Here is a 71,504-nt window from a genome sequence, read left to right on the forward strand (position 1 = left end):
AGGTTCTCCTCCTTCACCGTCACCCTCCTCTGCCCGTCGCCCGGGGCCTCCATCTCCCCGGCGCCGGGGGGGGCCCGACTTTTCAGCGGCGCCTTCTGCATGTAGGGCGGCTGCTGCTGGATGACGGTGGGGTAGTGCTGAGGGTGGGTGGCGTCGGCCTGGGCCTGGGGGGGGGGCGGGGGAGTGGCCCCCGGCCGACCGAGGGGAGTAGCCGTCGCAGTAGATGATCTGCTGGGGGTCGGGCTGCGGGGGGGCGCTGAGCGGCTGAGGGTCGCCCCCCCGCAGCAGGTGGTGGTGGTTGGTGGGGGAGAACTGGATGATGGAGGGGTGCTGGCCGGCTCCGAGGGGACCTGCAGACTGAGCCGGGGAGCCGGTGTGGACCAGGACGGAGCGGTGCGGGTCGGGCATCATACCACCGGGCTGCTGGTAGAGAGTCTGGCTGCCGCTGAGACTCTTTCCCCCGCGGGAGTAGACGATGGCCGGGCTCTGCTGCAGGAAGCGAGCGTCCTGGCTCGGGAGGCTGGAGCTGAGGCGCTGGCAGGAGGACAGGCTGGACACCAGCCCGTTGTCCGGGTGGAGGACGCCGCGAGGGCTGTGGTAGTACGGGTGAGGGGACAGGCCCAGGATCTGAGGCACAGAGAAGCCCATGTGGTCGACCTCATACTCGTCTAGAGGCTCCGTCTTGATGGATGGAGCTGGAGGAAGAGAAATCCATGTAAACATCTCACTGAACATCTCATGTGTTCTCAAACTGAAACAAGTGAGTGATGGAGGTGTCCTCACAGGCCAGAGGAGTGAAGGTGAAGTGCTGGGGCTGGCTGCGCTTCCTCTTGCCGTTGATGACGTAGAAGTTGACTTTGACCGGGTGGCAGGTGGACGTGTCCCGGTAGGACGGCAGCTCCAGGAACAGCATGCTCTGCAGGACAGGGACAGGACCTCCATGAGGTTCGGACTGAGACTCTACACCTCCTGACAGCTGACAAGTGTGTGTGTGTGTTACAGGCATCATGTGAGTGTTTAGGGAACTGTGTGGTGTTGAATACGTACCGGCTGGCTTTTATCTTTGTCCACCGTTGCTTCCATTTCCCAAATTTGCTGCCCGTCTAGAAGGAAGCAGAGAGAGAAGTGAGAAGCTGATCTGAGTAATGATCTCTGCAGTTAGACCGAGTGTTTCAAGATGTACGAAAACAAATCTGCAAACTGGAAAACGCTGAATCCAAATCAACGGAGAAACGTCTTCATTTGTTTCCTCAAAAGCACATTTTTGTTTATTTCAAATCCAGAAAACGTTACGTCATCCCGGTGACGTTTGTTTCAGAGTTCAAACGGAGAACAGCTTCTTTGTGACACGTTATCACTTCTCAAATCTCTTCCTCTTTCCCCATCGAGCACACCTGAAGGCACCGAGCACGTCCATCAATCACGTCTGTGGACGACTCGTCTGTCTCCACTCACGACGCAGACAAAGCCCCGAAACACCTCAATGGACACGAGGCCGTGAAACTCGGCTGAGAACCGGACGTGAGGAGTAAACTCCACGAGTCCAGAGCACACGACCCGACACGTGTTTGTGGGAAACCCTCTGTCAAACTGCAAATTACAAACACATGGCTCCAATGAGTCAGAGGGAGGGAGAGGGGGGATTCCACACATCTCGCCAGCTTCTAAACTTTACTTTAATGATCAACTCTCTCCACCTCTCCGGCAAAACACGGCCACGGACTTCTGCTTTCTTGGCGTTTTGTGTGTGCGGCGTTTGTTTTGTGTTGTGTTGCAGCTCCACTCCAAGGGATACCCCGACTGCTTGTTCTGCCTCCAGAGATAAATGTGTGTGGACGTGGAAAAGGAGGAAGAGTTGGGGGTGTGGGGGGGGGGGGGGGAGCAGGCTCCACTTGGCCGGGGAAGCTTTTCCTCTCCTCCGTGCAAACCCTCCTCGTCCAAGCACCAGAGCCAGAGGAGCTGGGCCAGAGGAGCTGATCCAGAGGAGCTGATCCAGAGGCAGCTGCGTCTCATTCTGAGGGATTTCACAGCTGCTCCCGTCCACAACTCGGTGTCATAGAGAAACTCTCCAAAACAATGGCAATCCCCTCGTCGTAACATTTCTTTTTTTTCCGACTCTGGCCTACTCTCCGTCACTGTGGTGTGTCGTAACACGGCAGCAGGGAACCCCGAGCAGAAAAAAAAAAGAGTAGAACCCAGAAGCAGCCGGGGCGTGAAGGTCCGAGCTTCAGAGGAGGAGGCCTGTGGAGCGCCGGCCTCTTAGAAGAGCCACGTTCTCACACGGCTGTGGAGTCAGTGAGTCACCGAGTGTAAAAAAAAATGTATTTTTACATAACCGTCCATCGGTGAAGAACATCTGAGCAGCAAAGGTCGAGAAGAGTAGAATACAGACGTGGACTTGATTCACAGCAGCTGATAGAATCTCTCTCTCTCTCTCTTTGGAGAAGTTCAACATTCAACTGGTTAAAGGTCAGACTGGTATCACACCAGTCGTGGTTGAATCATTTCAGTTTGATCAGTTTGAGCAGAAGATGTGAAACGAGAGAGCTAAAGGTAAATTCTTCAGAGAGAGTCACGTGCACATGAAACAACAAACCATCAATCACACGACACAGGATCCAGCTGAGCCTCCTCTTCCTCCCTGAGCCTCCTCTTCCTCCCTGAGCCTCCTCTTCCTCCCTGAGCCTCACGCAGGTCGGGGAGGAAGAGGAGCTTCAGGAGGAAGTCAGCTGTTATCGGTCGGATCATGCAAATACCTCGGGCGGCTCCATCTATACAGTGAAGCTGGTGAAATAGGAAACTCTGCAGCTCGTGAGTCACTGACGCTGACGTTATCTTGTGCAACGGGCAAAGCGGGAGTTTCACAGAGGGAGTCACGGGTTCGGTTCCCAGGGAATCGGCCGTGTGTCGCCGCCACTCACTCTGAGTCTTCTCCGTGAAGATGACCTTGGAATCGGAGCTGAAGTTCTGCCCGGTGAGGATCATCTGCTGGCCGCCCAGCACGGAGCAGCTGTCCAGGTCCTGCTTCTCCACCATGGGAAGCTCGTGAGCCGAGCGCTGAGCTGCAGGGTGGAAACCAGCAGGTCATTCATCGAGTCGGGAACAAAACCAGCAGAGGAAACTCATTCAGTGACAGATTAATTCATTTTTCCTGCATTAAATATGAAAGAAACTGCAAAAGATCTCGATATGTTTTCACTGTAACCGGAATAACTTTGAGTTTTAAAGCAGTCTATAATTAAAATAATCGTTAACTGCTGCATTTAAAAAGTCTCCAGTCTACTGAACCGGTTTCTCACCAGTGACACGGATTTAACATAAAGGTGAAGCTGACTCATTCCAGCTCCTCACTGCCAGCTTCGATGAGCAGTAACACAACTGAGTGACTCACAACACGAGAGACACACTTCACACTGCGATGCAATCAGATAATAATAATAAATACTATCTACTATAAAGCTTTAAATCTGAACAAACTCACAGGACTTTACTTTATAAAGATCCATAAGATCAAAATACCCAAAACAATGTGTTGCAACCTCCTGTTCTTTATGTTTTCAAAGTCAAGGTAACTTTATTATCTCTAATGGGGGGAAATTCAAATAGATTTGGTTGTACTCATGTTTTTTAAATTATATTATTTACACAAAGTTAATGATTAAACTCTAAAATATCAAGCTTCAGCTACATTTCCTTCATACCGGGTTTGATAATACCAATATTTTAATATATATTATCAGGATCAGAAACTTTTACTCCCTAATATCATCACCTACACGTCCACATTGGTCTTAATAAATTCCATTCGAAGTATTTTAATAAATACTTGTTAGTGTAAACTCTCTGTGTTTCAGGGCTGAATGTCTTTCTGCAGAATCAGAAGCAGATTCAAAGAGGAGTGAATCTGTCGGCTGCAGCAGGGATCTGAACAGAGCGCCTCCCTGTTCCTCGGCTCACTGAGGCGAACTGAGGCGTCGGCAAACAAACGCTGTGACCTTTGAACACGTCCTGGATGAAACCAGGAGGAGGAGGAGGAGGAGGAGGAGGAGCAGGAGCAGGACACCAGCGTCTCCTCAAACACTCCATCACTGGTGTCACTGGGAGCAGCTTCACGCCTGATTGGTTTTTCACTGTTCAGTTTTTACGACACCGGGGCCGTGAGCACAGTTCGGTCTTTTTTGCTGTGATCACAAACCAGATGGTCAATTATAAAAAATATGATTATATTCTGCGTTGTGTATTTTACGATGACAGCAGCTTATTGCCCGTGTCACTGATATGATGGATCTGAACCCGGGTGTCAGGCTGATCCAGACAAACAGGCCTTGTTGTTTGAGTTTTGATTACACCAGGTGTTTTAATAACTCTGTGTACACAAAACACACACTGATGTACGCAAACACACACTTTACTACTGCAGCCGTGTACACACAGGTACACACAGCGCCCCCCCCACTGGACGGACGCCCTGGAGGCATAAAGACACCTCTGTGAGCCGGACTCTGGACTATCAGCCCAGCTCCACACTCATTTGAATGCGGGTTCCTTTTTTTTAACGATGTTTATTTTGTATAAAGTTTTGTTAACTTGATGAAACCTTCAGCACTCTTCATAAAGAGGCCCTTGTGGCACGGGGTGTTTTCTCTGTGTGGTTCCTTACAGCACTCAATGGGATGCGAGGCCACTTGCAGGGAGACGTGCTGTCCTCCGGGCTGAGGTATGTGCACACGGAACACCAGACGCACACGCGTGTTCTTCCGGCCCACGTCCGTCTCGCCCTTCCTCAGCTCGATGTCGGCGTTCCTCAGCTTCAGGATCCCGGCACAGTCGATTCTACCACCAGGAAAATCAAGATATAAGCACCGACGGCCACGGACAAGTATTAATCTTCAAATAAATGACGATAACCTCACATTGCTTTCATGTTGTTCTTCGGCTCCAGGGGGATCTCCAGGACTTTGGTGCCGTTGAGGATCTTCTCGAAGCTGGTGGTGGTCACGGTCTTGCCGGTGATGCGGTGAACCTGGTAGAAGGCGTGAGGCTTCAGGATGCGGTCGTCCGCCGTGCCGATGAAGATCTGCAGGGCGAGAGGCTCCTTCCCTCGGTAGCCATGAAGCTGAGGGACACAAGACATAAACTCCTTCACATTCAAACTCCTGCTGTCTGGTAACACAGATACAGTTTTGTGTGCAGAAATGTTTGTGTAACTTTAAAACTGGTTGTGTTACTCCACTGCCTCTTGTTCCAGCTTTGCATTTCCAGATGTGGTTTCCCCCAGAGGTGGCTAATCAGTGTCAGACCCACGTGTGAGAGCACGAGTCTCCCCTCTGCAGCCCCGAGCAGGAGCCGGCTCACATCCTGCACAACGTGTTCCGAGTGTTTCTGAGCTGCTCGGAGAATTTACTGAAAACCTGACATCGACAGCGAGGGCGACACACTTGGCATCGCACCGCTGTTTAATGCCCCGATGCAGAAACTGAGAGAGAGCCGATGGGTGAAACTGTGAAACCGGAGACAAGACGCAGAGGCAGACACACAACGAGGTGAAACCTTTAACCTGAGAGCTCCTCCTGAGGAAACCTGCAAGAAACCACAAAGCATCGACTTGCATCTCAATGCAAACAGTGAAGTGCACAAGTGAAGCTGGTGCAGGGAGGTGAAGCAAACACATTACTCCAGTTTAACTATGAAGCAAAACAGAGAAATATGGTTTCTTATTTTAAATGTGTTGTTTCGCAGCACTGTCTGATTTTCAGTGTTAGAAAGGTCACGGGGGGGGGGGGGGGGGGGGGCTGGGGGGGGACACTTCCTTTTAATCCCGATAAGAAGCAGATGATCCGACTGTCACACTTCACAGAGGCTGCTGGATGTTCACAGAATCCATGGCCACGTGAAGCATGAGCGTGCCGGGTCCTTTTCCAGGCAGCTGACTGACACACACAGGGAAACGAGGGGGGGCGGGGTGGGGTGGGGGTGGGGGGGGGGGGGCGACTGAACGCCCCACAGGCCCATGTGAGCGGCCGGCCAGTCTCCATGGCAGCGGCAGGAGCAGTGAGTCATGACAGAGACCGGCGTAGGAAAAGTAAAGTGGAGAGAGCGAGGTCGCGTAGAAAGAGAGCAAGGGAGGGAAAACATAGAGAGCGAGGGCAGGAGGAGGAGAGGAGGAGAGGAGGAGAGGAGGGGAGGAGGGGAGGAGGAGAGGAGAGGAGGAGGAGGAGGAGGAAGGGAACGACGAGGTGAAGGAGTGCAGCCGTGGCCGACCGAGGCCTGACCATCTGATTGGCCCAGGGCAGCGCTGACCTCAGGGCGAGGCCTTCTGGGGACCGGGCAGAAAATGGAAAAGGAGCAAAGGGGGCGAGCGAGGCGAGGGGGCGAGGGAGGGGGCGAGCGAGGCGAGGGGGCGAGCGAGGCGAGCGAGGCGGCGGCTGGTGTCCCTCAAACCACCGGAGCTCATGGAAGACATGAGAAAACACGAGAGGGAAAACTTGTGTCCAGACATAATGGTGTGAAGACTCCAGGACCTCAAAGTGGTTTGAAACATGGAAAAAGGCTTTTTGGCTTTGACCCGAGGAGAAGAGGCTCAAAGAGTCGGGACCTCTTTTAAAAACTTCTTTAAAAAACTTGATTTCATGTTTATTTATTATTTCTTTTGTTATTAAAACATGTTTCTTTCAAAGCACTTTGTTAACTCTGGTTTTATTAAAGTGTTAAATAGATAAAGATTATTATTATCATTTAAATAAAGTTCTTTTACATTCTTCAAACCACCCTGAGTTCCTGGATCTCGATTCTTCACGCTATTATTTCTTTCCCCCCCCCCCCCCCCCCCCCGTCTCTGAGGACCTATTCCAACAGAATTCTATCACGGCTCATTTCAACATGCTGTGTTTGAATCTCATGTTTTCTTTCCCCCACAACAATCTACATTTATCTGAGCAGCAGGCGCTAACACTTTTTACAATATGTCTCCAGAGGCTGTGAACCTGCTTCCTGGTGCGAGAGCCACAGTCAACAAACCGGCGTGTAAGAGGAAGTGAGCGACAACACGGACACAGGCGTGTTTGTGTGGTCAGGGCACACAGCAGCCGACTATTTTAAGCTGGAGGGCAGGATTTAAAAAAAAAAAAGGAATCTGAGGGCCTGTGTGTCGCCGGCTGACCCCAGGTCAGCTCGGAGGGCTGTGACGAGGCTGCAGCGCGTCACATGTCCGGGGGGTCGGGCGCCCTCCTTTATGATTTGTTTGTTTGAAGAAGGGAAAGTAACTCAAACCGCAGCTGCTGAGTGTATGATGAAATATCCTCTCATCTCACATGTGAGGCGTCCTGGTGTCAGGGGGGAAACACCGGAGGACGTGACGCCCCCCCCCCCCCCCCCTCGTCTGCACTGACACACGCTCGGGGTCCTACCTGCACGACCGGATGTCCTCCCGTCGGGGCCTTCACCGCCCCCCGGCTGCCCTCCGTCTCGTAGTGGGCTCTGTGGTGCGGCTTGGGCTGCACGTCGATGTGCAGCTCGTACTGGTCGGTGCGTCGGGGCATCGGCCACTCCAGCGGCGGGAGGGAGGCCACGGGGATGCTACAGGTCGAGAAGGGACACAGAGGAGAGAGTAAATCACCAAACTGATCAAGAGTATGAGCAGAACATCTGAGTTTATCTTGTGTGTGTGTGAACCAGCAGCAGTGAGTTCTGGTTTCCTGATGGGTTTACCTGCAGATGCTGGAAACCAGTGGCTTGGACCAGATTGGGGGGATGACGAAGAACGGCTCTGCAGCTGGTTTCTGGTCGCAGGAAACCAGGAAGTTCCCTTCCACGTGGTTCTCCGGGTACAGGGCGTACACCTGGTTGGACGTCTTGACTATCTTAGTGGGCACCAGGCCCGGCTGACCGGCGCCAAAGCCGTTCATGGCATCGGCGAGGCTGCTGTGTGTGTAGTGGGCACTGATGTTGTGATCCTCATGGCCGCTGTGGGGGGAGGGGCTGCGGGAGCGGTGTCCAGGGACCAGGCCTGGGTTCCTGTACATGTCGTAGGTGCGTTTGCCCTGGGGGGAGGTGGAGCGGGAGCCCGGTCTGGAGGAGGGCGAGCGGGTTCCCAGGCCGTCCTCGATCAGGCTGGTGCGAGGAGAGGTGCCCGGGGAGGTGCGTGGGGAGCCAGTGTGGATGTTCTGCAGCCGGGGGCAGAGGTCACCGGGGTTCTGGCCGCTGCCGGGGGACACACACGGGGACGTCCAGGGGGAGTAGTTCTCCGAGTGCCAGCTGGCGGAGGAGTTGCTGCTGGCGGGACTCAGGCACTGGGGCTCCCGGTAGGCCAGGTTCTCATGGCCGGGCACGGTCAGGGTGGGTCTGGGGCTAATGTTCAGGTGGTGGTTCTGCAGGGAGTCCCGACCATGGCTGTAGTGCTCGCGGGACGGTGTGATCTCGATCCGCGGGCTCAGCGCCAGGCCTGCGGGCCGGGTGCTGTCCAGGTAGTTTCTGGCCTCCTGGTTGTCATATCCTGAGAGGACCTCGGTGTGGTGCCCGCCGTAGGGGGGGCTGCAGGACTTGAGGCCGTACGGGGAGACCTGCTCCAGGGGGAAGGCCTGCTCCGACTCCGGGCTGAGGACTTTGTGGGATGCAAGGTTGGGGTCATCTGCAAAGGGGGGGTGGGGGGGGGGGCAAAGATACAAACTTAGCACAGACATTTCAAAAAGCATAAGTGTTGACACAGCCACAGATTGTTCACATTATTTCATAAAGACCCTGAAATACACGTCTTTAACTGACATCTGTAAAACAAAATATTATTAAAAACTTTTCCCTTCAGATGTAAAAAGCTTCTTCGTGTGCACTTGTCCTCACGTGGGGATCAGATGTCAGGAGCCACATCATGAAGCCACTCACACTCACTTCCTGTTTGTCTTTCTCGTGCATCAACACAAACAAACCGGGATCGATTTCAACACAACGAAACAAGCAGCTGAGCTCAGTTCGCCTCTCAACACAAATCCTCGGACAAACCTGCGTCTCCTCCCGGGAAGTCGCTGCCGGGCGGCTCATATTCAAACAAGTACTCGAACTCCAGGTCGTCATCGGGGTACTGGACCCGACTGAGCTCTTCCTCCAGGTCCTTCTCGTCGTAAAAGGAGCTCATCTGTGTGCCGGGTTCTGCTCGCGGCTCCTCTGGGTTCGGGCGCAGCGGCTGAAGCTTCGGTGGCGCAAACGTGGATCAGGGGGAACAACCTGCGCGAGTGTCAAGTGATGCATCGGTGGAGCACAAGTTTCCTGTTTCGGTTGTTGTCGGAGGAGGAAGGCGGGACTGTGATCACACTTCTGTTTTGTGTGTGTGTGTGTGTGTGTGTGTCTGTGTGTGTGTGTGTGTGTGTTGGAGTTCACCGCTGAGCCGGATCGCGCCTCCCCTGAGCCGCGGATGCGTCGGTGAAGAGGAGAAGGCAGATATGGAGGTGATGAATGATCTGCCCCGGGTTGAGCAGGCTCCTGACAGGGTGGTGCTGCCCCCGGGTGTTGGACATGTCGCACTGACACAGCGCGGAGCCGAACGAGCCCGTCGCCACAAACCGCCTCAGCTCTGTGCGTAAACATGGTGGATTGGAAAAACGTGGACTGACACATCTACCATTCACTCTTTTCTCTTCCTGTCTTGGACTGGATATCTTCTTCCTCCTCTTCTTCCTCCTCTTCCTCCTCTTCTTTGGCACTGGGAGAACTCAACGCACGGGTTCTGCTGAGGGAATCCCCAACTTTACGCACAACTCAGCGCACACATAACTTGGGCGTTCCCTCCAGTTGTAGCCTTACACCCACTGGGCCGACGGCCTACTGTAAATGCTCTGTCAGCAAAAACCCACACATGTTCATAATGGAGCTTATAGCCAGCGTTACATCCCATTACTCTGTTCTGGTGGAGTGTGAAAAGCAAATCACAGATAGTGTAATAGCCAGAGGGGATGCAGATGGCAAACATGGCCCATTTACATGATGGACTCGTGCAAGTTCATTTACGTGCATTTTCCATTTTAAATTAAAACAAATAAACATAAATAAACACAATCACAAAGTTTATAGTCGCGTCAGACAAGATACAACATCTGAGACAAGTGACAACCACACAAAACACTAAATCTGCACCAGAGTGGACTCTTGTGAAACTAATTGAGGATAAAAATCTTAAATATACGAGTTGCTCTCCTTGTTCTCAGTCTTTAAACTAATGTCGGTCATTAAATATGTATTTAAAGCTTTATAGAAACTCATAAATTATCTTATCCTTTTCCTGTTATCATGAGATTCAGTCCAAAATGACTCCTGGTATTAATAAAGAAAGTTTAAATTAAGATTAGTTGGATTTAACGACAGAATAAATAATAACAAAAGTCTGTCAGTCATGTAGGAGATTCCCTGTGATGTCAGGATCCACCCCCCCCCCCCCCCCCCCCCCAGCCACACATCACTTCAGCCCTGAGGCTAACACACCGCTCTATCAGTTAGAAAGCAAATGGGTTGATTACCAGATAATCACAACACTTCTGCAGTACCTTGATCCATCGACCTCATGGTGTGGTACTGCGCCAGCCTCCAGGTCTCTCTGAACATCTGGAGAAAAGTGGAAAAAAGGCGTGTGGGGGAAATACAAAAAAAAAAAAGAAGAAATAAAATAACCAAAACTGTAAAAAAAATTAAAAAGAAAGAAAAGTCACTCTCCTTTAAAAAACATATCAGAAGAATAACTCCTTAGTTAGAAAAAGTGTTGGAAGGAGACGAACAGCAGCCGCGCGTAAAAGTCGCTTTCTGTTCGAAAAGACATGCGGCCAGCTCCAGTCAGCTCCAGCAGCGGTTCTGGTATGAAGTCCCTCTTCCCAGAGCTCTATAAGGATTACTTGAGTATCAAGAGCGGCTTCCTTCCCCGCTCTGGGTGTTTATAATGGTCCAATGCTGTAAAATAACGGGATTCCCTCAGTGTTTCCTCCTGTTTGTGCGCCTTCGCCATGGAAACCTGGAGCCGGTCCATGTCGGAGACTCAGGGCTTTCCTGCAAAGCCCCACACTCAGGAATCCATGACGTCTCCGGCTGCTGCGCCAAGGCATTTCTGCGGCTTCTCTCAGACAGTAGCGCACAAGAACCTCATTGTGGGGATGAAGAAATTACTGTAGGACACCGAGAGACAGGGAGGGAGAGGGGGAAAAAAAGGAAATAGCTGAAGTCTGATTACAGGATACACTCCAATTTACTTAACGCACTTTTAAAACCAGACTGTCCTGTCCCGCAGTTTATTATTTTTTCTAATTTCTAAATATGACAAACCTACGCGGCTAAAAAAAGTTTGCTCGGGATTAAATTTAAAGTGTCGTGGTCAGTTTTTTCAAACATGGATATAGAGAATTCCATTGTTCCCAGTGAGGGAAGTGTCCAAGTCCTCATGGAAACTTCCGCAGCATCTTCTGAACAAGACAAGCCCACTACATAGTCTGACCCCAGTGGAGTCACGTGGACAAGGTCTCCATTGCAATAAAAGTTATATAAGTCTGTATCCAAGGAGGGGGGGGGGGGGGGGGGGGGGTATGGAAGGATGGGGCTGTATTTTCTATTTTGGATGAATCTGCGTTAAGGCTTCTCAAGTCGTTCCCTCACATGAAACTTCATTGTCTGGAGCAGGGGGGGGGAGGGAGGATGGGGGGGGGGGGTACCCGAGGTCACCCACACTCAAGCTTTCTTTGAATGAATCACATGAGAATCTGTTGTGTAACTTTGTGTGAAGTGATTTTTCTCGCCTCAGCCCTTCTGAGTTTCACGGTCGAGCCGTATCAGGCTTCTTCAAATCCCAGTGCGCCCTCGGTGTCTCACCGTGAAGTGGGAAGGAAAAGCTGGAGGTTCCCTGTTTATCTCTAAAACCGATTAATGAGTTAAAACCTTTGGTCGTTAATACTGTGAAGATCTGCTGATAACAACAGGCTTCCCATTGTGCAGGAGGACAGAGAGGATGAGGATGAGGAGCCACTGTCTTTATGCTTCATTTGGGCAGAAAAGCTGATTTTTATTGGGCTATTATGAAAAATCACTGTTTTACCATCACAGCCACAGTGTTAACAGGAAGTCTGAATAAAGTTAATGCTCAAAATATTTGTTTAAAAGTTGTCTAATAAACATTTGATGGGTTCTTCCATTGAAGTTCAGGCCTTGTCCCTTCAGCCAGGACGGTGGAAATGGGTTTGGTAGTTTTTTGTGTAATTAAGCAACAGACATAACATAACATAACCTCCTCTGGCAGAGCTAATAACCAGTTAGACCAGAGGAGAATAAACCAGAATAAAAGCAGAGGTAAACTACATGAAACTGTTTTAATGCCGTGAATTGCTTCCTGCGAGTTCACCTCAGGTTTTGGCCAAAGAATTTTCCATCTGAAAAACAGGCTGTATCCTCTGGCCTGAAAAAGATCCCAGAATCAATTTTTCAAAATGATCATTATACAAACTTGTTTTTTGAGTCTTCAATTAACTTAACAGCAACCTGCAGGTCTCTGGACTGAGGAGGAAACCCAGGTTAACGCATGGAGAACATTCAAACTCCACACAGAAAGAATCAGACCCCTCCAAGGATCAAGAAATTATATTTTATGTGTAAATAACAACATTAGATCTTGTTCGTTAATAATTTATGACTTGTAGAGTCGCTCGTTGGCAGGTTCTATTTCCTAAAATGTCAAACTTTTAAATATACTTCTACATGCAGTTCATACTCAATGTAATATATGATAAGATATTCAGTAAATTGACGGACACCAGACTTGTGTCAAACATCCTATATTCTGTGTGCTGAGCCTTCAGCGTGGCCTCAGTGACTGATCCTATACATCATCATGTCAGAGCCGAGGCCATTCATAGGAAAATGTGTGTATGTCTCCAGGGAGGAGGAGGAGGAGGAGGAGGAGGAGGAGGGGGAGGAGGACGAGGGGTAATCAGAGGATCTGCTCTGGATCGAGACATGGATTAGTCTGAGTGAGGGAGTCTGCTGGATGATCAAGGTGACTGCCGTGACTCTGTGAACCGCGGAGGACAGGGCCGGCGTGTCGGGGGTGGCCGTGCGGCAGCCATGTCTACCAGATGTAAATTCCTCCCCTGTTACGGAACTCTTATGCAACTCAAATTATGAATGAGCAAATGAGAGCGGCACACGCGTAAGAAAGGAAAACTGCCTCCGTCCAGACGGCCGAGTTTGCACTTCCGTGTTTCTCAGAGCAAACCCACTTTTTCCAGGTTCACGCAGCGTTTTCCATGGATGTGAAACAGCTCACTGGCTCGTCTGGGCCAGAGCGTTGCCCCGTTCCAGTTTTTCCAAGTGTAACATATGTGATTGAGCTCTTAAATCCAAGCAGTGGAACTTCGAAGTGGAAATGTTGCCTCGTGTGGTGTCTCATGGAAACTTCTGGGAGGAAACTCAGGGGGCAAAGGGAAGCGTGGACTTTTGATCTGCTTCCTCGGCTGCCAGGTACATCGGACGTTTCTACTTCTTCATTAGCTACTGTTACACTCTTATTTAACACCTGATGATATTTAGAGTCAGTCAACCATCCTCTTATCCTCTGTCTCTATTGGCTGTTCCACTGGAGCCTGTCCCAGAATGCACTGCAGCAGGTACACATGAACAAGTCTGTCTCACCTAAAGCTGAACAGGAAATATATCATAATAATACTGAATTTAGATAGTTTAAGAAGTTGAATACCAACTTCAAAGCTGAAAATCTATCATTAAAGCATAAAAGCTGTGTCGGATTCAGAGGTCACCACTCGGGCCTCGTTGACCATGACGGCCCAAATGACGCCGTCTGGTCTACAGAGGAGATTTCATCGTTAGCTACTTGAACAGCTGCAGCTACTACCGTTCGGATAGCTAGCTCGTTAGCTTGGTCCCTGCCGCACAATGAATCCTGCTCTAAGAATGATCGGGAATGGAAAGAGGCATTTGGGAACAGTGGTCGAAGGAGCGGTTCGAAATGGGACATATTAATCGTGTCGCTGTGAAGCAATCATGAAGCTAGCTAAAGGTCCCAGAATCTCTGTAGCTCACGATTATCTTGGTGTATCTTCTTTTTATTAAAAACCCATCTATAAAAATAATACTATTTCACTTGGTTTTCAATTTCCACTCCTACGAATACATGGGAATACTTTGCATTTCTCATGTTGGCCACTAGATGTCTCCTGCTTCACTGACGTCCTCTCTCAGTGCTGACGGTTTAAAGTTTCCACATCACATTTGTTGAACTGTCATAACGCTCCTCGATCCACAACTCAGACCGAAGAAAAACTCTGTTCAGCTGATGAAAGTGAAAACAGATCCTCACTGTCCTGTGGTATCAATTAAACACATTCATGGGAGTGAAGCACATGATCGGAGAATCAGTCTCCTCCTGTCGCAGCCTAATTAAAGCAGCTCGTGTTTCATGATTAGCAGTAGATGTTGGACGAGTGGAGCTGGAGCTGCTGACACAGGAGTCCAGTGTGGGCAGCGCTGGCATCTCATTGTGCAATAAGGAATCTTATTTCCTTCCTGCCACAACTCCAGATCCCTGGAAAACCTTCTGCTCCTTTTTCCGAATTGTACGAATGACGTAAATTGTTCCGTCAACATGGAAACTACATACATCCACGCTGGATGAAGCCGCCTGCTTATGTAACAGGATTCTGATCGATACTCGAATGTTTGTAGAAAGAATTCAAGTGTCCAGTGGAAAAGTGGAAAAGTGGTGGACGAGCTCATGGTTTTTTCCCTTTATGGCACAGCCGCTTAAAATCCCAAGAAACAATATCGGCCCCGTTGTCAAAACTATTTTCTGCCTTCCCCAGGTTTCCAGCTGTATCCTACAGGATTCCACAGCTCTCGACAGTCTCGGCACAATACGGATGTGCACAAGTCAATATTTGGTCGTCAAAACAACGTGACCTTATTCAGCATTTCGTCTGAAAGGAGAAACTCACGTCTCCCATTACAATTTCCCTCATAACAACCAAGTGCATTTCTGCCTCAACTATCACAAATAATCACCGGTGTCACCGTTTGGAAACGAGTTTATTCCACCTGGAGCCGAGGTGATGTGAGAGGGATTCGTTCAGTTGCTTTTAACGTCCGTCATCACAGGGAGAGAAACACATCTGCAGTCCGTCTTCAACAGGGGAGGGTGTCAAAGGAATCAAAGCATTCCAGGCTCACAGAGCTATATATAGATCCAGAGAAGGGTGTGTGTTCATGAGTGTTTCAGCCAGAGACCTGTCACCACTGAACTCCAGTGTTTAGACACAGCAGTAACAATGTGTAGTAAACAAGAGTTAGCGCCTTCGTTATTCGGTGTCATTCCAAATCATCCATGAACGGTTTCTGTTGCTTCCAAGCAGCTCAGTGAATCTAAATATTAACGTCTTAAATTTAAATTTGATTCTCTTCATCCAGTACGACAGAAGTTTATTTGTGTTTATATTGTAAATATGTTTTATATTGAACAAATGATCTACTGCTACAAATGTCCTGTGGGGATTGATTAAAGTACTTAGTGATACTTACCTACCTACCTACAGACTGACTAAACTAACTACCTACCTACCTACCTACCTACCTACCTACCTACCTACCTACAGACTGACTGAACTACCTACCTACCTACCTACCTACCTATCTACCTACCTACAGACTGACTGAACTACCTACCTACCTACAGACTGACTAAACTACCTACCTACCTACCTACCTACTTACCTACCTACAGACTGACTGAACTACCTACCTACCTACCTACCTACAGACTGACTAAACTACCTACCTACCTACCTGCCTACCTACCTACATACTATGCTACCTACCTACCTACAGACTGACTGAACTACCTACCTAACTACAGACTGACTAAACTACCTACCTACCTACCTACCTACCTGCCTACCTACCTACCTACAGACTGACTGAACTACCTACCTACCTACATACTGACTGAACTACCTACCTACCTACCTACCTACATACTATGCTACCTACCTACCTACCTACCTACATACTATGCTACCTACCTACCTACCTACCTACATACTATGCTACCTACCTACCTACCTACCTACCCACCTACCTAGCTACCTACCTACCGACTTACCTACAGACTGACTGAACTACCTACCTACCTACCTATGTGATTGAAGGTGGAGCTTCAGTATCAAGGTCCTGCCGATACACAAGCTTGACCAATCAAGAGTCAGCTCTCAACTATCAATCACGTTTCACCCTCTTGTTAAAACCAAACCAATCAGAAACTTGAACATCAGTGTGATAAGAACTAAAGGACAGAAACCATCACTGAGAAAAATGTATTTAAGATAGTTTGGTCCAGGTCCTATCTGCTAACATGGAGGAGGTGTGGACCTGTACTGGCTTCACCTTCATGGAGCTGTTTTCCGTCCATCTTTGTATTCGTTCTATAAAACAGACGGAGCTAAACGTGGCAAACGATCCGAGCTGCGTTACTCGACCTGGAGCTAAAGCGAGTGAGTTCATTAGCCAATCAGAAGTGACACAGTAGCACAGCTGACCTCAGACCAGAACCATGTGAGGGAGTTCTCTACAGGAAACTGGCGACGGCCCAGTGGCCTTGTTGATGTGGTCTCCTTGGCCCGAAGGTTGGATATGGATCCCACATGGTTCCATGGTATCATCTGCACGAAGCGCTGCAGTCAGGGGCCTGTGACGTTCTGCAGGGTTCTCTCTCTCTCTCTCTCTCTCTCTCTCTCTCTCTCTCTTTCTCTCTCTCTCTCTCTCTCTCTCTCTCGCTGTGTTCCATTGGGAGAAGCGTGTAAGACGTTTCCGAGCTGGAAAACAAATTCCTGTCTTGAAGAGCCAGAGATAAAATGTGCCGACCTTGTGACGATTATCCCGGTTATGTTATGTAACAGTTGTGAGGGAACTTACTTTCTTTTTTTAATCTAAAGGGCCCGAAAATCTGAACCTACATTTCTGCTTTGACTTTGATTGGATTGTGGATTTGGCAGCGGACCAGCAAGGGGGCGGGGGGGGGGGGGGGGGGCACAGATGTTGAGGGTAGCAGGCAGCTCTGTTGCTTCTGGGCTGGAGTTTCACTTTTCATGGGTCTGAGAAGTTTAATGGTTTCTTTTAATGGTATAATTTACACATCTGGGGCAAAGGAATGAGAGGAAGAAAACACAACTTCAGTTTTATTTTGAACACTCAGTTCTGAGCTGCGTTTTATGAGCGAGAGTCTCGTCCAACTCCTCCAACCAGCCTGGAGCTGAAACACGAGGAGCTCCGACTCCTTCACGGAGACGTGAGAAGCTTCCTTCTGAACAGGAAAACTCAAACTGCTCTTACATGAAAAGAGCAAAAGGCTAATTTGGTGTTTTATTTGTTGTGCATTTTGATTCCTGAGTGAAAGATGTGTGGAAAACCTGGAACATGACGAGGAGGAGGAGGAGGAGGAGGAGGAGGGTGAAGACACAGGCGTCTCCAGGCATCAGGGACTCCCTCCTCTGGTGAGATGGACAAACATCCTTCAGTACATCCTGTGTAACTCACACCTCGTCACAACCCCCCCCCCCCCCACCCGGAGCCACCGTGATTGTTTTCACATACAAACTCTGGATGTTAGTTTCAGTCCCAACTCGGCTTCTGGAAGGGAAAGTGTCTCCCAGGCCCCATGACAGGGTTTCCCTGATTGAAATCTCCTCATGACTCAGCGTAACGTCCCTGAATCACGATCAGAAACACATTAAGATAAATCGGTTCCACTTTTATAATTCACAGAAAGGTCATTTAGCCCCATCGAGCTCCATTACCCGGCACTTTGAGGCCGTTTGACGATTTGTGTTGGTGAAACCTCACGATGACGTCAAACAGCTACAGATGTTCCTCACAGCTCGTCGTCTGGAAGGTCAAGTTTGATTTTTCTGTTTCATTGTCAAAAAATGCTCCAAAAAGAACAAAACCTACAATGAACTGATCCGAGTAAAGCAAACAGCACAAAGCTCCACTTGGGCCCAACAGCCTCTTTTAATGTATTAAAGTCCTGCTAAATTATACACACTGGTAAAAAATGTGTAAATATCAAGATACATGAATTATATCCTGGTAAATAGGTGAAATTGTAAATAACAATTTTAAAATCTGCCCTTTTTTCTGAATTTTAAACTAATAATTTCTTACCGCTCTGCTTTATTTGAGTCTGATATGAAACCGTACAAGAAAAACTGCAGCGAGAAAAGAAAACATATTTATTAATCATCATCACAACATTGACATCAACACAATTCTCCCTTTTTTGTTTCAGTGTAATCGACAATATTAAATAAAACAGGTTGATAAATTAAAAAAAAATGGTTATGTACAAGCAAGCATGTTATTATTACATCGTTTCATGGTTTTGTAATTTCAATCACGTAATAAAAATAAAAAAAAAATCCTGTGCAAACAATTTCAGTGGTGATTAAAAGTTTAGTGATGATTTATGGAAACCTGGACTTTTTCTGTTTCAAGCACAATAAGACAATTTCATCTTTTTTTTTTTTTTTTTAATTAAAATAACTTTGAAATGAAGCAGGACGTGATCGTGATATTTGTAAGTTGCTCATTATTTACACTCATCAGCAGCAGCAGTGAAATGTGAAGATACAGACGTGATGAAACTTTCCTTTTCTCAATGTGCAGTCGTCACAATATTCACATCGTTAGTCTGGATTTGATCTGTGTTGTGTATTTCACAGCTGAACTGGGAAGGTTAGTAGCAGTGGGGGGGGGGGGGGGGAAGCTGGTCACAGGGGTATTTTCAGTTATGGCTTCAGGTCACCGTTACAGTGAGTCATCATGCAGTGCTGAAGCCTGGCCGGTTGCGGAGCGGCCAAATGGGAGGCGGCAGATTCCTGTGCGGGGCCTCGGCCGTCCCGGGAGCCGCCGCCCCCCCCCCCCCCCCCCCCCCCCTTGGACGGCCCCCGGACGCACCCCCCCCCGGCTGCAAATAGCCCGGTGCTCCTTCGTGGCCGCTGTGGCCGCGCTCTCACCAACGGGACGAACTCCGGAGCCCGGGCAGAAAACACAGAGACAGATTTAACATCAGAAACCACAGGTCACTCGAAAATAAACAGCCGCACCTCCTCCGCAGCGTGTCGGCCGTGACGCACAAACAAACACACAAACTTGCAAAGTCCAGCCAGTAAACTTTTGTGTTTTTTTTTTTTCACCGTGTAATTTGATCAAAGCCTTGTCGAAGGAGACGGTGAATCAGGTCCCGAGCGAGAAGCCGACGTCAGATTCAGAGTCCAATAATAAAAACGACTTTTCTGTTTAGGTGCAACTAGAAATTAGAGAGAAGTTAATCCTCCAGCCCGAATGACACATCGAGCAAACTGAGGAGAGACTTTTCCACTTCTCTCTTCTTGACCCACATCGTTTACTTCCCTCATTTGGAATCTCGATCTCTTACAATAGTCACATTATTACATTTTTTTTGCGTCTGCAGCTTTTTTCAAACTAACTCATAATTCGCTGGAGGTGAGTTATTAATAAAAAAAAGCAGCCGCCAGTTAATCTTTGCATCAGACACATGAAGCCAGTAACACTGCTCATTAACACAACTCAGGAAACGACCTGCCCCTGGTGCTCCGTCCCTCTGTCACATCCCAGAGGAGAACTCTTCAGGAGAAGGTAGAGGGGGATGAATCCATGTTTGATTCTCTGGTCGACGTGCAGGCTCCGCTGGATGAAGGCGAGGGGAGGAGGGAGGGGGTGGGGGGGTAGGGGGGGGACCTCGCACTCTTCTAAGTGGTCAGTTTGGAGTAGCTGGGCGGGGAGAAGCGTCTCCGCAGGTACTTGAGGATGTAGAGAGGCAGGCAGCTCACCAGCGTGATGACGGTCACCTTCCACAGGAACGACACCGTGGTGATGAAGTAGATGTCTGGAGACAGAGGTCAGAGGTCAGAGGTCAGAGGTCAGAGATTCCCACAGATTGATAAATGATTGGTGGCAGCAGCACCAAAGAGTGAAAGACAAGTTCTCTCATGAGGGTAGGAGGAGGTTTGAGAAGAGCTGCAGCTGAATGAGGTCTGACCATCTGCGTGGACGGTAAAAACTTTATGCACATGGAGAATAACAGTAGTTCACAATGCAACAGTTAAGTAAAACAGCAAGTTATAGATCTGTTGTTTTAATAACTTGTTTTTGGGTTCATTGCCTTGATACTTGACGTAGAGATGGAATCATATCATTTGAGGGAAATTACCTTTTTAACAGTTTCATACAAATTCTCCTCAGCAGATAAAGTGTGTAAACTTCACAGGCAACAATAGTCTTTAAGGTTTATTCCAGTCGGACCTGAAAGGGTCCAGAGAAGCTTCGACCACATGATTCAGTGCCTCAGTGCTGCAGAAATCCACACCGCTCATAAAGATGAAAATAAAGTTGAGGGGAGCTCCGTGTAGGTCACGAGTCTTAATATGGCAACAACTAAACTGGGCTCGTTCTGGAGTCAGCTGAAGTAAATAAAAGTGGAACAGCTTGGCAACACGCAGCTGGAGTGGAGTAATGTAAACAACAACAACAACAACAACAACACTCTGGGCACTAGAGCCTGTTTGTGTTTCTGATTGTGTTCCTGTCGGACATTCGGGAGAGTTTCTATTTCTGTGGGAAGTGTTTTCTACCTTTTCAGTGATAAACACGAGTCACAGCAGTCGCACAGGAAACTGAAAAGGACTCTCTGGCATTTCCTGTTTGATGCGCCGGTTTGTCTGAGCCTCACCGATGACAGTTTGTCTGTCACCTTCAGACTTCACAACAACCTGCATACCACGGCTTATTGTGTGAACGGGGGGGGGGGGCTGCGGTGAGTCCCCTCCTCTCACGTGCGTTCACTCACCGATGAAGTCGTGCAGGAAGACGAGCGAGGCCACGTAGCAGGCCAGGCTCAGCAGCTCGCCCACGATCATGAGCCAGTGCCAGGTCTGGATGGTGAGGGCCACCATCAGCAGCTCCGTCAGGATCAGCGAGGTGAAGGAAATGGCCACGATGTGAACGAACTCCGACTCGAAGAGCAGCAGCGCCCCGTACATGATGATGCTCCCTGAGGACACCAGAGGATCAATTCACTCTCACAACAAGTTGGACTGTTTGAATACTTTCACGTTCATCTCTTTAAGAAGTTTGAAACTATCTCGTCCACAAAGAGAATTTGTTTTGTAAACTATGGAAATACACAGTTTGTTGAGATCGGCTGAAAAAATGAAACATTCACTTTTCACTGCAGATGAGCCGTGTTGGAAACGTCTTGTGTGTTTGTGACCAACAAAGTCCTCAGACATAAATAAACTTCAGGAAGAAGTCCTGAAGTTTACACTGATGTCCAGAGATTCTGTTTGTTTGCACTAGTACGATGTCATAAAAACATAAAAACACAATAAATGTGTGTTGTATTTATTGTGTTTTATGTTTTTATGTTTCTATGTTTCTATGTTCATTGTATGCACCAATAACCAGAGCAAATTCCTTGTAGGTGTAAACCTACTTGGCAATAAATACTTTCTGATTCTGATGTCACACTAAATATTTAATAGTACAACCTTTTTACGATATGTTGCCGATGTGTTTAGTGCAAAATTATAATTTGGCAAAGATTCCTAATTTTCAAACCCTATTGTAAAGGAAAGTATTTTTATTTTATAGTTTTACCATAAACGTTATTATATATATAAATATAAATAAGAAGAAAGCCAACCAGATATATTGCACTTGAATTAAGATTATGAACATATTGTGAATATAAATGATATATTTAATCTACTAATTCAAGAAATCTCAGTCTGTGTGTGTGTGGCTATTGTTCAAGGCCCAAGGAAGCAAAGTGTTGGTGGGATTTGAACATGTGACACTTTCAATATTAAAAAGAATGTTGAATAAAAAGGGGACTCGTCAACGTATGGATCATAAAAACATGAACGACTGATTCTCCACCTCAGGTTCTGTGGAGCTTTGAATAAACTGGTGAACATCAGGTCTCTTATTGCTGCTGTAGTTTATAGTTTATAGTTTATAGTTTATACTGAATATCTTCCTTACAGCTTTGTACTGAGATCGTTCTTTATACATTTTGATATTTGGATTATCTCTGTAGAAACTGACTGTGATTGTCCAGAAGCCTCTTTCTTACCTTGATAGATACTAATCAGGACCCATAATAGAAACGTCTTGAACGATAGAGGTCGACCCTGTGACACAAAACAGAACAACACACAACATGAATGTGATATCTTGGATTGTGTGCACGTTGTTGTCTGCTTTGTATCAATGACACACATCACACACCTTCAACAGATCTTTGTACAACTCCGGGTACAACATGGCCACCTCGGAGTCCACGTCCTTGTCCAGCACCAGGGAGAAGACGGGGAACATGGTGTAGATGGTGGAGTAGCTGAGACAGACAGAGAGTTCTCAGTGGGGACAACACCAGATGAGGTTTCACACGTTTCATTGTTGGATTCATTACACATGCATCCGTCGATACATTCATATTTTCCCCCGCTCACATTTCAACACAGAGGAAATGCCACAGAGACGAGGCAGCCGAATGCTCTGGTGATAACTCACTGGAACTCAGAGTTTCATATCTTACCCGATAATCAGAAATCCCTGGTAGAGAGGGACGGAGGCGAAGTAGAAGACGGAGGAGAAGACGGCCTGGGGACCAAAGAGAGGAGCATGAAGACACATTTATTCTTCTGTTCTTATTAATGAACACATACACTTTTCAAAAGCCACAGCAGAACAAGAAGGAGGTCTAGTATTACAGCACAACATGAACCTGTCATGGTAACACAGACTTTAAAAGCCGACCACACTCTGACGAGTCAATCTGCTGAATCCCACATGAAACACAACGCCGCTGCTGCACTGACGGCTTCTGGCGTCCGTCCCCGGCCGACATGTGGACGGTGCCAGGACGGAGCCGTCCACTCCCGGGGGACGGACCAGACGGGTCCCAGCTGCGGCTGTGGTCGGGGTTAACGTGAGACATGTGGAGGACGATGCTCCCTGAAACCCCAAAGGGCCGCGATGCAGTGAGTCACAGGCCGTCCCCCCACGGCGGGGGCGGAGGCTGGAGTCCGAGATGGGAACTGGACTGGGGACGGTGTTCGGTGAGTGTGTGTGTGTGTGTTTGTGTGTGTGGGGGGGTGTTCAGAAGGGCACCACGGGCCCACTCCTCTGAGTCATCGTGGGCCCCACCCGTCCGTGACCACCCCTGGAACTTGTCCCGGCCTCGTTCCTCCGTCCTCACATTTAGACTTCTAGGTGTTGTGGATTAACACAAACCAGACACACAAACCCACTGGACAGTATTGTGTTGTAAATTTAGCTCAGTTTAAATGTGGAAAACTACAAAAACTGACTTTCTTACCTTTCAGCACTGACTCACATGCTCAGAGTCAAAGCTCCACATGTTCGTTTCAGGGCTGATTATTCAACTGAATCAATAAAACCTGTGTTTGCAGTGATTCCTCTTTATTTATGGATCATAACTCTGGTGCTCAGGAATAAAAACCAGCTTTGCTAATAACTTGCAGGTCAAATCTGTGATGGAGCTGGAAAAAAGCTCTGATGCAATTTATTTTTCCTCTTTCTTTCATAAGTCGGTTACAGAAGAGTTTAATATGTTTTTATGTTCCATGTTTTCTCGTGTTACAGTGTCGCTGTTTATTAAAAGGTTTGATATTTGATTAAAAATTAACCTTGTTTCTTCAAATACTGATATATGCATGAAAACACTTTATCCTAATCGCTCTGTATCTTTTATAAACAATAATTACAAACTGTGTTACCTCTACCGAGCAGAAGGATTTTTATGTTTTGACAGTTTCTCAGCTACTGAGCTGAATTCCACAGAACGTGGTGGAAGTCACGGGCCAAGAAATTAATATTTCCCAGAGAACAATTGGTGGATCTTGATGAAAGAAATTATGATGATTGATATATGAGTTTGTACAGAGCTAATAGATTCAAACGTGGCTTTCAGAAGGAAACGGTTCTAGTTCTGATGAGATGATTAGTTCCCGATGGACAGAAATATTTTCTATTTCAAAACCAGTAGCGATATTGAATTAACATCTGCTGTTTCTAGGCTACTGCTCCTATAAATAGAGCATGTGATGAATAACATAACACATTCATTAATGCAGATGTTTTCATTTGTGCTCAGTGGTCTGAGTTTGAATTCAAACTGAGCCCCGGTGGTTTTAGATTAGTTTAAATGCAGCAGATGGATGTGGATCAGGTTTGGGTCGTGCACTCTACCTGCATGGTGCTGATGCACAGACTCCGGTGGATCACGAACTGGCTGAGGGCCGCCGACCTCTTGTAGCTGTTCCGACCGTGGACCATGAGGAGACGACCCAAATGTTTGAACTGAGTCACCGAGAAGTCCGCGGCCAGGGAGGCCTGCTTCCCTTCCTGTGGAGCACACAGCACAGAGGACAGTGAGGACAGTGAGGACACTGAGGACAGTGAGGACAAGTCGGGGCTGACCTGAGAAACAGGCCTTTCAGCGCTCGGCCGTGTGGAAACTGAAATGAGGCTAAAAACACATGAGAAGAAGAAGAAGTGTCCCTCGGGCCTGAGGTCTGTGGATTCTATTAATCCTGGAAACACAAATACACTGAAGACACCGTTTTAATTCATATTAACTAGTGTGGCAGCGACTAATTGGGCTTTTTATTATTATCTACTCATCGGTTCTTCACTCTAATCACAAGTCTTGTTTAATAACAATTATACAAGGCATAAGATGACATTTTTAAATAGTTTGTTTATTCTGAACAACTGCTCTTTAGGAAATAGTCACTTTTTAAGAGCAAAGAACCAAATAAATGTAAAAATAAATGTGCTTTTAAAAAGGAAAAATTAATTTAAGAGGTCAAACATGTAATAAACTGAAAGAAAAAGTATAATAAATAGGTGAAAAGATAATTCTGAAAGTGATAAAGGGGCCTTCAAGATTCTGTTTTTGCACTTAGATATACACACACCACACACACACACAGACACACAAGGACACACATCAGTCCAGTAAACATGTCTGAGTTTTAAAAAGTCATCATGTCCCGCCCCTTCACAAAATGTCTTCCAATTATAATTTCCCCCAAATGTTAAAAACATACTGAAGATGCACGAGGTTCATGCCTGATTAAATTTCACGTGTCCATCTTTGCAGGAAAGTCCCAGAGAGAGACTCACGGGGCGGACGGATGAGAAACTCTTACTTTTTTTTACTTGAGCTCAAAAGCATCCTGTCATCGTTACTTCCTCAACTCAGACAATAGATCCTCATAAAGAGGAATCATCTGTGTGCACACGTCCCTCTACATGTTTCTGAACGTGAGAGGGATCTTTACAGGAAACACACACAGAGAGAAGCTGGGAGGCCATGAGACGGAGAGAGTCTTACTTTTCCCTCCACTCCCACGCCACAGTCGGCTTCCTGGATCATGCTGACATCGTTTCCTCCGTCCCCTAAGAGAAAACAAAAGGCATGGAAGTGTCAGGATTCACATCAGTGACTCACCAATACAAACTGTTGCTCAAAGTATTGTGTGTGTGTGTGTGTGTGTGTGTGTGTGTGTGTGTGTGTGTTATGAGACACTCCCTGAATCTGGCCTGATTCAGAGATCAGAGCTGCAGCAAAGGAAGATAAAATGTCTGCCTGGAATTTACCAGATCAAAGTTGAGATAAAGGAGCCGAATGAAAAACACGTTAATCATCACAATATTAAATAAACACGCAGATTCAGATAGAATCTAAAGAGCTGTGGTCCACTGCTCTGCGGGTTAAACAAGACTAACGACTTATTTAATTATTTATAAGTGTTAAATTCGTGGGAATCACTGATATCAAGCAGAGGGTTTTGTAACAAAATTAATTTACATGATTCTGTCGTCAAAATGTGATTTTACTGAAAAGCAGGAAGGTACAAATACATATTTACATTCCAGAGATGAGGTCATTAAAACCTTATGATATGTAATTGTAACAGAAGTTTGTTTAGTTAAGTTTCTTATGGTTTAACTACAAATTGTATTTTAAAAAGCTAAATAACGAGTAAACACAGATACTACCAAATGTATAGAACTTAAATGAAGATAATTCACTTTTCTTTAAGTAAAATATAAACATAAATTGCATTGTTTAATTTGTTAAATGAAAGGTTTGATGCTGACATGTCTGTGAAAGACTCATATCGGCCAATTGTTAACCAGCCGACCGATATATAGGTCACGTGGTCATGTGCATGTTGTATAAGTTCTGCTGTGGACATCATGTGCTTTGTTTACATTTAAATCAGATGAGTAGAACAAAGGGACAGTGACAGTGAGCAGGATATAGATAGAGTAGAACTTTATAAAGGAGGAGAGAAGCTGTTGGTTCTCGACTCACCGACAGCGCAGGTGAGTTTGTTGGTTCTCTCCTGCAGCAGCCTCACGATCTGGGCCTTCTGCGTGGGGGTGCAGCGGCAGCAGACCACCGCGGGACACTGACAGGCCAGCTCCATGAACTCGTACTCGTAGTATTTCAGACAAACCTGAGACGGACCGATCAGAACAAACAGCGGGGGGGGGGGGACGTCAGCTGTTCCACCTGATTTACAGTTACACTCCTGCTGCAGCTCAGAGTGAGTCTAACCACAGATACCACTTCCAGAGGTCCTTCACTGGCAGATATGATCATGCATCACACAGAAAATATATGTTGGCGTATCATAAGGAGCGTTAAATCAGTTGGAGGAGGGTTAGACACACACACACACACAGACACACACACACACACACACACACTGAGTGCTCACCTCAAGCGAGTCCCCCGATATCACCAGAGCGCAGTCGTGTTTTCTCCTGAAAGCGTTGAGCTCCAGGTGGGCCTCCCCCCGTGTTGTCACCTGTCACAGTGGAAACCACATTCATCTTCTCACACGTATGAAAGCACAGACACACACACACACAAGAGAGAGACTCCACGCAAACTCGTATCAGGGACGACAATCTGTCAACGTCCTGAACGCTATCAGGAGAATCGCAGCTCGTTTCACTTCAGCTGCAAAGAAGACAAACGTTGGAGCGACTGAAAATCTGCCAGACGTCCGAGTAGTGAACGATTAACTGCTCTGATAACACGTCTCAGGGTTTTTATTACCACGGGACTCCAGATAACAGCCTGTTGTAAAGTTATACGAGTTGATAATCAAATCATTAAGACCCTACTGGGAATTAGGGAGAAGATAAAATTTGATTATCGCCCTTTTTTTAGCAGAGCAATGCATCCAAACGTTAACTATCAAATATTTTTATGAAGAAATTCAATTAAATCATGTGTAGTTACATCAATGTGCACAAGAACATGACTAAATTACAACTGCATTCATGTGTAGGTCCATATGGACACCTGGGATGTGGGAGGACGTTAAAATCAACTGAGGTTTCCTCACAATTTCTGTCAGATTCAAATATAGATCTACAAACGTTCCAAAAATGCGGCTGTGACGAGGCCCGGTGTAAATCTGTCAACGCGAGTTATGCTCCGGTGTGAATATCCTTCAGCCGCTGACTGTTCATACGTCAATCCAGATCAGGCTGTTGGTGGCCACCAGGAAACCAATCCAGATGTATGTGCAACCGGCCCAGTCAGCACTCCCCCGTCCACTGGGACCGAGGTTTTCAAGCCGTGCCAACCATTGTTTTCCTCTTCCAGTAACCGCAGTTGTGCGCAAGTTGTAACCTTCCTCTATGGCAGGCGCTCCTGCTGCTCTGGCGCGGGTCCAGAGAGGAAGGCAGAGGGGGGGGGGGGACTATCAAAGCGACGAGAGAGCCTGAAACCTGAAAAACAAATTAGGAAGTGAGCCCTCTGCATGTTCCCTCTGGGAGTGGTTCAGCTGGTTTCTCTGTGCCGACTGTGGCTGGGATGCTTTCTCTGGTGGGAGGTGATTTATTCAGCTGTGGATTCTGGCTCCGGCTGCGTGTGCGTAGTTGTGCGGAGCCGAGCGACCGCGAGCAAATGGGCCTCGGCCGCACGGAAGATGGATGCCCGTGGGTCGAGGCAGAGAGGGGAACCGGCAGCGGTGCAGTGAACTGGGATGAACTCTGCGGCACTGGAAACCGTTGACATGCAGACAGACAGACAGGAGGCTCCTCGCCCGGCACTCACCGGCCTGAAGGTGTGGATGTCCTGGTTGCGGGTGATCAGATGAGCGTTCTTCGCGGTGCACGTGGCGGTTTCCAGCTTGTCTCCCGTCAGCATCCACACCTACAGGAGGTCATGAGGAGAAGAAATGGTTTTACAAGATGCACTGATGATCTGATTCAGCAGAGACTCAGCATTGGAAAACTATAATTGGAAGGTTCAGGCTTTCTGTGGACAAAATAGTCCCAAATGAAAAGTCTGAGTTACTAGGACACAATTTGTGGAATTTTAAATGTATTAAGCAGATGAAGTTATTATTTTTACCTTCACTGTACTGCGTAGGGGGGGGGTAGATATATTTACAATCACAGAAACTGAGCAAATTCCCCTCAGACTATTTATTTTAATTTGAGTGAACCGACCTTTTGAATGCAGAACAAATGGGATCATATACAAATCAGATTTTTACGATTCTCAAAACCAAAAATGTCTCCATAAAAATGTGGTAGAATATTTGACTGACCCCCTGAAGTTTGCCAACAAGCTTCCAATTAAAATGTCAATATAATTAATTCCATTCACTTTAACGAGGGACTTGAATGGGTTTTCTTTACACGGACAGATATGAAAAACATAACAACCTGTTATGTTTCTATGTTTTGTGTTTTCAATGTGTTGCTGCTGTGAGCATGAGGCCATCACTCATCCCCCTGCAAACCTTAATGCCTGCATTGCGCAGGATCTCCAGGGTGGGCCTGACGTCGGCCTGGAGCTGGTCCTCCACCCCCGTCAGACACAGCAGCTCCATCTCCATCTCCAGGCTCTCAATCACCGTGGCCACCTTCAGAGAGCGGTCATGGACGCTGAGCTTGGCCTGGACGTACCGCGCCTGGGGACGCAGCCGAGGGACGGGAATAGTTTGAACTGGTTTTTTAAATGAGGTCAAATCATTGCAAGACAAAAAAAGACGGAGAGAAAGGGCCAGGAATAGAAGGAGAAAGTATAAACATGGCCACCAGCTGTGGTGGATAAATGAAAACACAGGGAGAAGAACTGCACAACATCCAACACATGACAACCAACATGTACTGGAACTACTTAATACAGAATATCATAAGTTTCAGTTTTAATATAAACCCCGAGAACCACAACGTGTTTAAAGAGCTGGAAGTACAGAACAGACATGATCAACTGGTTCGAGCCCAGTTTAAGATTCCAGCTCCAGGGCAATTTTTCACAGTGAGATAAAGCAAAAAATAATCTGAGTGTGACTCATGCAGGAACACAACTCTGTGCGTGACTCAGTCGGTGACTCACTGCTGCCCACCCGCTCTGCTCACACAATTATACACTTCAGTAATGGGCCTGGGGATGAAGGCTGCAGGGGAGACGGCCCTGCCTTGCTCAAACAATGAGTGGGGCCTGGGTGTGGGGGGGTGTACAGGCCAGAAGGTGGTGGTGGTGGTGGTGGTGGTGGTGAGAGGTTACTCCAATTACCCAAGAACACACTTTGACATTTGGAAATAAATATCCTTCTGCTACAGATTTCGAGAGCAGTGAGTGAAACAAATGTGCAACACATCTTATTTCTGTGATTTAACTACACAATAACCCAAAGAGAAGGACACACACTCCCTCAGCTGAGCCTCAGATCGCTGTGGGTTGAACGCTCACCTCGAAATCCTGATACTGCTCCTCCGTCAGGGATTTCTTGGAGACCACGAGGACCCTCAGACCTTCCCTCGCCATGTTTCCACACTTGAAAACAGAGAGAACGATGTGGAGTCGGCAGGTAACCAGCATTAAAACCATCATGATGTGTGAAGAAGAGGGAAACCCCACCTCCTCCTCCAGCCAGTCGTTGTACTGGACGATGCCGGCCATCACCACGTCAGCACCCTTCATGTAGAAAGTGATCTCCCCGGTTGATTCATCCTGCAAAACAAATGGTCTCAGTTAATTCAGTGTGAGACGGGAACAGGATCTAAAAAACCTGAGTTTCCACTTGATGCCCACGTGAGCCAACGGGAGGCTGGGAGATTTCTGTGTTGCCTAGAAATGCGTAACTTATTTTGATATTCACGGAGTTTGGCTTGAAAATATTATCGGGGGGGGAAGTCAGGTTTCAAGATCCCAGGCTTCCTGAGTCACGGTCCAGCCAACACAAACAAAGTTAGTCATCGGCCTTAGTCAGAGGTCGTTGTAAGGTAAAGTTTTCCTCAGATAATATGATATAAAATAAACATGTTGGGGGGGGTTTCATGTGAAAGTCAGTGTCGAGTACTGAAGAGCGTCATAGTTACAACCAATGACTATAACGGAAAATAACTGAATTACATTATCTTTTAGATGATGCCTATTATTGTGAAAGACACCTATATCCCAAATATATATTATACTGCTATTAAGTATACTACAGTGATTTTATACATACTCATATTATACCTATCTATACAATTAAAAAAAGCTATATATGCACATGTGTGTAAGTTTATTTAAATCCATATACTTAATGCCCGAACACAGTTTTTACATCCTGTGCTGCAAAACTTTACTAAAGTATGTTTCTCTACAAGTACTATTTGTGAAAAGTGTATATTATGTACATACTCTGCATTTGTGTTTAATTAAATATTTTACTGCCTATTTTATTCCCCCGGTGTGAGATCAATAAAGTTCTTATTTTTTAAATCAAATACAGACTATAAAGGATAATGCATGAGAGCTACTGTGGAGAACTCCCTGTGGCTCTCACCCGCACGATGATGCCCATCCTCTTGCTCTCATAGGTGAAGGGGAATATCTGCAGGATGGTGAAGTTCAGGATTTGGCCAGTAGGGGTCCGCAGCTGCATGGAGGACTGGTCTCGTCCCACCAGTGTGAGCCCGACACTCTCAGTCCACTGCACCAGTGACACCTATCAACACAGAGTAGACACCATGGTGGGTGACGTTTAAAATAATATAAACACACGCCTGTGAATAAAGGAGGTAAAGACCAACAGACGGCCATGTTGTTGTTGTTGTTGTTTTTATAATATAAACATCGTTTAAGAAGAGAGACGAGTGACCGCTGCTCTGGTTTCTATTCTTCCCATGAAGAAGCCATTATGTCAATATGATGTTCCATTTGGTGGAGCACACAGAAAGCAGCAGAGACACTTTGGAGGAGAACAGCCGCTCAGAAAGCACAGTCGCCATTTAGCTTCAAATCAATAGCTCCAGCGTTTCCAGCACTCACAGCTATCGATCATAAACTGAAGGAGACGATTCTGAACTGAAAATATTGTTCCTGCTTGATTCTTCCTGAAGGACAGATGACATCCATTATTACAATGTGTGTGTGTGTGTGTGTGTGTGTTTGTTTGTTTGGGGGAGGGAGGATTGCCCAATAACTTCCAGACCAGAAGCCAGGTCACATGACCAATTCATCATCCATCTTCCGACAGAGCTAATAGCCGAGAGGCCAAATGGACGCACAGGAGAAAGAGCCAACACAGATTCCCATGTTCCAACTTTTAAAAACCACAGGATTTGTGTTTCCCGACATTTCTTATTTTTGGAAATGGAATGAGCACGTAGTCTGGCGATGCTCTTCAACGTCAGAATCACTTTCACTGCCGTTGAGGTTTGTCATCCAGGTTTGGGAAATATGAAGATGGAGCTTAGTCACGGCCTAGAAATAATTGGTGTGTGTGTGTGGGGGGGGGGGGGGGGGCTTCAGGGATCCAGGGTCCGCCACAACAGGACCACCTTGTAACAGCAGCGTCTGGCTCGGCCATAGACTCATGACTGGGCTGATAATGCTGCGTCCAGTGGCCTTGACTCAGAACCACCACGTGGAGGACAGTGTTTGTTTTATGAGCTGAAAGCCAAAGTGATTCAGATTTCAGATTTTCGTTTGTGAATCACACAAACTGTCATCGTCGGATGACCTGTTGGTGGTTTGTCGGCAGGTTGAGCAAAAACAACAGAGTGGATTTCCCACAAAACATAGTGTGTGTGTGTGTGTGTGTGGGGGGGGGGGGGGACATGGGCTAGTTCCAGTAACTCTATTTCTCCTTTAATGACAACGCGAGATAAGAGCATTTATCAAGAATTTCCCAAATTTCCCAGGGAATCATTAATGGATCATAGGTCAGTAACAAAATCTGGACTATCCAGGACACTGATATCTATAAGTATCTATATCTATATTCTTTGCAGAGTTTTTATTACCGATACCAAAATGAACACACGCCAACCATTCCTTCTTCTGCATGTGGCGATCTCCAAAAAAGTGAAAACCACAGAGAAGAAAGTTACTGATGTGGTGAAACCCATGTGTTCAACAGTCACTGACATTGTGTCGCAGCCAAAAACCCAAAACCTATATCGAGACTTCCTGAGAAACCAGCAAACACAAACTGAATGTCTGTCTCGGTCGAGTGGAACAGGAACAGTGCTGCATCTCTCAGGGCTCTGCAGAGAACTTCATCTAAACTCGAATTCAACAGCTGCAGCAACACAGAGCCCAGTTCTTTAATCAGTGCGTGTACACAGGGTTCTATTAATGTATACGATCAAAAGAGGAAAGTCAAAAGGGGAATAAGTGCAGTGGGCTGTGAGGCACATTAAGGAAATCCGTATTTACACCGAGAGGAAACTGATCAAGTAGAATTTCACATCCTCTTCCTAACGTTTCAAAGAATTCACTCGGATCAAGGACAGAACACGTGGAATGTTCCACTTTCAGGAAGAAAGACGCGTCGACAATCAAATTAATGGTTGCGGGACGAAAAAAGCCAAGAATCGGAAATGTGTTCTCCCGTCTGTGTTTCCCTGTTTGGCCTCGAGAAAAAGATGTTTAGGTGAATGAAGTGTACATTTCCCATCGGCTCAGAGTGAGATGTGTATCAATCTAAAGGTTGTGTTGTGTTGTGTTTACGTTTCATCACCTGACGGAAATATTTCAGCTTTTTGTTTTATAAATGTGGGAAACGTTCAAGGATCGTTTCCACACACAGAGAAAAAAAGAAGAATCAAACAAGAACAATAGATAATTGTTTTGGTTCTGATTGAGAAAAGACAATTTTACCTTTTTGTTTTTGCAGTCGGTAACTATTTTTATTAAATTGACTTCCTACTTATTGTTTAATGCATTTAATAATATACCTGCAGAGAGCGAGAGAGAGAGAGAAGGAGAGAGAGAGAGAGAGAGAGAGTGAGAGAGTGAGAGAGAGACAGAATAGGCTAAGATGAGTTTAAAATAACTTGTTTCTTCCTCATTGAAAAATCCAGGATCTTTGAAAATTTTAATATTTTTGATTTTAAGAAATTTTACTTAATATATTGTGTGATTTTTTACTTCCATAAAAGTATTTTTTCCATATTTGTGTACTCAAGTCTTAAAATTTCCACATCACATTCGTGTAAGTTGCATATTAGAATATGATAAATTGAAGGTGGGCATAGAAACTTTTCTCTTTCAGCAAAAAATGTAAAAGCAACGAGATGAAGTTAAAGCAAAGTTCTAAACTAACAAAAAACAAAACATATTTTTGACTGGATGGATACTTTAAAGTCCTTTATGATCCATTTGATGATTTAAAGACAAATATAACTCATATAAATCTCATCCTGCCTGTAGGATTTGAATGTCTCATGTCATATTTCTGCATCAATGTCAACAATCAGACTGTATGAATGTGGGTTGGCTCTGTGTGGCTTCAAACCTCATCGGGGCTGGACGCCTGGTAGACCCTGCACGTGTCCTCATAGTGCTGCTCCGCCTCGGCCTGGTCCGTCACCCCGTTGGACTCGTACACCGGGGTCACGTTGTGCACCAGGGCGATGGCCTTCACCGCCTCGTGGACTCTGCTGATGATGGTCTTGCGGACCTTGGTGGCCGCCGGCCCCCTGGAGGCTGGAAGGTCGTGGGCGGGCTGAGGACAAATCACAGAGGGCGATGTGAGAGGAATCTGAAAAAGAGCTGTGACACTCACCAAAGAGAAGAAGCTGAAAGTCTCAAACTGAAGAATGATTGTTTGGTTTTTACATGTTTTGCTCTTTAGGTTCCTGTCTTTATCTTTCCTCCTCTTTCTCTTCTTATTATGTTCAGAAGAACACATGCAAGAGGCTAATTGGAAAACAGGGAACACGAACTGGGGACGTGAAGGTTTAAGTTTGATAAACCAGTTGCTGAACCAAACCCAGCTTCAATCACGGCTGTGACAGTGGCCCGTAAACACAACCAGATGTGCAAAAGAAAAAACATGAGGAATTTGCTTTTTGCATTGTGAACCTTTGCTATTTTTAGAGAGCCGTGCGTTCCAGGGGTTAATGGCGGCGTCATTAAAGAAGTCCGGTCAGTGCTTCGCTTGTGGGCTAATCCTGTTTCCTGCTCGGCTAACCTCTGGTGTCAGAGGGGACAAAGAGTGTCATCTGAGGACAGGAAGCACTCAGCCAAACAATAATCACAAACTCACACGTTTCTTAAAACAATATCCAGGTCTGTTTGCCTTTACTCTTTCCCAAGCTGTGGGGAATTTCAGATCTTTTGTTTTCTAAATCTTGTTGTGAATGGATTTGTTTCATTTCTTCTTGCATCTTATCTTATTTTGTTTACCTGTGTGTAGGCGCTGAACACGTGGCTCTGCACCTCGTCCATCGAGTCCATCCCATAGGCCACAGTCCCCAGGTGCAGCCGCCGGAACACCATTTCATTTTGGGTAAGAGTCCCTGGAAAAGATCACATTACAAATTACATTTCGTTGCAAAATACTAAATAATTCCCACATTATTGCATAATTTCTAGCAGCACAAAATGTGAGATGGTGCTTTAGATAACGGGCATTAAACATAATATTGGGAAGTAATAGTTTAGTCTATAAAGCTGCTTTTTGACATGTGCTGAACTCCGGGTTAATCTCCTGCAATTATCTGGAAGAGGCTCCTGAGATTTCTGTGTTGTGAACCAGATAATCTCCTGCTGTGTTCTTAGTATGTGAAAGAAAAACTCCTGAGAGGGTCCGGACCCGATTCTCCAGAGGTCACGGAAATGGCTTCAAAGTTTTCCTGCTCCAATCTCACTCGTAGGGATTAACAGACATTACTCACAGGTTGTGTTTGAAGAACGTTGTGTCACTCCTCACAACCTCTGTATCCTCACACTCACTTTAAAAGCATTTTCAAGACCTCGTGGGCCTTCGCACGTACAATAGCCCGACCTGCAGGACCCCCCCCCCCCCGGCCTTATCACACTCTGGATGGATGAGGAAATGGCCGATCATTTAATTGGGCACCCGGGCTGTAAATCTGACATGCAGCGCCTTGCGTCTGAGGAAAAGCACTGATGGAGGTAAAGGTGTGAATTAATGAGAGACTAACAGCTTTTCTTTTCTTTTTTATGATTTAAGGGGCCAATAAGTAACAGCTTTGAGGGAGCACCCCCCCCCCCCCCCCCCCCACCCCCCAGGACAGGAAACGACTTCAGTCTGCCCAACTGGATTCTCCCTTGGTAAATCCTCAGCTCTCTAACGGCTCAGTTTCAGAGTCTGACCTGTCTTGTCGGTCAGCAGGTAGGAGATGCGCCCCAGCTGCTCCGGGATGGTGCTCGCCCTCACCAGCGTCCCGGGGATCTTGGAGTCTTTCTTGATCATCCAGCTGAAAACCATCTTTCCCATATCCAGATTGACACGCAAGCTGCGTCCAATAAGAGACAAACACAAATCAATGTACTGCTCTCTAGCTGTGAACTCATAAATACAATACAGCAGGTGATGAATCTTTGAATCGCACCTGATGGGCACGATGTGCGAGAAGAGAAGCAGGAAGCGGAATATCTGGAGGTACCAGCGGCCGGCGAAGTGCTGGAGGGCGACCATGACCAGGGACACCAGGACCAGGGCCACGAACAGGATCTTAGTCAGACAGTTCACCTCCAGGTCAAACAAACCAACCTGTGCAACAGAGGTCACCATTAGGCATCAGATCAACACATACACATGACGTGTAGGTCAAATAATGCTCAACATCTATTGATGTAGATCTTAAAATCTGCAATTGTGCAAATGAAACGACAGAATGATTGTGTCCAGCTCCACTGTACCTTGTGCCTCGGGTTGGAGGTGTTCATGACGCTGCGCAGCTCCTTTCCTGTGTAGATCACAACCCCCACCACTGTGCCTGATGGGGGGGGGGAGAGGGAAAGAAGAAAATGCTTCAGGCCAATATCATCCAGGAGCAACGTATTCATAGAATATGCCAAGCCCCTAATCCTTCTGTAAATGAAGAATGTCATTTTGGAATATAGGATACACACAGATGTCCAACTGCCTAATAGATAAATGGCTTTGTTAGGAGATCACACGTGTAGAAGAAGAACACTGTCTCCAGCATCGTGCTGAGCTGCCCTGGAGCGATTTCCAGCGCTGTGAGCTAAGAGGGAAGATCGGTCCTGGTTCCTTCCGGGGTCTTACTGGCTTCTTAATCCCCCCCCCCCCCGACAGATATTTACCAGAGGCTACAACGGTGCTGGCCCACAGGGTGTTCTCGATGCTGAGGCTCTCGTTGACTGGGGGATCTCCATCTTCCTGTAACGGTTGATACCATACAGTGAGGAGGAGGGGGGGGGGAGGACACACAAACTAGTCAAATAACTGATTGTCTACTCAATTGTCTTTTATGTGTTTGTTGTGCAAAGACAAAGGAGAGTTCAACCGACATGATAATTATTTATATAACGACATTTCTGGCTTCCTCTGTTTGCTTGAAGTGAGTTTTGAGAATTTGTTTACAAAGGTTGATCCTCATTCCTTTATTCAGACATGAAAACACACATTTAACAGAATGAGGTGATTAAGTTCTCCGTCACTAACACGGTTTTCTGTCAGTTAGGATTCCAGAAAGGCCACGAATAAAAAAAACTGTGTTGATGCACAGATATGAGTTTGTGGATAGTTTCTTATTCTGTTTGTTTTCTCTAAGTTCTGCTGCTTGTTGTAATATCCATCATGCACAAGCTTCCATGTTCACTCCATAGAAAACATAATAAGGTCGATATTCATATTAAAAGGAGTTTCATATATAAAGGGCAACACATTTGAAAAGAGGCAGAATAGTTATGTGAGCACTCACCCTGGTAAAAGTTCCGATGAAGTTATGGATGTCGATATTCGGCTCTTCGGCGTAAACATAGGATCTGATTTGGAGGAGGTCCTGGAACACATTCGAAAAATGGTTTAAGATCAATAACATTATTAAACTATGTCACATGACATATTACATCTGGACACCAGCATCCATCTTTAACTCATCATCTACAGTTTGTGTTGCAGCCGTGTTTGCTATGTTGAGAACTTCTGCCTGAGGCCAGAAACTTTTATGAGGTATTCAAAATAAAAAATAAATATTTCCACACTTGTTTGACAAATATAGCAGGTGCTTGATTTTTGCTAATATGTAAATCCTGAGGCACACGACTTTTACCCTCAGGCAAGAGAACCATGTACACACGCTGGATGGCGTGGGGCCGATAAGGTGAAGTGAGAACGACAATAAGAAAAGTATATTTGTGACATAATCACATTTTATTTGCATTCAGCCGGTTTCAAGCCTTCATCTGTTTGCTTCCCTCCCTGGTTCTCTGCTCACACATATGTTTCAATACGTGATATTAATCTGTTCTCATAAACAGGTTTGACTCCTTCTGTCGTAAGATAAGTGAACATGTTAATGGAGCTGTCACTTCCAGCGTCAATTCTGATTTCATAACCACAAACACAAAATAAAGATAACAGCTGTGCTTTGATTTCACTGATATTTCCATACTTATTCAAATGTAAAAGACAAAATATATATTTCTTAATTTCTTTTTTCAGCCGTGTTAGTAATCCATTACATCTATTATCGATTTATCGGATTGTTGATAAATCGATTCATCACTTGTGCAATAAAAAGCCAGAAAATAGACGAAAATTCCCAAATCAACATCTTCAAAGTGTCTTGATCCGAAACAGAGATATTCAACTGACTCATGGAGCGATAATCAACTTCTAGGTATTGATTTACAAAATGTTCCAGTAATGGTCATTATTAGCCATTTATTAAATATTAAAATTCAGCAATGTCACCTCATCTCTTTGTGACTGCAGCTTCACGTCCAGATTGACAGTTTGTGTACGAGTGTTTGCGTTACAGTTTTGCATTTTACATCGACATCTCTCGCCCGAGGCTACGAGGCTGACAGGTAACATGTGCTCTATCACCTTTGTTTGACAAACATGGCTGTTATTTTATTCTTATCAGATCCTGACTCCTGAGGCATAAGCTGCTTATCTTCAGAAAAGCATCTGAGGGATCAGAGGAGCAGGAGGCGACAGGAGCAAGGGGAGTTTGACGAGCAGCAGTTCAAGGTGGAGTCAGACTCAATCAACTTACTGTCATTGTTGATGTTGTGTTATTCTTCTTTATTGTTGTTTTATCCTCTTGTGAAGCACTTGGTAGCCTTGTTAAGAACAGTGCTATTCGAATAAGGCTTATTGTTGTTATTGCTGAAATCAACTATCTGTTATTATAGAACAATCTGCTGATTAATCATTTAATCTATAATGTGCCACTAAAGTTTTCAAAACCCGAATTACATCTTCAAAGTGTTTAATCCTGAAATTCACTGTATTTTTTTAAATGGGGCTGAAGATCTCATCAGGTCTGAGTTGAACCTTCAGATCCACGAAATTCTCCGAGGACCAGGTCCTGCTCTGTCCTCATCAAAGTCTTGGACATGTCCCCATGTGGCAATAACTCCAGAATTCAATGTCATAAACACACTGTCACAACTTTCAATCTCTCCTCCATCTTTTAATCCATGACTCACGGCAGCGGTTGGCAGCCTCTGCGTGCAGGCCACTGGGAGGCGCAGTTTCCAGTCCGTCTCTCCGTCCAGCTGGTCAGTCCGCAGGAAGCAGGAGCCTGGAGGGGGAGGAGAGGACAAGAGCTGCCGCTGAGGCCGGGAGGGGACACACTTACCCCTAGAGGGCAACAACACACAGGCCTAGTGCGACAAAGAGCCTCATTATCTGGACGCTGGATGATGGCACTGAATGTACTTATTCATACTTCAATACATATCGAAGGCTACATGTCCACAGTTGTCCTGATTTGTGAATGACCACATTTAAATGGGGTTTGAAAGACATTTGACCCGGAGTCGCATGTGAATCAGTAACTTCTGAGGGACCTGGCTGCAGAGTGCTTGTGGGATCAAGCCAGGGCAGAAGTGGAGGCATCCAGCGAGGCCCATCCCCCCCCGCCAGCCTGCCTGCGTCATCCTGGCCTAGGCGCTTCATAATTGACCTAATGGCCTCCACATGGAAGAGAGATAACCAAGCACTATTTCCAGTAAAACAAAGCTGTTGTTTTTCCCTCCCCCCAACAGGAAGACGCAAACCAAAACACGCATGTAGCTTCTCTCACTCAGTCACGTTTGTTTATCTGGAGGCTGAAAATTAAAAAAAAAGGTATTTGAAATGTGCTGTGACTCAGTCTGGGCCTTTTTTTTTTTTTAATCGACTGGTTTGTAGTTTGTATATTTGCAAATACACAAAACAACGCAACTCTCCACGTCGGTGTCATCCCTCGCGAATCTCCTTCTGATCCGTATTTGATTATTCAGATGAGGACGCCTCCTCCTCACGTCTCCTGTTTTCTCTTTGCATTTGATTTTTCGGGTGTGCCCCAGATTTTCGTCTCATTAATTTTCCTCCTCATTTGAAAGACAAAATTGGTTGATAGACAAAGAGAGAACATTTTTGTCTACAATGCCCATCTCACTATTAAATGCAGACGGCAGTTCTCTCTCCCCCCCCCCCCCTCCACGCCAAACTTTGAGTGATAGTTTAGTACTGGACCCGATTGCAATTTAGACCTCGGAGGACTTCCTGTCCTGGCTCAGGGCTAATCCCTGCACCTCAGCGCCTTTTTTAAACAAGTCATTTCCCCAGGCAGCCCGCCAGCCAGCCAGGCAGCCAGTCTGTTGTGGAGATCTGGATGAATGACCAGCAGATGTTTACCATTTCTTTCAGAGGTCCTTAAAAAGATCATGTCAGCAGGAACACGCTGGTTCTACAAAGAAAAGGGCAGAAAGAAAAACATGAGTTCCCTGATCTACCTCCTCCTCCTCCTCCTCTTCCTCCTCCTCTGTTCTTTTAACTGTGGCAAAGTTAACACTTTTTAGCTTTTCATGTGCCACATTACCAAACAGCCAGTCAGTCACAATAATAAGCCCCTGCAGCACAAATCATCCTGTCGTGGCCCGAGCAGGACCCTGGACCCAGGTTTTACTCCCCCCCCCCCCTGACTTGGCCCCTCCACCGCTCTGGTCCCCCAACAGTTTATGGATTATTGCTAAGTGGTCGATAGTCTAATAAAGATGTATTATGACTCCTTGAAATGCAGGTTAATTAAAAAATTCCACGGCTTTCCCCTTTGTCAGCTCCTGGTTTCACCTCCGCTCGAGTGTCTCCCTGAATTGTGAGCCACATAACTCTGAATCACTCAGTCATATTAGTGAAACGTGTGGGACAACATGTGTGACCTTTCCTTCAGCTCCGGTGAAATGTGTGATTCAGGGAGAAGTCCTCGCTCGGAAACTGAACACAGGGCTCGCTTCTCCTATTTCAAGCACTAAGATCTCAGAGAATCCACTCGGCAAAAACAACCGATTCGCCCTCACAGCTCAAACTAACTTATGAACAAACCCATAAACCTAAAAAAAAATATATAAATATCAATAAATAGTACTTAATTGAATTTGTGTCCAGGATCTAATTGAAGGTATTTTAGGTTCCATGTCTCCTGTGAATGCATCGAGGTTGACATGCTGAAGCTGGGCATTGATCACAAGATTACAAAATCTTTACTAACTCCTTTCACCTCAGTCACCACCGGAGCACAGGAGATTAACAGCCCCCTCATTATCCACTCTCATATAAACGGAAACTTGACAGTCCTTAAAAACGCAAAAAGCTAAAAAAAAAAAAAAGGCAAAACTAGTCACAGATGTGGAAGAAGCAATCTGCAACGAACCTTCTCCACGATTATAAGGTCTCCCACTTGAATCCCACTGCTTTTAACCTTCACTGTACCTGGAACACACAAGACAAAAAGTGTTTGGTTAATTCACACGTTAAAGGTTAAATCAGATATTCAAATTAATCAATCGTTTTGGTTTGAAGTCTCAGTAAACAGACACAGACTTTAAAAAGCAGTGGAATTTAATTCTTCTTCTTCTCCTGGCTTTAAAAATAAAGTTTAATGTGTTTTTTTTTTTAAATCAAACATATCTCTAAACATCTACTACTAATGTCTCCTCTGGGTGAACCCATGTGTCACCAGTCAGCCCAGTAATTTTCCATGCAGATTGGGAGGAATGCTCGGGAAGCTGAGCCTTTTCTCTCCTTCCATTTGGAACCGACGGGCAAAATTGTTTGGAAGAGATCACCGACCCTTGACCTTTCGCTGTGACCCCTGGGCTTTGCATATGTGAGACATTAAAGCACATTAATATTGCTATTGCATTAGGGGTTCGTGGGACTTCACAGCAGCGCTCGGCTCTATTTGTGCCATAAAATCTATTTTTACAGAATAAAAGATCAACACAGTAAAAAGTCGGCTTCAGGTCAGAGCTCTCAGAAACAAACTGTATCTCCACAGAAAGGAGGAGGAGATGAGAAGCTTTGACTTCTTCACCATACAGTTTCTATAAAACCCTAAAATATGCAGTGGGGCCGCTATCATGGCGGCAACCAGTCATTGTGTTTATGGGTAAAACAAGCTGCCACATCAAAGGGACAAAGTGATGGAAACCACAAGAGGTCTCCTGCTTTTTATTGCTGGTAGCACTTTATACCAAGGCCTCTTATGTACACTTTTACATCTCTGCTTTGAATTACCTTCCATTTCCCCCAGCCCCAATAAGTTTTATTAGGACCAACCTCCTACAGTTAATAGACACTGATCCTGAGAAATAAGCAACACGGCTCAGATATCAACTCAGACTAAACATCGGCAGCTCGGCCCCGAGCCTCTGATCCTCACCTCTCGTTGAGAGCTTGCTGTAAATCTGAGAGTTCACTTCTTTGTCTCGAAGATAGCATCTGATTTCTTCCACTGCCTCTCGCATGATGGTGATGGTCAGTACCAGACCCTGGAGAGGAGAAAAGGGAGAAAAACACAAACCAACATTAAGTATCAAAGCTGTGGAAATACAAAATTTAAGAACACACAAATGCTATTGACCGGACAAGTAGCAGTTAAAAAAACAACACATACCAGAGGGACCCAGTAGGTGTAGAGGGCCCCCAAGCGCAGCTCTTCAATAAACTGAGAGCAGGCCAGAAGCAAAAAGTACAAGTTGAAGAAGTATTTGTACTCGTTGTACAGCACCTGCGAACAGACAAGAGAAGTACTCAGTGGAATATTCACTGTGGGTCAAGTTATTAAGAAGTTTGATGAGATTTACTGCTGGACATAATTTTGCCTGACTTGGACAGAGACTTTAACAAATGTATGAAAAATATAATGAATGAATGAAAAATTTAAATGAGTTCTAGATCCCTGGTTTCCTTTTTGTTTCATTTCTTATTTATAGTTGATTGTGATAAAGTTTATGGTGAAACTGTAAAATATCAAGCTTCATTTACATTCCTTGATTAGTCATAAGGGTTTGATAATGACATGTTTGGGATACTTATTAATAAATATGAACAGATGTATCAGTAACAGAAATGTTTTACTGAACAATAACGGCATCGTCATACTTTAAAAATTATATTGTTCCGGCTCTTAAATGTATTTTCATTTGTAAATGTCAGTTTGAGCAGTTTAACAATCCATAAAGGCCGTTTTATGACATTTCATAAAGTAAAGGATTAAAGAGAGCTGAAAAAAAATTGATATCGTTAATATTATAGCATTTTATATTATAATATGATAATGTATAAGTACGCTGTACTTATACAATCACAAATATTAAAAGGGTCTTTACCACATAAATATTTGGGCCATATTCATATCTTTCCCTGGTAAATATCAACATATCCGTCACTCCCAAGCTTTTAACTAAACATAACACAAGTTCAGTCTACAAATCTCATTTAAACACAAATAGTTTTTCCTCCACCCGAGTTGTTGTTCTTATAATCAACACACAAACTACAACTTTGCTCAATTTCATTACCACCGCGGTGCAAGATTACAATCAGGGGAAAACTTGAGTCATTTCCAAAAGCGTCGAGCAGCAGCACACGAGAAAGAAACGTAATATGATAATATGTTTTAGTGAGAAGAACTGAAAGTAAATAAAAAGCACAACGTTTTGCAATGCAAATAGCCGTTTGCAAATTTGAGCTACTTTCAGCGTCGGCCTTCATACACAAAATTAAGATCTTGAGACAACTGAATATCTGGAAAACAAATGTGTATGTAAATCATAGCAGGAAAATGCACAGAGTCCAAAGACAGCACGCAGCTGAGTAACACCCGTCCATGAAGGAAAAGTCACTTCCACACTCGTCTGAAGCTGAACGTGAGGAGAATTGTGCAAAAAGATTGTGAAGATATTTTTCCCCAATGTGGTTGAATTGATCTCTTTCTGACACGTCTTTAAAATGTCTTCATTTGAACATGAGACACTGGATGATTACCTGAGGGTCTTATTGTGTTGACATGTGAGGTGTTGTCATTTAGAAGCCATGATGATATTGCAGTGCCAGTTTCAAGATTAGGGTTGCAAGATACCGGGAATATTCAAAGTTGGCAACTTTCCATGGGATATACGGGAATATACAGGAATTAACAGGAATTAACGGGAATTAACTGGAAATTGTGTGGGTAATTTATACTAAATGTATTTACCTTGTCATATACAGACATAAATATAAACATTTTGTTTTGTCATAGGCGGATTTGAGCCCTGAGGAAACTTTGGGCACTTGACTATATGCCATTCTTAATATAGGTCTTTGCACAGTATTTGCAAATGTACACAGCCTTTCCTTCTACATTGGCTGGGGTGAAATGTCTCCACACATGAGATGGTGCACGTGGAATTGTTCTGTAGAATAAGATGAGAAAAAAGCTTTTAAAAAAAACACTAAAGTAATGCCAGAGATATAAATAGTTAGTGGAATAACAGAAGTACGAATATTAAAAATCTCTAAAAACAGTGTCCAGCATGACAGCAGAGAGTCGGGCTCCGGGAGGTGGGGGGTTCTCGGGGGGTGAAGGAGAGGAAAGGTGGAGGTGTGACCTTCGGCTGACACTCACCATTGGCAGGAAGGTGAAGAAGTTGTACTTCTGGTTGTTGATGACATTCCGAGGGAACCGCTGCTCCCTCTTTTCTGGGTGGCCGAGCCAAACGGTGCGTGGCCGGAAGTCGCCCATGCCACAGCACCTGGACCACGGGCAGCACCTGAGAGGAAACACCGGGGGGGGGGGGGGGGGGGGGGGGGGGGGGGGGGGTTAGAGACGTACACACCTTTTAGTCCCACCACAGGAATGTATAAGAATCTGACTCACAACCCTGTTTTGTGTTGTGTGAACCTGGTGATAAGGCTGCTGAACTTTTAATGTATTTGCTGTCACATCTCCTGGTTAATCATTAGCTTATTGAAGCCGAGCCAAAGATCCACGACCACAGAGTCCAGAGAGATGGCGTCTTAGGAAAGAAACATTAACTTCATCTGAAACCGGGCGGTGACTCCCTTCAAGCCACCAAAACAAAACGCTCCTCCTCAATCGACCAGCGGGTCAGTGACCTCGTGACTGCTACCTGACTGAGCAGGTTCAAAAGATTTAATATAAGTTCAAAGCCTCTATCGGCGGCAGACAGTGATTGTTATTCTCCAGCAGTAAAAGAGGATTGACCACATATCATAATGCAGCAGAAACAATATTCACTGTTCAGAAATACAGTTATTCTGACAACCGGAAGTGGTTGAACTGGATCCCAACTGGAACCAGTTCTCAATTCCCCCGCCCCACATTTCAGAGGCCATGCAAATATGTAGGCATTTTGGATCAGGGTTGACTGGAGGCACTCAAATGTAAAGTACAGTGTTTAAAGACCGAAGAATAAAGATCTATTAGTGAAGCTGCAGATTCCAACCAACTGATCCCCCCCCCCCACCCCTGCTGTGACCTACAGTGACCTGTAGGGGAAGTGACAAGTCGCTCCAGTGTCTGGTTTTGTCCTTTCTGGGCTCCTGTAGAAAAACAACAACCCACTCCGCGGAAGAGGACCCACTATCGATGTGGCTATAAACGCACAATATGTAACTTTAGCCACTAGGGGCACTCTCAATCAAAACAATAACAAAAGACCTTGTTTGATGACGCCATAAAGATTACTTAGCCTGACACGAGTAATATGTAAATCATGTTCAAAGATGATGTATTGTATTAAAGCTGTTTTCACATTAAGCAGCAAACGTCAATGAATAATTGTGAAATATAAATAGATGAAAGGCTGGCAGAGTGTTTTTCCTTCATCAGGCATCGTCGGCCCTGGAGGTTAAAGCAGAGACGGATCAATTGGATAAGACGTAATTAAAACATCACATTACCTTGAATAATAATATAATAATAATAATATAGGCTATACAAATAAATTTGATTGATAGTTTGTTGGAAACATTTTGGGATAATGTGAGGAAACGAGTCTCCTACATACATTATATATGTCCAGTTGTTGTTTTTTAAAGACATTTTAATGAAGAATTGTTATGTTTGTGATGTTATGTTTGTATATTTCATCTTTCATTCTGCTCCTGTGGTCTCATCTAAGTGTCCGTAAGCCCCGGTATTCAAATCTGACCAAAAACGACATAATTTACTCCATGTTTTTTGGCCTTATTGTTTATTATCCTCAACCCGTGTTGTGCGTGGAACACAACGGACACTGGGATGACACCAGAGCATCAGTACCGTGTTTAGTTTGTCCAGTCTGGGGCTACTGTAAAAAAAAAAACATGGCTGCCTCCACAGAGAGGACCTGCTCCGGATGTAAATATAGAGTATTTAAATATAAACTGACCATTCTGGGGTAAAGAAAACAACAATTTGGATGAAACACACAAGTGAAAACATCTCTTATAGCTCATAACTCTGCCAATAGGTCATTTTAACCTACATCTTACACACTGGACCTTTAACTGACATGATGCTGCATAATTCAAGTGACTTGCTATTCTCTGATATTGTTTTAATAGATCATAAGTCATTTTTCAAAAACATATACAGGAGGGTTTATTGTTCTTATGGTGTTTACACATAATGATAATAGCGTTGGCCATGTTCTACACACCTTCCTTTAGAGAGGGGGGGAATGGGGGGGAGGGGGGGGTGCATCTATATAGATAAAAAATGTGTAAATAATAAAACACACATATGATCAGAACCAGGAATTAGCCGGGTCCCTGCCTGGCTGCTGGATTAACGTGCCTCCAACCCGAGGGCCTCCGGGTCCGCGCAGCTTCCCGAGCAAATATTGACATCCTGGGCGTTGGAGGTGCACTTGCCCCGGAACAGGGGACGTCCCGCCCGGTGTAGCCTCGGCTAGCAGTGCTAAAGCTACACCCGGATGCTACATTAACTAGCCCGAACACAGATGCTAGCGGTGGGTTCCGACCCGTGGATCTGTCACGTTAGCGCCTTGCTAGCTCCAGGAGACACAATGCGGAGCCGCGCCTGTGAGCCGCCATCCCGGCTGCAGCGACCCGGACACCAGCCACCTGACTCACGGTGGTTCCGTGTTCATGTGTCCCTCTCCCCGCCACCCCTCCGCCCCAGCAGCGGCCCTTACCCATTCCGGTGTTTCCCGTCGTGTCGCTTCGGTCGCCTCACGGGCTGAAGCGGGATGTTGTCGGTCATGTCTGGAGCCTCGGTGGCGGCCGGTCGCAGCTGGAAGCCCCGGGAGGACGCGCTGGTGGAGGCGGCGGCGGCGGTTCTGGGCGGAGGCTTCCCCAGCTGTCAGTCACTCAGGACGGGGACAGGCTCAGCGAACCCGTCCTTCACCAAACATGACTCACTGGAGGATCCACACTTTATTCTGCATTTACATAAAAAAGATTATTATCACCTGGGATTTTACTATAAAAGTGCAAATTATTCTATAATAGAATAGTATTATCACATTGTTTATTATCGACTTATTTCATATTCAATATGATCTCATATATCATCATCCTGCATATAATTATCTCATTGAATATCATTATCATCGTGCATATTATTATCTCATTTCCTTAGTATGGAAGCCCAAATAGTTCAAATCATTCATCAGTCATTATGATGAGAAACTTGAAATAATGAAATAATGAGTAAGTATCTCAAAATACTGAGATCGTTTCTCAAAATACAATGTTAGTATTCTAGAGAGTTATCCAGAGTTATCTAGAATTATCTGAAAAATATTAACCTACTACATCAAAACGACTTATCTGAAAATAATGAATAACCAACTGAAACGTATGACTGAGAATCTCAAAATAGTCAATAGTTTTAGATTCTCAGTCATAATAACTCAAAATAACGAATTTGTATTTTATATGACAACTTAGTTTCCCAAAAATAATGACTTAGTATCTGAAAAGAATGACCTACTAACTCAAAATAGTAACTTATATCGTAACATAACTACCTATCTTAAGTTAATGGCCTACTCATTCAAACTAATGTTTCAGTATCTCAGGTATTTTTTTAAGTACCGAATAGTTAATACCTCAACTTCGCTCCGACTCAACCACCCACAGCAAAGATCTTGTTTAAATTTGAACACAAGTGACAATAACCCAATGTGACATATTAAAGACTGTTGTTGATAGGTATCTTAAACTGTACTCTGGATACATTCTGCTTTTAATACTTCCCAAAAAACATGACTGTTTCTGATATGTGGTGAAAAAGTATTTGAAACAAAGGGTGTTGTACAAGTATTTGGGCTTATTCAAGACCAGCGTACTAGTACAGTATGCTTTGTATAATACTAGAGTATTTGACCACAGGTCATTTACTTTTAGAACTAAATGAAGACAGAATTTGCAACAGCTTAAAACATATGTAAAATGTTGAGTGCACCAATTTGGTAAAAGCAATAATTAAATCAGTATTTACCATTACGTAGAAGAGGCACCGCAGTATGTGATGTTAGTACAAGTAATGTTTACTTATAGTTTTTATATAACTTGTCTTCTGAATGTTGTCTGACTGAATTAATTATGACACTATGAATCAAAAGGTACCATTAAACAGAGTCAAAGCACAACACAAACAGCTTCACTGTATAAATTGAGCTCAAATGAATGATCAACAAATGAGACGAGAGGAAGCTTCAGTTGAAGATGCAAATATTTTTTGTTGAGGATGCAAAGTGATTAATGGCTCCTGGTGTCATGAGGTCATCTGAAGGTGAACAGACGCGTTAAGGATTTACTGGGAGAGAATTTAGCACGAGGGGGCGGATACACAGGGTTTCAGCTGCTGCACTGGAGAGGGCATCAGCCTGTAGTCGGGTGGGCTCTGCTTTAAATGTGTTGGGCAACAGTACTCGAGTAAAGACAGTGGAAGTATTGAAAAAAGTCACCCTGATTTTATTTTTCAAAATCAGAAAACATTGGAGGTGAAGGAAACATTTGAAAAACAAAAAAAAAATTTACATTGTAAACAAGCCAAACCGGCTCAACATGACTTGAATTGTAGAGACAACTTGAAAGCAGTTTTGACACGTTTGCTAAAGAAAGGCACAATTTGGCAAATGCATATCGATAAGGAATGTACAGCAGGGGCCCACGAAGTAGTCTGACCTTTCCGAGTTGTGTAAAGTGTCCAGTGATACATTCATTACTGCTCCACTCAGCAGGCTGAGGAGGAACAACCTTGTCGTATGCCCACGAATGTATCTGAGAATATACAGAGCACTGCATTGAGAGCAGGAGGTACCGAGGACAACTAAAATCTAAACGAGGTAGAACTTGCCCCCCTGAACTCAAGCAGTGTCTAGAATATAAATAAATTAAATGATGCTACAAGTTGAAAAGTCTGGACAGTTGCTCTAAATGGTCGTTGCAAACAAAACCTCGACAGGAAAGGAAAAAGCCGACAAAATTGTTGGTTTGCCCCTTTTCCCCCCGTGCAGCCGTCACAGTGAAGCAGTGGAACTGGAATGCAACTATAAAATAAAACAGTTACTGTAACTAAAACCTGAATAAAGTGCAGGCATGAGAACATCGCGCGTAGGAACAGCCAAATTAATTAATTTGACCCGGCAGACACAAGTGGAGGATGTAGAAGATGAGAAACTGACTTTTGTAAACTGAAAACTTTGAAATACATGCCATGCTACACTGTACTACATGAATTTATCAGTCCAGCAGAGCCTTCATAACGTAAACCGGATCAGTGAGAGACAACAGCAACACACACACAGCTCAGATCAGGCACTTGGCAAAAAGGGGTTCGAGTCGTTAACAGCTGTCTCTATATGTTGTGATCTGCATTGTCCAAAAACTGACGACTCGACTGTTGTGACTTGCTCCAAACAGACAAGACAGCGTCATATTATTTCAGTCTGAACCCGAAGCCCCTTTCAAAATGAGACGTGACGACATTTACCACTTCAACAATGCACAATGTAGTAAAACCTATGGCACACAATAGGAGGGAGAGTAGTCATTAGACACACACGGTTAACTACAACATCATTTCCGAACACTGAGACTCGAGTCTCGCCCTGAAACTTTTCCTATTAAAGTCAAAATCCTTCAGTATCTAGGAGACAGTCTGAGTTAAAGCAGTTTCAAGTAAGTTATACATTCAAACTTTCTGGATAGACAGCAAACAAAACAAAAATCACAAGGAAAAAAAAAAATACCCGCATATATATTTATATAAAATAAAATACAACTACAGTAGTTATATCAAGTTCAACTAAGAATAACACTTGAATCGTTTCAGAAGGAGAGAGCTGCAATGAACTTACTGGAAAAATTCAACCAATCTAAGCAGAGTTCTAAAGGTTTTTCTCAGAGTACTGATTGTACCTCATTCAAAAAAAAAAGTGAGACATTCAAAAAAAGTGAGTTCATGTAACAAACTGGCAAATGGCTGCAAAAAGCCTAATTGACTGCAATTTTACCCTCCTCCATAAAATGAGGGAACTGGGATTTTGGCACACTGTCAGAGCTGATCTTCTCCATCTCAGCCACCGAGGCGGAGCCAGAGTGGGAGCCGTCCATCTTCATGAGGCCCCCGGTGGACCCGATGAGAAGTCCCCCAGCCGGGCTGCCGGGGTGCGGGATGCCCCCGCCCTGGATGACCGAGATCTCGTTGGTCTTCATGGTCAGGCCGCCGCTGAAGGCCGCAGCGTACTGGTTCCACAGAGACGGATCGAAGCTCATGGGGGTGGGGGGGGCGCCCATTTCCTGGGGAGCCTGCATCATTTCTGGCATCATCTGAGCCTCGGCACTCATCGCCATCAGGGTCAGGGGGTTGTCCAGAGAGAGACGCTGACCACGGCGGGAGGAGTTGTTCCACATGTGAGTGCCGATGTGCACCTGGAAAACAAAAAACGCACAATCACATCAAAACCTTGGATACATCATCATACAAAGTTATTTTTAATAAAGAAGACGAGCATTTAGGTTTAAATTTAATGTAGAAAATACTTTAGTAGCATTTTTTCCTCCCTCTATTTTATTCATAGTGATTTAGAGTGAAGTTTGTGGCTAAACTGTCAAATATAAAGCCTTCAAATCCCAAATCTTTAAATGTAGAGTCTGGAAAGAGCATCTTTGGAGCCATTGCAATATGTATATTCCCATTATTGTATCTGCCCCATATCAAACAAGCTCTATTGCAAAGATCCCAGTTCGAATGACTGAGACAGTTGTAACTAACCTTGAGATTCCCCTTGGTGGTGAACGCCCTGCCACACACGTTGCAGGCAAAAGGCTTCTCCCCCGTGTGAGTGCGCTCGTGGATCTGCAAGGCGCTGGCCGAGGAGAAGTTCTTGCCGCAGGCGTTGCACACGTGCTGCTTGGTGGACCGGCGAGCTGCGGAGGACATGGAGGAGTTCATGGCTGTTCCCTGAGGCATGTGAGAGCTGAACAGTCCGTGAGGGCCCAGGGGATTCTCCGAGGGGATCTTCATCTCCAAACTGGCCAGACTCGACGGCATCCTCATGAAAGACATGTTGCTCGGAACTGTAGAAGAAGAGTAAAATTAGATCTTCATGTTTAATGGGACAGCTTTCTTTTAAATACTTTTATCTCGAGTCAATAAAACCCACCGTAGTCTCCGTTAGTGAACATCATGCCGGGTTCTTCTTTAATGGCTCTGGGGGTAAAGTTGCTGGATGCTGTGAGGTCAAGGGCTCCACTTGACTCGGTGCCCTCTTGAGTGCCGGCATCACACTCGAGTTTTGGTCTACTATAGGTGAAGTCCTCGACAGCAGACTCCGGTGACTTGCTGCTCACCTGGTTGTTCAACGGGGAGGATGAATGAAAAGACATGGCCGAGTCAGAAATAGCTGGACTACGGCCATTCTGATATTCGGGCTCTCTGGGAGCCGACGGGGATTCTTTGAATGTGGCCTCGCTCTCCGAAGCAGTGCTGGTCTGTCGTTTCAGTGCAAGAGCAGAGGTGAGGTTCTTCAGAATATCTAGACTGGAGAACACCACAGGGGGGGCAAGCTGCAGGGGTTGTTCCTCAGTGGGAGGTGGGAGGGATTCCAAGGGGTCGTTTGGCTTCTCGTGGTTCAGCTCCGGCTCCGGATCCTCCAAGCTGGCGTCAAAACCATTGCTGTCCATGTGCTTCTCCTCTGATAGATTCTGTTCCATTGCTTCGGCCTCTTCAAACTGGTTTTCTGACACTGGGGTGTTGGGAATCTGCCCGCCCATGTGCATGCGGATGTGCTGCTGCAGAACCACAGCGTTGGTGAACTTCTTCTGGCAGATGGGACAGGAGTGCTGCATCTTAAGAGGAGTGTTGGCCCTGTGCACCCCATAATGAGCCTTGAGGTTTCCCTTGGTGGAGAAGGCGCGGCCACAGATCTTGCACTTGTACGGCCTCTCTCCGGTGTGGGTGCGGTAGTGCATCTTGAGCGAGCTCTGGCAGCTGAGCACCCGGTGGCAGATGACACACTCATTGGGATCACTGGTCCTCTTCTCCAGGCCGTCGACCATCTGCTGAAGTTTCGCCGTCCCAGAGCTGTGCTCCACTGGGTGAGAGTTGCCATTCATATGAAGCAGTGGTCCCAGTAGCTCTTTAGCATCCTTCTGATGATGACACGGTCCTGTCTCCTGAGCAAACACCTGAGTGGGAGCAGACTGAGGGCTATCCCTTGCCGATGGGGAGGGTCTCTGGGAATATGGGTCCCCTACAAAGCTGTCAAACGCAGACTTGAACACGGGTGTCGGTGACGGCTGGAACCCGGCTGCAGGGTGGCTAAGGACGGGCTTGATTTCCGTCATGTTGGACTCATCCATGGGTATAGACATGCCAAATGGAATCCCACTGGTGGTGGTGATATTGTCAAGGTGCTCCGGCACAGGATGAGGGTTCATTGTAATGTTCGGGTACTTGTCTCTGTGTCGCTGGAAATGCACTTTGAGGTTTCCTTTGGTCGTGAAGCGGTTTCCACAGATGTTACACTTGAAGGGCCGCTCGCCAGTGTGGGAACGCAAGTGGATCTGGAGAGCGCTGTCGTTGCCGAAGCTCTTTCCGCAGTACTTACACTTGTGCCGGTATAACGAGTCTCCGACCTTCAACTCCGGGGCGGGGATCGGTATCTTCGCCTTCACCTTTTTGGAGGAATCCACTCCCTCTTGAATACCGTTGAAGGTGCTTTGGAAACCGAGGCCACTGGAGGACTGGGGCGTCAGCGCTGGTAAACGGCTGGCCAGATCTGGAAGGCCATTGAAAATGTCTGATTTAGAAGTCACTGAGCCCGGCAGAGAGGCAGAGCCGCCCGGGGGCAGAGGGAGTTTACCTTGCTTCATCGTCTCCATGGACAGGCTCTGACTGCCGGTCCTCTTTCCTATCAGGGCGGCTGCAGCAGACAGCTGCTGAGACAGATGTGCACCGAGGGCTTTCAGGGGGTCCACGACCGCCCCGACAGATCCCTGGAGACCATGCGACGTCATCATGGCCACTTGGATTCGAATCTGCTCCGTGAGCTGGATCTGATGGAGCTGCTGCTGCTGGAGGCACACCAGCTGCTCCAGGATCATCGGGATGGTCTGCATGGTCTCCTGCGACGAGGCCAGCGACGAGCTGCTCGAGGAATGTTGTGAGACGGCAACTTTGGTGTCTGGCATGGTTTCCAGAGTGACGTTGGAGTCGTGCATCTGGGGTGAGGGGTTGAAAGTCATCCCGGGGCTACCAGACATGTCTCCATGATCCTGCTGTCCCGAGTCATCTGCATTCATGCTCGACTCCTCCTCCTCCTCCTCCTCCTCCTCGGCTCGCTCCAGATGGTCGGCGTTAGCGTTTGATAAGGAGTGACTACTGGACTGGCTATCGTCGTGGTCACTGGTCAGACCCTCGGGAGAGCCGTGTGAGTATTCCTCCGGCCCCTCTTGGCCCTCTCGGTCCTTCATGATGACCACGTGCTGACGTTTAGTGCAGTTCTTCTCATGCTCAAGAAACTCCGCTGCATCAAAGAACTCGGCACAACACTTGTTGCAGACTCTGGTCTCCTCCATTCTGATCCTCTTCATCTCGTTTCCAGCCTCCTCGGCTCCAGCGTCCCGAGGAATCCCTGAAACAAGAGGATAGCAGCGTTTTAATTTATACTCTTTACTTCAGTTAGGATTTGACAAAGATTTCTGCTGTTAGGCATCAATAAGCATACGAGTGAGTTTAAAAGGATCATGTTGAACATTTGTCCCAATTGTGAAAGTCTGATGATTATATTCCACAGGAACCTTTCAGACTTTAGCATGTTGTGTGTATTTGATTACACAACCTTGTAACATAGCCCCCTTTGGGTCACAGCACTGGGATGTGGAGGGGCTTTGTACTGGCCTGTTGTCTACAGGGCCAGCAGAGGGCAATCATCTACCTTTGACACCACCCAGAGCACTGTCCAGGAGGACAAAGAGCCAAAGGGCATTAAATTACTGTGTTTCTGAAATCAGCCCCCGACCACTTGTTAAAATATCAGATCCGTTACAGGCACCACATGTGGGGCCGGACTGGTCCCCAGTTATTCAACACCAGCCACCAGTAAAAAGAGGATAAAAATGGATATCCATCAACTTTCAGGACTTCTACATTTAATGTCCCAGATTTAAGTCGACAACAATCTGCAGAGACCGAGTTTTAACTATGCAAACGTGGAATGAAAGGACAGAGAAAGAGGGGGGGGGGGGGGGGGGGGTGATGTGATGTTGATTACCTCAAAAGTATTTTCACAGCCTGTGAAAAGCCTGATAAGTGAGCTTTTTAATTTGTCTGCTAACCAAGAGGCCATTTCACAACTGGGTGTATTGTTAAATGCTAATGCCCCCAGAGAGAAGGGGGGGGGGGGGACCACCTGTTTGCATTTGCCCAGGGAAACTGTGGGACTTGTTAATTGCTCACCGGGAGGTATCACGCACAAAATGAGAACAAGTTTCAAACTGCATCGCGTTTTCATCCGTGGAGAGACGTCACGCACGGATCCGGCTCACAGACACACACACACACTATCACACGGACACACAAACACGCACAGTACGAGGCTGTCGCTCCACGGGGAGAGTTCAAACGAGGGGGCACAGGAGCATATGGGACAATTTGCTTCCAGTAAGAAGAATCAGAACTGGTTGAGATCCAGTCCAGGAGCTGGAGCAGTGTGTGTGTTTCTGTGTGTGTGACTGTGTGTGTGTGTGTGTGTGTGTGCACCTCCAGGTGGGGACGTGACACGAGGTCAGATCAAACATTCAGGAGCCACGACACAAAAAGTCACATTTCATCCTCAAGTCAAAAAAACTCCACATTCAAACCACCGGTGATAGCTGCCTCCCCCCCAACACACACACCCCCACCCATTATAAAAGGTGGGCTCGTTCTTCAACAACGCTGGAACTTGCATATGGCAACACCAAAAACGCACCCCCACCCAGTCTCTCCACAAAAAAAAAGAGAAGGCTCCATCCCCCACCTCTCCACATATGTACGAAAGGAAACAGTCATGCATTAAACTGGGGGATTTATTGCCTCCAGGTCAGTTTCGCTGCAGACTCACATTTCACACACTTCCGAGGCACCTTTGTTCCCAAAGCTCCCAAACACAAATCACACAAATATCAAAATGTATGGAGAACCAGGAATAGACATTTGGCACCAGCAGCAGCAATAATAATAATAATAACAATACTTGATCCAGAGAACAAAAAGTTTACGCAGTGATATTTCACTATTAAAAAGTGATGGTTCATGATAAATCAAATGTGAGCTGAATTAAAACACAAACAGGCCAGTGAGTGGATTCATAAATCTGATCACGGTGCGTGTGGATGAACACAAAAAACCAAATCACAAGTCAATTAAGGTGAAATTCAGATTCCGCCACGAATGGAAACAGTCCAAACCAGTGGATGCGGGTCCAACCTGGTGACTGGGACACTAAAGTCCCATTATAAAGTTATAACGTCCCCGTGTCGCAGGTTTTAAAACCCCCGGGCACCTGTGTGTCCTCGCATTTAAGAACTATTTCCCCCCGAACGCGTCCCAGCTTCGTCCCTTTCAAAAAAAAAAAAAAAAAAAAGTTGAGCTCCACAGGTCAAAGAGCGACGATGACACAAACTTTCCCACTTTGAGTTTTTTTGGGGGCTAACACAAGCAATGGCGCAGGACGCACGGTCCCTCGGTCCCTCGCCAGCTTTTACGCGTGCGAGCCCCGGAGCCCCGGTGCGTAAAGAGCGGAACTCACCGTGGTCCAGCGGCTCGTCGGAGTCGATGTGCTGCGGCTTGGCTTGCTTGCGCCTCGACATGGTGCAACGACCCTCGGGGGCGAGGAGTCACAGGCAACTAGCTCGCCCTCTGCCCTGCTTCTTCACCGGATTCTTGTGCGCGTGTGGAAAAAAAAAATTGGCCCCCCTCGAGTTGGAAATGCGCATGTCGGACGTGATTATTATTATCAATAATGCATTGCGATTTATCACGGTGGCCCGACAGCTGATTGGCTCCGGCCCAAGTGCCTCGCACATTATTCAAATGCTCTGCCCATTGATGAGCGCGGCGCGGGGCGGGCGGAGGGCTGCGAGTGGCCGGGCTGCGGGGAGGGAGGCTGGGTCAGGAGCACCGCGACTCACCGCTGCTCTGCTGGAGCGTGAGGAGGGAGAGGAGTTACACCCACACCCAGAAAGAGAAGAGGAGTTCATCTTCAACTTAAAACTCTGTGAGGCCCGAGTTCACGTTTCTACCTCGAATCACTGGAGAGCGAGGCTGGGATGAAAGTTCATGATTGGGTCTAACTTCCGGTTCCTGCAGGGACTCTTCAACATGATCCTTTAGAAGTTCCGGTCCATTTATAAATACAGTTTCTTCATTGGGATCCATATTCCTCCTGGGGTCCACCATAGTCTTCATCACATGAACATAACAGACCAAAACCAGCTCATCATTAAATCCTTCAAGTACAGGAGAACAACTACATAATCATTCTTTCAACAGATATCAGGCAAAACTAAATAATTCTCAACAGAAATGGATTTCTAATGATTTAACTTCCGGATCCTGTAACTTCCTGCAGGGACTCTTCACCATGATCCTTTATAAGTTATTGTCCATGTGTATATACAGTTTCTTCATTAGGATCCATATTAGCACCAACATGAACATTATTCCTCCTGGGGTCCATCACAGTCTTCATCACATGAACACAACAGACAAAACTAGTACAAGGAGAAAAACTACACAATCCTTCTTTCAACACATATCAAGCAAAACACAAGATTTTAAAGATTTTTAAATAATTTTCAACAGAAATAAATATCTAATGATAAGATCTAAGTTTTGTTTTTCCATGGAAACAAGGTTATTATATTTCTACTTTCAGTCAAATCCATGTGTGATCTTTTTCCAGTTTACACCGAGAAACCAGTCAGTTACTGTCCCACAGCTATTTAGATAAGCTCTTTAATATTCTGCTGAAAAATAACACGCATTGGAAATTAACACGGCTCCATACAGGACTGGTTTCTGCATCATACTGGTTTTAGCAATGGGCAGCTTGAACCTGTTATATCCTGTTTGACAGACGTGTTGAACAAACTGGGAGAGTCACATTCATGTGAAAGGTTTTATGATCAGTTATTCTATATGCTTCTTTGCTGATGCTGCTACTTTTGCTATTTCATATTATATTTTCCATATATTTGTTGTCAGGTAGAGAATAAAGGTCTTTAAATCTTTAGATTTTGAATAATTAAATGTATTGCATCTGTCTACTCATATTATATAAATGGATGGTTAGATAGATAGATAGATAGATAGATAGATAGATTGACGGATAGATAGATAGATAGATAGATAGATAGATTGACTGATAGATAGATAGATAGATAGATAAATAGATAGATAGATAGATAGATAGATAGATAGATAGATATACCGATAGATAGATAGATAGATAGATAGATAGATAGATGATAAATAGATAGATGGATAGATAGATAGATAGATAGATAGATAGATAGATGTATAGATATATAGATGTACAGATAGATAGATAGATAGATAGATAGATAGATAGATGATAGATAGATGGATAGATAGATAGATAGATAGATAGATAGATAGATAGATAGATAGATAGATAGATAGATAGATGTATAGATATATAGATGTACAGATAGATAGATAGATAAATAGATAGATAGATAGAAAGATAGATAGATAGATAGATAGATAGATAGATAGATAGATGATAAATAGATAGATGGATAGATAGATAGATAGATAGATAGATAGATAGATAGATAGATAGATAGATAGATGTATAGATATATAGATGTACAGATAAATAGATAGATAGATAGATAGATAGATAGATAGAAAGATAGATAGATAGATAGATAGATAGATAGATAGATAGATAGATAGATAGATATATGTATAGATATATAGATGTACAGATAGATAGATAGATACATAGATAGAAAGATAGATAGATAGATAGATAGATAGATAGATAGATAGACAGATGAACAGTTAAGTTCTGTGCACACACCATGTACATTGCAGTTGTGTATACAAACACATGTTAACTCTGTTTGCACATGTTTTCAGGCGGACATGTTTAAATATGTATGATGCTTGTTTACAGAAGACATTAACGGACAAACAGTATGTACATTAGAAACTGAAATGTGCCTGTTTTTTTGTCTGTTGTTCACAGTTGCTGTGAAAGTTGTGTTCAGTTTCTCACGTGCACATTTACAGAGAAGCTCCCCTTAGGCCTAAAAATGAGCTCTTACAGTAGATATATAACAGAAATAAGAAAGTGCTCCAATATCCTAAATGATTAATTTGATGTAAAACATAATCTTGAATAGAAGAAAATGAAGTTCAGTGAATTATTTCTTGAAAAATCTACGTAAAATCATACAAAATTTATTTCGTAGTTTTTACGAAATCCGTCACACAAACAGACACAGGTAAAAACAACTTGGGTAAAAGTTTTCTGCTGCTAATTTGTTAAACCTTGTTAGGCTCCACATTAAATTCAGTTTGCAGCGGTGCATTATTTATGATAAAAGCTGAATATGTCATATGTCTTGTCCAGAGATGTCAGGAAATATGACAAATGTGATTGGACGGTTTCGGCGCCGGTGCAACTCTTCAGCCTAATGGGAAACAAAGGTGTTTTGTGCTGGCACCAGTAAGAAGATACTGGAATGATGCTGCAGGTTCTGCTTCTCATCCACATTCACCTTGTGGACACGGTTTGTGAAGCAAAAACATTCCAGGACGTTCACAGCAGCAAACAGAGATCAGCTCCAGTGTGTGACAAATTTACGTGGAATATACACAATTTTATAACTTTTTATAATTCAGAATTATTATTTGGGAACGTGACAAACCAGGGAGCGTACCACACTGAGGGGTCGGCTACGAGTCTGTTTGAGATACATATTCATTATATACTAATAAGAAACTGTGATATAACGAGATTTACATATAAAGAAAACATCACATACTTCATATAAGTGTCATACATGCAGTAATTTTTCCTTTCACAAAAATTTTGATTTATTTATCTTTATTAATGAATCTATTCAAGCATATTTATTTATAAAGCACAATTAACATTTCAAATATAATAGAGAGATTGTTCGTAAGAGTGAAAATTAATCCAAATGTAGACAAAGAATAAAAAACTAAATGAATGAGTTTAAAGACTATTGATTAATGTCTTGATTGATTGCTCATTGTGGGAACTGTTTGGTTTCTCTGTGATATTGAAATGTCTCGACCTCAATAAGCAAAACACCCGGGAGATAATGTTTCATGTGACTTGGTGCAATGCAAATAAAACAGATTTGAGTGGATGAGTCAATGTGATAATCATTCAACAGCTGAAATCACATGTTTAGTCAGTTTTAGCCTTTTAAAAATTTTTATTATTTCACACTGAACATGTATTTGTTTTCAGTCAGAGAAAAGTGAGCTGCTTTTAAAAGGCCTACTCACATTTCCTGTAATCTTGATTATTTAGAATAAAACATTATGTGGAAAGTTCAAACATTAACTGAAAATCAAAACACTAACTTACAACAATCATTGAAAACAGGCCACATTGATTTAAACCCTGTTAGGTCATTATTATAAATAACTTTGACGTGATACCGGCCTTGTTCCAGATTAATCTCAGTTTAAAATACCTCCTGTGTGAGTTTGTGTGTATGTGTGTGTGTGTGTGTGTATATGTGTGTGTGTGTGTTATATAATCCAACAGCTGATAAGTGCGAGACAAAGACGAGCCAATACATTCAGATAAACAAATGTCCTTTAAAGGCTCGGCTGAAGGTGGAGAAAAGAGGGGAGTCCTGTCTAGACGCTTTATGGCCCCAATAACAAACGATGCTTGAATACTTTGGTTCTTCCACGTTCAATCTGAGCGACTCAAACTGTGTGCGCTCGTAAAGCAGGGCAGCGTGTGGGAACTGGGGGGGGAAAGCGGGCGTACCACCTATCTCTCTGTCAACTAGAGTAACAAGGCCGATACAGTAAAGGTGGAAATAGCATTGTCGACCTGGCCGCTGTGTGCTTTGTGCGTTCAAAGCCACACGACTACACAACCCGATGGGTCCTTGGCTTTTTCTCTCCCCTCGGACCCATTCTGACCATTCTGTGCTGGTCAATTCCCAGTTATGTCATTTCTTTATCTATTTTTTTCATTTGTTGTTGAGGAAAAGACAAATCGACAACGACTGCACAGAGCAAACACACAACGTTGTGTCCTTGACCAGGCTGCGGATCCGACAATAGTCAACCTTCACTGAAAGGCCTCGCAACTGGCCAACACAGCGGCTTGGACACGGCCTTCGAAACGTATTCTCTATGTTTTCTATATCTAGAAACCCCCCCCCCCCCCCCCCCCCCCACACACACACACCTCCCCCCTGATGCCTTCTGGAGTTTACACAACAGAGAGAGATGGAGAGACGTTAAGTTTCACAGATGTGTCATTTGCTTTGCTTTACGACGACCTTGCAGTGGACAAACAATAACAGCCCAACACTTGCTGAGGAATTGTGGATTGAACATGTGTCTTTTTAGGACTTCCTAAAAGATGAAAGGCAAACTCACATCAGTGTGATAACGAGCCTCACGTTTTATTTTTTTAATAAAAGTGGCTGAAAAGAATGATACGATTTCTATTTTAACAAGTTGCTTCAGATATGAAATTAAATCGATATAAGTCGGTATGAAAACCTCAAATCTGCAATTACACCTTAAAAATTGGCTTTTTGGTGAAGTGAAATCCAGAAATTCAGAATTTATCAATGGCAGAAAGAAGCTTATTTACCTTTTAACTTAACAAACCACACCAGAGACAAACTACCAGTATTACTGAATTCAGAATATTGATATTTCTTTAAGGTCTATGAAAACACAGATTCTCACATGAACTGTATGTTCTGCCTCAATTGAAGTTAGGATATTTGTATATTTTTGTATTTGTACTCGAGTTTATGACGAGGATAAAGAATCAAATCAGAGAAAAACTGTTATTTGATTTTATTTGAGTATTTTTATGTCTTCACACATTTATGAAAACCTTCTGAAAATGCAGATTTTCAAATTTCAATATTTCATGATCAACCTTTTTCTTCATAATATAACATCAAAGCCTGACTCCTCCTACATCAGCGATGACATTTCAATTCTCTGTTTTACTCTTTGTCACCTCATCTGTATTTCCAGTTTGTTTTCAGACTATTTTCTCAGTTGTGACATTACAAGAAACTTAAAATATGAAATTTAGTCGATTATAGTGTGATATGGAAACATTAAAACAATTAAACACTTGAGATGTACTAATTACTGTCAAGAAGTTGGACTTTTTTAATATAACTTATTTGCATAGTGTATTTTTCGATGAGAGAAAAGGAGCATTCTTTTTTAAATCGCTCTGAAAAGCTCAAATAGTTAATGAACAACTATTTCTGTAAATAAACCCACAAAACCTAACTCGTCTCACATCCATGATGATATTTCAGTATAATCCTGAGCCCCTGATATTCAAATCACACACATGACAAGTGTTACATTGACAATAACAAACTACAAACACAATAAAAAGAACAGTTTTATGCTTTTATCTCATATATGCTCATCAAAGCCACTGAGTGTATTTCCCAGATCCTGTTTGATTATTTGATCCTGTGTTGGTTTTCTTCAGGTGCCCCCCCCCCCCCCAGTAGTCATAAACAACGTCATTGAGCTCACACAAAGGACAAAGGGAAAAGTTTCTCCCCTTGATTCCCTTTGGAAAGCGTAAGTAAAGCTGAGGACACAAATGAAAACAGTCCGAGCGACCTTCTTCTGATTCTCTGACGACCTGTACTTTTCTCTTCCAGTCGCTTCAGTCCCTTCACGACACAAGCTTCACTTATAGGAGATCAATGCATCTTGATTTTTTTCCTGCGAGCGCCGTGAAGACTATTCAGTGATTCTCCCCGTCACACTTTGTTTACCGCCGTCATCTAAACATGGCATTATCTGGCAAATACAAGTATGGAGGCTCTCGGCAATTACTGTAGTGTCAGACTGTTTTAGTTATTGATCAGCGAGCGGCCTTTCAAATGTCCTTCTTTTCACAAACACATGTATTTAGTCCTTTGTTCGGCAACATCAGCCTAGAATAGAGGCTGAGGGCATCGGGGTGAAAGGTATTGGATGTTTGTCTGTTGCGCCAATATTGTTTTTCACCCACTGATGGTGGCTGTTTTGTGAAAAGGATTATTTGCCAAACTATAGCTGCAGGATAACTGTGCACGTGGAAACACGGCGGGTACGACTTTCTGCAGTGGATTAAAATGACAAATGTATTTGTTTTTATGTTTTTTGTACGTCCCTATACTTCAGTTTAACAGTATGTTTGAGATGTGGTGATGTAAGTTGTGTTTTCACGACAACACAACTTCCCAAAGTGTGATGTAGAAAAGAGACGCACACAAACATTCACTGAAAACTGCATTGTTATGGTTTTTTTTACGTTTGTAAAGTGTGAATTCAAATTTGTGCACAGAATACATTCACTGAAAATTGACTATTTAAATATATTTGTATGTTTTATGAAAGTTTTTATCGTGGATTTTTCAATGAGCTGTAATATGGAGGATCTAAAAAAAGAAGAGACTTCCCTTTTTCTGTAGTAGAACAACATTGAACACAACACATCACTCATAACAGATCATTGTGTCTTTAATTAGCTGTAAAATGCAACAAAGACACAACAATCCAATCCCTCAGACGCGTTTTGCATGTTTAAAGTTCTGCTGGAAACAGTCGTAGCACCTCGGTGGAGCAGGAAGTGGACGAATGAGCGTCTTCAAACCAGATCTGTGAGCTGGGAGATAACAAGACGACTTATTTGTCTCACACCGTTGACTGAAGGAGGGGTGGGGGGGGGGGGGGGGGGCTGAAGGAAATTAGCTGCCGGGAGCATTCCACAAACAACTTCTGCTCCGGTCATGGATTATTCTTTTTTGTGGGGGGTGGGGGGGGGGATTTAGTTTGTTGACAGTACTTCTTTTCTTTTTTTTTTAAGATCTTTGTAACTATTGGACATCTGCTCACACATTTCCTGACATTTCCATACAGATGTTGAAGCAACAGGGAGGAAATCCAACACAGGGCTTTCTGGTTTATAGAGGCAGTAACAGTGTAATATCCTCCTCAACCCTGTGTGTGTGTGTGTTTGTGTGTGTGTGTGTGTGGGTGTGTGTGTGTGTCTCTGGTGCAGGCGGGTGAGGGGAGAGACCAGTGGCCCACACATGGCTGTAATTTAATGGAGAATTGCCCAGTGGTTCCTGTGCAGAGGTAAACACAGCAATAGTCGGGCTTTTGTTGTTGCGTGACTACGACAACTGCCTCCATCAATAAACAATAGAGTGTTGGGAACCAGTGGAACCCCACTGTGTCCACTTCTCACTCCCATCAGCCGCCGTGACGAGTCCATGAAGACGCATATTTACAGAGAAAGTGAAGCTGAATAAAAAAAAAACACCTTTAGAAATGTTTTTAAAGAAAAAAAAAAAAAAACACAACTTATTAAAATATGAATCGACACGCGTCTCGATCAGATTTTTTCAGTTTTGGGGATGAAGAGGCTCAAACTTGAGGAGATTTGAAACACAATAAACAAAGAGATGGCAGTCACCGTCAAGCTGTGAGTCAACAGGGGGGGGGGGGGGGGGGGATCCTTCAAATCTCAGATTCAATCTGGGCCGGGGTCATAAACATTTACAGGGTGGGAAGTCCTGAGCGGAGGGGCTGCAGGACATCAGTCCTCCCTCACTTCTAATTAGCTTATGAGAGCGAGACACTTACACAATCCTTTACATGTCTTCATTTCAGTGTGTGTGTGTGTGTGTGTGTGTGTGTGTGGTGGGGGACTGGGAGTGTGTGTCTCGCATATTTGATGTCTGGAGAGAATTAAGAACCTCTGGGAAAAATTAAGCTTCATTAAACTTCATTGAAGGACTGATTTACTTTTGGAACAAGTAATGTTTTGAACTATCACAGCGATAAGATAAGGATAAGAGGTTACACAATATCCAACTTCTGGAGAAATGTTTTCATATCATTGTATTATTATTACCTATGCTTATTTGCTGAATATTAAAAAAAATTGTTTGGTCGTTACTTATTTCCTTATTGGATTGAATTCAAGACTTTGGTTTTTCTGTGTTTTTTATTGTAGTTTTAGTTTAAAAAAAATTAAAAAACATATTTAGATTTAGGGACATTTAGCTTTTGTTATTTAGAAAACATGACTGTTTTAGACTCTCTTGAAATCTTACTATTGACCTCATTCAGAATAAGACATTTGATTTATTATGCCGATAGAGTATTCCCTTCATATTCCTGTTATTATTGTCCAGTATATCCAACATTATTCCACAAGTTTTAAAACCCCAACCTGGATTACTTTAATATCGATGCTACAGGTTTCTTTTAATACTTTGGGGTGTTTTTTCAGTTAATAACTGAAGTCAATGATGCAAAATGTTGTCAAAACTCCAACAGGACGTAATTATGAGACTAAGATGTTGACATAATGTGAAAAAGGTCAGAAACCTCCACATGTCTTCATTTGATTATTGCTTCTACCCCAGGACGATTTCCTTCAGGTCAGATAATCAGAAAAAGATGTTTAACTTGACAGTCTCCTACTCAGACTGGTTAATCAGGTTAATATCAGAATACCAGTTTCCATCAGTGATCAAGACTCAAACAGAACCCTCAGTGAAGCCTGAAGTGAGGCCGTCCCTCAGAAGGGCCCTCGGGTGCTGGAGGAGCCGTAAGCTGAATACAAATGAAGCGTGAGGCACTTGAACGTGACTGTGGTCCTTCTTCTGAGACACTGAGAGACACCTGGTGGGTCTCCGGCCTCTTCAATGTGGGTTTACAGCAGCCATTGACAGAGACAGCTGTGGAGCTCGGACGTATCGACTGTTCTCTCTCTGTGAAGGCTGAAAGAAACTCATAATCCCCCCCCCCCCCCCCCGGCTTGTACTGTATTCACGCTCGGACACTTTTTAAAAATCGTTTTCTCCCGTTTCCTGGAGGACGAGGAGTTTCTCTAACTTTCAAACCCTTGAAAACGTTTTATCTCCTCATTGATTTCTCTGGAGGTTCGGTTTGAGAGAAGATTCTGTTTAAAAGAGGGAAAAGAAAACGTCAATAAAAAGACGAGTTAGTGTTTCTGGTTCCTTCTCGTCCGGTGAGTGGAGAGAATCTGTGATGTGTGTGTTGTTGTTGTTGTGCAGGGACATGGATAAGAGTGTGTTATGGTTGTTATAGCAATGGCTTCTCTGCTGAACAATGGTCAGATGGGCCTTGGGAAGGCCTAGTGCCCCCCCCCCCCCCCCCCTCCCTCCACACCCACATCTGCTGCCCCCCCCCCCCCCACACTCAGACTTATAGGATGTTCTGCGGATTATTTTCTGTCCTGCTTCCCCCCTTTTCAAAAGTGACAGGCTGAGAGAGAGAGAGAAAGAAATTAGGAATTCTGACAACATCTGTCCAGGACCTGTGGTGTGGTGAGCGCCGGTAGCACAGCGTTTAGAGAGAGAGAGAGAGAGAGAGAGAGAGAGAGAGGGAGAGAGAGGGCCTGTTGAAGTTATTCAGCTCAGCGGGGGTGCAAAGTGTGTGACAAACGTTCTTATGTGCGGCGCAGGGTTTGAAAAAAAAAAGGCAAACACAATTCCAGAGGAAGTGCCAGAAACCTCCAGCTGGACGGGCGGTCGATGATAATCGGGGCCGAGCTCCTGTGATGGAGGATTTAGTTTGAGATTAAATAACACAACAGGGAATAAAAAGCAACAGGTGGATGAACAGGGGCCGACAACACAGAGCAGGGAGAAGACAATGAACCTAAAACACTGAGCGACAACAAAGAGATGTGTCTGTTTGTGAGTTCATAGGTTTGTTTGTTTGTTTTGATCACTGGATGTTTCTAATTCTTTTAAAATCTTCTACACAACTGAAATGTTTCCGCTTGAAGACGAGCGAGCAAAGCTGTGGTTGTGAGAATGTGTGCGAGGGGGGGGGGGGAGAGAGAGAGGGTGTGTTACTTTATGGGAGGCACAACTGTAAATCGCCAGTTACACAAAAAGGAGAAAACCCGACAGTGTCTTTTGTCCTTGGTCACGGTTGAGTTGGAATGAAGCCACCTGCCAGTCCGGAGAGGAACAACACATTCACACAGGAGACACACAGGAACCTGGGAGTTGTGAGGGTTTATCACGACTTCACTACACAAACAGCATCCATAAATATCTCAAATTTTGATTAGATAAGGAAAGATCAAGCTTTATTAGAAAGAATAAAAGGAAAGTTGTGTTGTTAAAGCAATATAAAGAAAAAACAAGTAAATATGCATTTTAAACATAAGGAAAAACGAAAAATAGACTTGATATTTACACTGTAAACAGCATATGTGAAATGTGAATTGAAAATGATCAAGATTGTTCAGAAGAAATATTGAAATTGGACTAAAATTGAAAAGTTAAAATGAGATTACACCTTAAATTACTGATAAATATCAAGTAGCTAAACACAACTTGTGGTATTTTATTTGTGTAGCCCCACAATCTCTGTTTTCCACAACATATGACATCCTTCACTTTTAGGGTCTTGACTCAGAAAAAGCCCAAAACTCGACATCTACTGCAAGAAGCTGCAAAGTGAAGCGTCCAAACTCGTGGGACTAGTTTGAATCTCCGTGTCGTTTGACAAGTCCTGCGTTGATCAATAACTTCTGTCCTCCCAGGTATGCCCCCCCCCCCCCCGTCAGTATCACACTCACACAGGGACAAACACACAAACACAAAGCCAGAGTCAGGCCCTGAGGATTCCTAACACATTGTGACCGCTGATGCATTTACAAGTGAGAGGGAGGAGGGAGGAGGGGGGGGGGAAGAAAGGCTCCTGTCCGAGGAGGGCACCCAAACCCCCACATCCATATTGATTAAACAAATTTGCCACAAATCATTTTACAAATGCCCAGCGGGGGGCTTTAGAGTGAGGTGGAAATGCCCCATTCATGCTCTGTCCTCCCCCGCAGGGCTGAAGCCTCGACTCTTGGCTCGTTTAAGCGTGCTGACAGCCTCTGATCCTCCGGCCATCTGCAGGGTGGGCTGCCCGGCGCTCAGGGCTCTTTGTGCTGGGAACCTTCAGGAGCTTTACCACTGGAACTGGGAAAAAGAAACACACTTCAAGGTGAAGGATCTGCCTCATAACACCGGTTGTCGCTCATTTGAAAGACACACAAATCAAACTGTGACGTGGAACTGACCCGGAGCAAAGGGCTCCTGGAGGGAAACGTGTCGATAAACCTGTTTATGATCTTTAATAATCTGGATATTTGACATGAGTCAGACAAACAAGTGGCTTCCTGTGCAGCCCCCCCCCCCCACTGTGCTCCAGGTAGCTACAGGCCCCCGCCTCCCTCACCCACGCTCTCTTTGTGAATGAAAGTGGGTGGAGACAGTTTTCTGGAGCCAGTGTGCGTTTGTGCAAGTCAGTGTTTTTGAAAGCAGGGGTGTGTGTCTGTGTGTGTGTGTGTGTGTGTGTGTGTGCATGAGCTGCAGGGGAACATAAACAAACAAAGATATTAGTTTAATCGGATCCAGAAAGCTGAGTTTTTTTTCTTTTTTCCAGTTTTTATCTGGAGTATCTTTCCTTTAAAATTATATTATGTGGTCAATAGATTGAAAATACAAGTGGCGGTCACGACAAATATGTCAAAAGTTAATATATGATTAACTTTTGAAATAAGTTAATCATATATGAACTGATATACGACTGGTGTCGATGTCCTGTAAACACAAACACCAGATCTCTGCAGCGGAATTCAAATGTTATGTCAGAAGACGTCTTTAAAGAGCTAAACTGTGTCGCATGCTGTCAAAATAATACCCACAATGCCTCACACCTTCACCCTTCACACACTGCACAGAGATCTGTTAATGACGACGGGTGCAAACCTCATAAATTGCACTTCATCATCATATATCCCGGCTCTAACAGCGCGGAGGTGAAGTGGTCTGTTTCGGCTCTGCGTAAAAAACAAGGGGCCGTCCCTTCCCGTCTCATAACCTCAACCACATGGTCAGCTCCTATTATTTTAACTGCTTCCAGTGACTTCAGATCTCGACCTCTGAGTGCAATCAGGAGAGGGCGCGGCCACATTAAAAACCCGGGCGAGCCCACGACAGCTTGGGTTTCTCCGTTAGATACGATTACAGCTAGAAACTTTACAAAATGACTGATCAACCAGCTCCTCCCTGGACGGGGGCAAAAACAAAACCACAGTCAGAAGCTAAATCAAAAGATAAATCCTTAAATATCATTTTAACAATATCTCCAGTGAGTCCTCCTCCAGCTCGTCTCTGGAGATGATCCGGCTCCTGTTGGATGATGAGCGGCCTCTCAGGGAGAAGCTGAGGACAGCAGCAAACAGGTAATGCCCAAAACAGCTGTGTGAATATTCAGCTGTGTAGATCGGCTCCCTGCCCCCCTGCAGGGTGGGGTGGTCACCAGTGGGGGCTGCTGGGAAAAAACTGGCTTCTTTACCATCAGCTCATATGGAATTCTTAGAAACATGCCCTGATGTATCTGCACCTCAAACGTTCATGCTTTACGCCGGGTTCTTGATTTCCCTCCGCTCACAGACGAGCCCTAAATGCTTCCCCAGAAACCCAATCCAACAAAACAGGCCCATCGCTCATAAAGACGCCACATGAGTGATGAGAGAGTTACAGCGACCCGGGGACACACAACTCTCCCCTTCTCACAGACACACAAACTCCAGCCATTCGCGTTCTCCAGCGATTGTCACATCTTTTCAAACACTGGTTTTAAAAAAATGATTATTGAAGACGTGACAGCCCCGGTCTGTTCACTCCATATTGACCAGCACCTGACTATGACAGGAAATCAATATCCTTCTCTGTAGCGCTGGCTGCAGATGAAGGACGGCAGCGATAATGCATAAGCTGCCGATGGTGGAAGAGACATATTTAAAATCCAGTGTGTGTTTAAAATCTGTAAAAATATAAGGTTGGGATCTTGGATACTGAATAAATGAGGTTGTGTTTGAGATAAATATGAAAAATAGCTAATTAATTCAGGATAAAATGTATTAAATGATTCATAAACTGACATGTTCACCACCCCCCCCCCCCCCCCCTGTGCATCCAGAACTCTCTCCACTCACCTATAGTCTTCTCTCTGCACACAATGAGATAAATATACTCCTCCACTCTCGCCTGCAGATTTTTCTCATAAAAAAAACCCTTTGATAGTTTAGCCATCTGGCCGGAGCCCCCAAAAAAAAAGTCCTCATAAAAGGGGCCCAAATAAGGTCAGAGGTCACTCCCTCCCTAGGTCAGGGGCCCTGGAAGGTTGTTATAGTGGACTTTACTAAAGTTGTCAGCTCAGATCCCCTTGACAAATTAAAGCACATTCTTCTCTTTTTAACAAGTATTCCGTTACAGTCGGACTTCACCAAGAGGAAATGTTGTTCATACTTAGTTTCTGTGTGTGTGTGTGTGTGGGGGGGGGGGGGGGCGCAACAGATATGGATTATGAACCCACCCTGGTGTGTGGGGGGGGGAACAAATCCATAATACATCTAAAACATCTTTAAATACACAATAATCAGAACCTGACAGCTTTTCATCTTCTTCAGAATCCTTCTCTTCAAGGTCTCTGAGATGAGAACCTCTCTGTGTGTGTGTGTGGGTGTAAACAGCCTTGACTCAACACATTGTACATTAAAGGTGCAGTGACAGCCTGTCATTAACCCTGACCCGTCTGCGTCTGCGTCCGAGCGGCCAGGGGATGAAAGGCTCGGACTTATCACACAGACACATTCAGCTGGCTGCTGTGTGTCTGTGTGTGTCTGTGTGTGTCTGTGTGTCAGCGAGGGAATCTGCCCGTTAACACAATACAGACACTGTGGAGCTCGCCGTGAGACACAAAGACCACAGAGGTCTCCTGCTAATTCCTCGATGGAGAAGGTTCCCCTGTCGCTCTGTGGCCAACGTTTGAAGACATTGACTAACTGGTTTAAAGCTGTGGTTTCAGACATAAGCTCAGGAAAATGTCCAGAAATTTTGATTTTTCCTTTCACGTATGAAGAACGCAGCAGGAGATCGACCTCATTTATAACAATAGGAAACATTCAGGTGAGGGGTGGAGCCTCGGTGGAACAGCTGGAGGCTCTTATTTAGTCAAAAGCTCTCATTGTCTTTTATACTTTTTAGATTTTCCTCTTGGTCTAATAGTCTTCTACTTGTACGGCTCCTCTTTTTCATCCTTAGATATTTGAGATCCTCAGATGTTGAGAGTTTTCTCCAACAGAGGAAAGCAAAGCCAATGGTGACTTAATTTTTTTACTATAACAAAATTTAAGATCCAGAAAAATACGTCTAAAAACCAGATTTGTCTTCCAGTTCTACAACTTAGCTCGTTACTTCCACCAAGGAGGTTATGTTTTCACCCCCGTTTGTTTGTTTGTTTGTTTGTTGGGTAGCTCACAGGAATACGCAAAAACCACTGAGGGGATTTCCATCAAATTGGGTGGAGGGGTGAGGTTTGACCCAAGGACGACCCCAAGATCTGGATCAGGGGGCAGATATAAGAGCTGTTTGTTTATTTCTTGTGGATCTTGAAACAATCACAATTGTTTAGAAGACTGATATTGTGTGTATGTGTTACAGATTCTAATAAAAATCCAGATCTAGTGGATTTCAAAGCGGGGCCTGTTGGGCCTCGGGGGAGAAATGAACTCTAGTGACATTCTGCTTCTTCTGAGTGAGAGGATCACAGATGACGTCGGGGTTGAGCAGCGCTACATCTGTTTTTATACCTTTTCAGACTTTCACACCCATGAGAATGTGTTTGGTTCCATCCCACACGCATTCAAAAACAAACCCAGAGCAGTCAAACAAGCGCTGAGCACATGACAGCCCCTATGTGGCGGCTGGGCGCTCCGGAACCAAGACAAGTGGTTTCCACCACGCAGCTGCTGGGATGTAAATTTGTCTTGA

The 71,504-nt window shown here is 44.9% G+C and overlaps 3 protein-coding genes across 4 annotated transcripts in view; all 3 read right to left on the reverse strand.

The window, feature by feature from the left end:
* nfatc2a (nuclear factor of activated T cells 2a) overlaps nucleotides 1-9,404 on the reverse strand; it is a 16,053-nt gene extending 6,649 nt beyond the window's left edge. The window contains 10 exon segments of the mRNA XM_053424956.1: nucleotides 1-173; nucleotides 175-695; nucleotides 784-916; nucleotides 1,048-1,103; nucleotides 2,922-3,062; nucleotides 4,661-4,833; nucleotides 4,914-5,116; nucleotides 7,407-7,575; nucleotides 7,708-8,626; nucleotides 8,995-9,404. The exon segment at nucleotides 1-173 is cut by the window's left edge and continues 29 nt beyond it. Coding sequence (XP_053280931.1) covers nucleotides 1-173; nucleotides 175-695; nucleotides 784-916; nucleotides 1,048-1,103; nucleotides 2,922-3,062; nucleotides 4,661-4,833; nucleotides 4,914-5,116; nucleotides 7,407-7,575; nucleotides 7,708-8,626; nucleotides 8,995-9,127 — 2,621 coding nt within the window. The 5' untranslated portion in view covers nucleotides 9,128-9,404.
* A 10,349-nt stretch (nucleotides 9,405-19,753) lies between these two features.
* Nucleotides 19,754-47,153, reverse strand: LOC128442486 (probable phospholipid-transporting ATPase IIA). 2 transcript variants are annotated; one of them, XM_053424957.1, is made up of 28 exons: nucleotides 47,030-47,153; nucleotides 44,494-44,638; nucleotides 42,499-42,612; nucleotides 42,265-42,373; nucleotides 41,254-41,312; nucleotides 40,239-40,290; nucleotides 39,044-39,138; nucleotides 37,306-37,386; nucleotides 36,686-36,761; nucleotides 36,278-36,354; nucleotides 35,968-36,128; nucleotides 35,729-35,871; nucleotides 34,796-34,908; nucleotides 33,903-34,112; nucleotides 30,945-31,106; nucleotides 30,032-30,124; nucleotides 29,864-29,947; nucleotides 28,908-29,078; nucleotides 28,214-28,312; nucleotides 26,862-26,951; nucleotides 26,453-26,597; nucleotides 25,466-25,530; nucleotides 24,316-24,471; nucleotides 22,640-22,704; nucleotides 22,330-22,438; nucleotides 22,175-22,232; nucleotides 20,888-21,091; nucleotides 19,754-19,927 (listed from the first exon to the last, which is right to left on the reverse strand). In XM_053424957.1, exons 1-28 carry the CDS (start codon nucleotides 47,095-47,097, stop codon nucleotides 19,791-19,793), a joined length of 3,141 nt encoding a protein of 1,046 aa, XP_053280932.1. In that variant the 5' UTR covers nucleotides 47,098-47,153; the 3' UTR covers nucleotides 19,754-19,790. The 2 variants fall into 2 exon arrangements, with proteins under 2 accessions (XP_053280932.1, XP_053280933.1); XM_053424958.1 differs by lacking the exon at nucleotides 47,030-47,153 and adding an exon at nucleotides 44,770-45,029.
* Nucleotides 47,154-48,809: 1,656 nt separating this feature from the next.
* sall4 (spalt-like transcription factor 4) lies at nucleotides 48,810-56,268 on the reverse strand. The gene is made up of 4 exons (XM_053424959.1): nucleotides 56,141-56,268; nucleotides 51,512-53,983; nucleotides 51,121-51,425; nucleotides 48,810-50,777 (listed from the first exon to the last, which is right to left on the reverse strand). The coding sequence occupies exons 1-4, from the start codon at nucleotides 56,199-56,201 to the stop codon at nucleotides 50,340-50,342; spliced, it is 3,276 nt and encodes a 1,091-aa protein (XP_053280934.1). The 5' UTR covers nucleotides 56,202-56,268; the 3' UTR covers nucleotides 48,810-50,339.
* Between the last annotated feature and the right edge of the window lie 15,236 nt (nucleotides 56,269-71,504).

This window comes from Pleuronectes platessa, chromosome 6 (genome assembly GCF_947347685.1).
Source record: "Pleuronectes platessa chromosome 6, fPlePla1.1, whole genome shotgun sequence".
Taxonomy (NCBI): domain Eukaryota; kingdom Metazoa; phylum Chordata; class Actinopteri; order Pleuronectiformes; family Pleuronectidae; genus Pleuronectes; species Pleuronectes platessa.

Bases quoted from the DNA above. Each gene is read 5' to 3' on its own strand.
- sall4 (XM_053424959.1), bottom strand. From the start codon at position 56,201: ATGTCGAGGCGCAAGCAAGCCAAGCCGCAGCACATCGACTCCGACGAG. The intron at 53,984-56,140 runs GTGAGTTCCGCT...CTCTTGTTTCAG, and splicing joins CGACGAGCCGCTGGACCACG to GGATTCCTCGGGACGCTGGA. The intron at 51,426-51,511 runs GTGGGTTTTATT...CTTCTTCTACAG, and splicing joins GTTCACTAACGGAGACTACG to TTCCGAGCAACATGTCTTTC.
- LOC128442486 (XM_053424957.1), bottom strand. From the start codon at position 47,097: ATGACCGACAACATCCCGCTTCAGCCCGTGAGGCGACCGAAGCGACAC. The intron at 35,872-35,967 runs GTGCGATTCAAA...TATTGGACGCAG, and splicing joins TCGCACATCGTGCCCATCAG to CTTGCGTGTCAATCTGGATA. The intron at 34,909-35,728 runs GTCAGACTCTGA...GATCTTTTCCAG, and splicing joins CCTGCTGACCGACAAGACAG to GGACTCTTACCCAAAATGAA.